This window comes from Neomonachus schauinslandi, chromosome 11 (assembly GCF_002201575.2).
Source record: "Neomonachus schauinslandi chromosome 11, ASM220157v2, whole genome shotgun sequence".
Lineage (NCBI taxonomy): Eukaryota > Metazoa > Chordata > Mammalia > Carnivora > Phocidae > Neomonachus > Neomonachus schauinslandi.
This window is the reverse complement of record NC_058413.1, coordinates 91,184,839-91,256,927: the sequence shown is the minus strand read 5'-3', so window position 1 is coordinate 91,256,927 and position 72,089 is coordinate 91,184,839. Positions and strand designations below refer to the sequence as shown.

The 72,089-nt window shown below is 37.2% G+C and overlaps 6 protein-coding genes across 6 annotated transcripts; 1 reads left to right on the top strand and 5 right to left on the bottom strand.

The window, feature by feature from the left end:
• The first annotated feature begins 1,790 nt into the window (after positions 1 to 1,790).
• On the top strand, positions 1,791 to 2,741 carry LOC110586433 (olfactory receptor 8D2-like). The gene has a single exon (XM_021696637.1). The coding sequence runs from the start codon at positions 1,800 to 1,802 to the stop codon at positions 2,739 to 2,741; it is 942 nt and encodes a 313-aa protein (XP_021552312.1). The 5' UTR covers positions 1,791 to 1,799.
• Positions 2,742 to 15,010: 12,269 nt separating this feature from the next.
• On the bottom strand, positions 15,011 to 15,935 carry LOC123326190 (olfactory receptor 8D1-like). The gene is given in 2 exon segments (XM_044919401.1): positions 15,011 to 15,893; positions 15,895 to 15,935. Coding segments are annotated over 2 exon segments (924 nt in total).
• Positions 15,936 to 22,108: 6,173 nt separating this feature from the next.
• On the bottom strand, positions 22,109 to 23,027 carry LOC110586434 (olfactory receptor 8D2). The gene is given in 3 exon segments (XM_021696638.2): positions 22,109 to 22,696; positions 22,699 to 22,718; positions 22,721 to 23,027. Coding segments are annotated over 3 exon segments (915 nt in total).
• Positions 23,028 to 45,488: 22,461 nt separating this feature from the next.
• LOC110586435 (olfactory receptor 8B8-like) lies at positions 45,489 to 46,444 on the bottom strand. Its single transcript, XM_021696639.1, is given in 2 exon segments — positions 45,489 to 46,027; positions 46,030 to 46,444. Coding segments are annotated over 2 exon segments (954 nt in total).
• Positions 46,445 to 54,521: 8,077 nt separating this feature from the next.
• Positions 54,522 to 55,454, bottom strand: LOC110586208 (olfactory receptor 8B3-like). Its single transcript, XM_021696395.2, has one exon. The coding sequence runs from the start codon at positions 55,452 to 55,454 to the stop codon at positions 54,522 to 54,524; it is 933 nt and encodes a 310-aa protein (XP_021552070.2).
• A 15,645-nt stretch (positions 55,455 to 71,099) lies between these two features.
• Positions 71,100 to 72,032, bottom strand: LOC123326184 (olfactory receptor 8B3-like). The gene has a single exon (XM_044919303.1). It carries the CDS (start codon positions 72,030 to 72,032, stop codon positions 71,100 to 71,102), a length of 933 nt encoding a protein of 310 aa, XP_044775238.1.
• Positions 72,033 to 72,089: the final 57 nt, after the last annotated feature.

The window sequence follows — 72,089 nt, the reverse complement described above, 5'->3', positions numbered from 1 at the left end:
GGACCAGATAGAGCAACATTTTGGTTTGGTTTTGGAATGGTAGAGAAAAAGTTGCTCACGTAACATCCAAGGAACCTAGAAAGGACTTGTTATTTTTTTACCTACTTGCTAAAATGATTTTTGGCCCTCATGGAATCTTGGTATCCGTGGCCCTGGTTCTTGCCAGCCTTTGTGACTGGAGGCCTATTTTCCTACTATTTTCCATATTCTTTTCAAAAAGGTAATATTCCTATTTTACACGATATCTCAAAATTGAAAAGCTAACTGGAAGAATTTGCATGGTCACATGGTTTGTTGTGGTTGTTCTCTAACAAGTTCATACTTTTAGGAATTGGATATTGGGAATCATTTTAGCACAGAATAACGTGTGTGTGTGTGTGTAAGTGTGCACATGCAAATCTTTCCTTTCTGTTTTCTACCTTAAAGCTATTGAAGGAACAAGACCATCTTACATACACATCAGGATAAAATGCTTTAAATGCTACAAAAAAGCTACACTACACTACCCTAATATTCTCTCATTAATAACAGGAAGAAAATATCAGAGAAAGGGATTGAACAGAATAATAATAAAAGTAGCATAATAATTAAAGCTGCACAGGAGTTATAATAAAGTAGTGAGGTTCAGAAAACAATGTTGGTTCACAGGCACATGGTTTTATTTGTAATAAAACAGACAAAGATATGAGTTCTGGTTCCAATGCTTACTAGCTGTGTAAGCTTGGAATATTTGCATAAACTCATTTGTAAAATAGTGAAATGTACTGTTTTCATGTTTGATGACTTAGGGCATGGACTTACTTAATCTCTCTGTCTCTCAGTTGATCTACAAAATGGATATAATAACACTATCTAGGGGCACCTGGGTGGCTGAGTCAGTTACGCATCTGCCTTCGGCTCAGGTCATGATTCCAGGGTCCTGGGATTGAGTCCCACATCGGGATCCCTGCTCACCAGGGACCCTGCTTCTCCCTCTCCCTCTGCCCTACCCCCTGCTCGTGCTCTCTCTCTCTATCTCTCTCGTTCTCACTCTCTATCTCAAATAAATAAAATCTTTAAAAAAATGGTCTTAATATTGTGACTGCCACATGATAGGGGCTCAGTAAATGCAAGCAACCCCTGCTGTCACTGCTCTTAGTTCTTCTCTTCCTGTAGCCCCTGACAACAGCTTTCCTTCTAGCCTTGCCCTGTTCCTGCCATCTCCAGCATGCCTTCATTCCTCTCCTATCAGGGTAATAACATGGGAAGAAGAAAGAAAAGTCAACACCAGCAACTCAGAATGGAGATGGAAAACCTGGAGGAAACCAAAGCTCTGTGAGACTGGGGTCCAAGACTGAATGAGCAAATTGAAGATGCCAAAGCCAAAGGAGGAAATCCAAGGGATGCCAGCGAGGGAGAGGTTAAGTTCTGAGACATCAGAGGAGAACACAGGTTGCTGCAGATTGAAAACCAGCAAAGCCTGGCAGCAGCTCTGTAGTTTCTCTAAAGGTGACTGAATAACACAATGAAACACAATTTTCCATTTCTAGGAGAGTCTAAAATTCAATTTGTGAAGACAAAATGAGTTTTACTTCTAAATGTGACATGGGAGTAATAAACACTGAAGCCAAATGAACCATCAACATCTTGATAAAAGCTGCAACTGAAAGTAGGTTTTAGTCTCTTGGTTTCTGGAAATTCTGTGTCAGTTAGAAATCATGTCATTCATCAGATCTTGGATCACTAAATTCTGTCAGATGACAATGTGTGTCTGATAAGAACCTCTTCCCTGAACCCCTCAGCCTATCACAAGTGGGAGAATGGATACAGGAAATCATTCTTCGGTAACTGAGTTTATCCTTGAGGGGTTAACAGACCAGCCAGGACTCCAGCTCCCTCTCTTCTTCTTGTTTCTATTGATCTATACGGTCTGCATGGTGGGAAATTTGGGCTTGATTTTTTTAATCAGAATCAGTTCTCAGCTTCACATGCCCATGTATTATTTTCTCAGTAATTTGTTCTTCATAGATCTCTGCTACTCCACTGTCATAATTCCCAAGCTGTTGTTGAACTTTGTTTCAGAGAAGAATCTCACCTCCTTTCCTGAATGCATGACCCAGCTCTTTTTCTTCTGCTTCTTTGGTATTGATGACTCCTACATGCTGACAGCAATGGCATATGACCGTTATGTTGCCATCTGTAATCCCTTGCTCTACAATGTCACCATGTCCCACAGAATCTGTTTTCTACTGGTCACCAGTGTGTATACAGTGGGTGCCTTTGGAGCCTTGGTCCATACCAGCTACATATCTAGTCGATCCTTCTGTGGAACTAATGTCATCCACCATTACTTTTGTGACATCCTTCCCCTTCTGAATATATCTTGTTCGAGAGACTACACCAAGGAACTCTTGGTGATGATTTTAGTTGGATTCAATGTATTTGCATGTGCTTTAGCCATCTTCATCTCTTATGCCTTCATTCTTTCTAGCATCTTATGCATTTGCTCATCTGAAGGCAGATCCAAAGCTTTCAGTACCTGCAGCTCCCACCTTGCAGCTGTTGGGGTCTTCTATGGGTCCATCATCTTCATATATTTTAAACCATCTACCAGTGACATAACACAGGAGAAGGTGGTTTCTGTGTTTTATACCACAGTGATTCCCATGCTTAACCCCCTTATCTACAGCCTTAGGAACAAGGATGTCAAAGAATCCCTTAAAAAAGTTCTAAATGGTGGGTTACTTTCTCGGTCAACATAGGAAACAGCACTTTTTAAGAGATAGCCGCTTTGAACATAGATCTTATCTAAAGTTTTATTCTTGTTTTTAAGAGTTACCAATTAGTTTCAAATCAAGGGCCATCTTAAACTAAAATGTCTGAATGATTTGTTTTTGGTGACCCTCACTTCCTTTTTAGGTTCACCTACTCCCAACACCAAGTATCCTTTGACTATGTCTAGTCTAGCCACTCAGGAAACAGACTTCCTAGCCTACACTCTTACCTAGTTTAAATATATATACATCAGAAACCTTCCTTTCTGTAATTTGTCCTTGCTAAACTAAAATTTCTTAATCAAACCTATTTTAAAGTTGTAATGTCTAATAATGGCTGAATGTGTAAATCCCCTCAGGAGTTTGCATTTTAATACACAAAAGGGTTACAGAAGCAATGGACATTTCTTAGTAGAATTTGAAGGGAATCTAGTTGCTAGTAAACAAGAAGAAATAGTATTTTCATAAGACTTCTTGCTGTTGTTAGAACCATTGAAAATAAGATTTGTCTTGTGGAGGTGTCAAATGGGGTGAAGATTGGGTAGGGATGGCAGAAAGCGACAAAATGATTTCTAATTTTTAGTTTTCACTATAATTTTAATTTACATATTTTCTTTCCAAATTATTGCATACTTTGACTCCTTTCTATTAGATCTCAAGATGACTTCCCTCTGGATGACTCCCTTAATTATTCAGTATTAATTCTCCCACCATTCAGAATAATCCCTGAGCCTCAATACACCATTAAAATTCATTCATTTAGTCAGTCAATCAATAGTATTTGCTGGGCAACTATGGGCCAGAAAACAAAAATTTCTATCTTCATTGGGAGTGTTTGCTCCCATGAACCCATGAACAAGAAAATATGTACTATATCCAGTGATGATCAGTGCTATGGAATAAACTAAAGCAGAGGAGGGGGTTGGGCACTGGAGGGAGGAGAGACTTGCTCTTTCAAACATGGAGGTCAGACTACGAGAAATCTAATATTTACTAGAAACCTGAAGGAAGTAGGGAATCAAGCTATGTGACTGAAAGAAGAAAACTTTAGGCAAAGAGAACATCAAATATAATCTCTGAAAGAAGAGCATGTTCGGGCACTTTTAAGGAACTGTAGTTTGGAGAGTGTGCTTCAAGGAGAGTGAAGGAGGGGCAGAGTCATGAAAGGTGGTATCAGAGGGATGGTGGGGGATGGAGGTGAAATCTGTAGGGTCTTAAGGCAAGTTTGAAAGGTCTGATTGTTCTGTAAGTGAAATAGGAAGCCGTTGAAGGGTTTGAACAGAAGAATGACCTGATCTGATTAATAGATTATTCTTACTCTTTTCAATGAATGGGCCTAGAAGCAATGAAATCCAAGTAATAAAGTTCATGCCTATTATCCAATGATAATTTGGTTTCTAACTATCACACCCCACTGAAAGAAAGCAGGACTTCATGGAGAAATGGTCGATTCCAAGGTGGGGGTACCTACAATTCAAGATGAACCTAGAATCACTTTGTATTCCATAGAATAAATAAGTGCCCCAAATTTATGGAGATACATCAAAAGGAAAGAGCTTCTTCTGGACAAATTTAGGACAATTTGAACATCAAAATGGATGGCTTATGAAAATCTACAGGTCCTTACTGATACAAAAATAATAATGACAATAAAATAAAAAGTAGTAGAAAAGGGAAAGCTCTTCACAGAACAACATCAACAAATAAATTTAAAAGAAATTATATAATTGGAAACTCATAATATTGCAGTGACCATACTAATAATTGAATTAGGTAAGAATCCTCAATAGAAATTCTATGTGGTCTTGGTTATTTTTATATTAGTAAAGAATAGAAGGAATTCTTATAATTTTCCTCACTTAGATTATATGAAGATAAAGGAGATGACATTTTCTAGGTTTCTACTCTATGCCTAAACACTTTAAAATTTCCTACCTAGTTTATCAAAATGCAGAAAATTCCAGAAAAATAATGCAGATCAATAATGGTAGTAAAGCATATCTAATCTAACTTATCATTTTCTTAGTGATAAAACCTGAGACTCAGAAAGGTACTTCTTTCCCCCTACATTTTCCCTTCTCCAAGTCTCATATCTAAGTGTTTCCCCAGCTCTGCATACTCACTCTCTCATAGCGCTCCTCATTCCTTCCTACCCCCAAATGTAAGAATGAGGCTACTTTCTGTTTAAGTTCCATAGTGTCCATTTACATAATATTGAAAGAAACAAAAATGTGAACCTGACTTACCAGTAAGGATGATAAATAAACACATTACAGAATTACTGATCTAAATATAAATAAAATAAATATATAAAATAAAATACAAAAAATAGTTCAAAAAAATCCATGAAATGAACATCAAAATATGGTGATAGAAATTTCTGTATTCACAAAATTGTGGGAATTCTTACTAATGCCATCATTTTTGAGATAAACAGACTGATGCTGAAGACAAATCTATATTCCTCTTCCTTTTATGACTGAGACTACAAATCACCATTAAGAAGAGATATTACATACATGGAAGAGATTAAGAAGAGATATTATATACAACCAGTACTGACTCTCTCGAATGTAGAGGTTCCTAATCTTTTTTTTGGATCAGAGATTATTTAGGTGGCCATATGAAGAATTAGAATCTTTCTTAGAATAATGTTTCTTTTTTTTTTAATTCTTATGTTAATCCCCATACATTACATCATTAGTTTTAGATGTAGTGTTCCATGATTCATTGTTTGTGCATAACACCCAGTGCTCCATGCAGAATGTGCCCTCCTCAATACCCACCACCAGGCTAACCCATCCTCCCACCCCCCTCCCCTCTAGAACCCTCAGTTTGTTTAGAATAATGTTTCTAACTGTATAAAATACATATGATTAAACATTATAATAAGCTAAACTATTGACATCAAAATATTTAAAATAAATTTGTGATTTCTTTATTAGTGAATTAAATCACAGGATCTAGTAGCAGATCTAATAATTACTATAATTTGAAGTAGTGATGGTTATAAATGTTCATGATCAGTACTCCATTTCATCCTAAGAACCCCTTTGACATAGGTACAACTTTATGTGATAGGAAAATATATGTGATTCTGTTGATAACAAAATCATAGATAAATACGTATTTTAACATGATGAGTTACTAAGATTCTGACTTGAAGGTAATGTTAAATTTTAATTTAGAGATTAATGAAAATAAACTTCCTATCCAAGTTTTCAGACCCATAAACTCCAATTTAAGAAGTGCTTTATTAATGGAAGCAAAGTCTCCAGAGCTCCATACTCAATTTTAGCAATGAGCTGAATTCTAAGACTATTCCAATGGGCATAACTTCCTCTCTTGAGTAGGTGGAGTGAATTCTGACTCAACACATAAAATCTCAGGAAAAAGCACAAGACCCTGTTCATTAAATATGAGGTACACACAAAATTCTTTCCTCCATCTGTCCCCACACTCCCAGTTAAAGTGGATAAAAACATAACAAGTCCTTAAATTACACCTCAAAGTGGAGAACGATTAGCTCTCAGATGATCTGGGAGAGGATTCCATGTGAATTCACACACTATGTATATCAGAGATATACAGAACTGACTGCATTGGGAATGAGGAAAGAAAAGATACCACGTGGTAACTTCAACCATTGCAGAGAAAATAAAGGAAGGAAGGAAAGTTAAGACAAGTGAACAAAACAGATGAAACCATCAATTTTTGTCAAGGACTAAGGCACATATCTAAGAACACCTCTTCTCTTTCTAAAGAGACAGCAGGTATCTTGTTCACACGAGACATGAAACTTCCATAACATCACAGGTATATCACATAGGTTATAATGATCAGAAGCTAAGCAATTTCTTCCATTTAAAATTGGGTTATTTTGCTTCTTCTATGATGATGAAAAGTTATATAATATTTTTGTTTATAAAAGTTTGTGTAGCACAAAACCATTTCAATAAAATGAAAAAAGAAAATATCAGTAGAATTGCCTGGAAAAAATAAAACGCTGTCATCTGTTCCTTGTGTAATATGCCAGGAATTTTTGTTTTGTTTTTCAGTAATTGTTGCTGTCATTTGTTGTGTTTTTCTAGATTGTTGAGCCAGGAAATGGGTTGTGCTGAAAAATGAGAGAGGATACCACTATATAGCGTCTCCTTAACTTTTTACTACACTGAAGAGTAAGTGCAGCATTAAAACAGAACTGATGGTATTAAAACAATCAGTAGATAAATTGAAGGAGAGAATAGTTACTACAATTTCATCATGTCCCAAAACGTACATAATGTGTTGGTAGCTGGGGTCTATATGGTGGCAGGGTTAGGAGCTGTAGCCCACATGATCTCTATGATCAGGCTTTCCTCCTGTGGGGAAATATAATCCACCATTACTTCTGTGACATATTTCCTCTCCTAACACTCTCCTGCTCCAGCACCTACCTAAACGAGCTCCTCACGATACCTCTAGGTGAATTCAATCTCTTGGCAACAGTGACTGTCATTATCTCTTACATTTTTGTGTTCTCCAACATTCTTTTTTTAAAATTTTTTAGAAGACTTAAAAATTTTTTAAGATTTTTATTATTTATTTATTTGAGAGAGAGAAAGAGAGAGCACAAGCGGGTGGAGGGGCAGCGGGAGAGGTGCAAGCAGACTCCACACTGAGCATGGAGCCCAATGTGGGGCTCGATCCCAGCACCCTGAGATCATGACCTGAGCTGAAGGCAGACGCTTAACCAACCAACCCATGACCCTGAGATCATGATCTAAGCCAAAATCAAGAGTCAGCTGCTCAACTAACTGAGCCACCCAGGCACCCCTCTCTAGCATTCTTTGAAAACCCTCAGCTGCAGGCAGGTCCAAAGCTTTTAGTACCTGCAGCTCTCATTCACAGCTGCTGGAAACTTTTATGAATCCATCATACTTACGCACTTTAAGCCAATCTCCAGTAGCAGCAACATGGCTCAGGAGAAGGTTGCCTCCGTGTTCTATACCACTGTGATCCTTACTGATCTATAGCTTAATCGCTTGAGCTATAGTTTGAGAGAGAAGGATGTGTTGAGAAAAGTCATGGGGAAGAGGTATGGAGCACCGCAGGGTAGCAGTCAGAAGCAGTAAAGGTCATGGTCGTAGTGTGCTTCTTTCTCTTTAACTAACTTCCCCTTCTGTTTCTTAAAAGAAACATGCCATTCTAATCTAAATGTGAAGTTTGTCAATGGCTTTTTCAGATTTACTGAAATTTTATGTTTTTTTCTCTTTTCTTACACTTGTTTATTATATATTAGTATAGTATAGTATTAGAGTATAGTTTATTATTATAGTATAATATAGTATAGAATCCTAATATTGGAAAACCTTTCATTTTTGTAATAAATCCTATTTGGTCAGGGCACATTATTTTCATATTCTGGTGCTGGATTCTGTTTAGAAATACAGTATTTAGTATTTTTGCTTTGATATTCTCAAATGTTATTTCTTCATAATATTATTTTTTGTTCTTATCTGTTCTAGGTATCATGAATTACTTTCTTCATAAAAAATTTTGGAAATTTTTCCTTATTTGTATTCTCCAGATTTTTTTTTTTTTAAGCATTGAGACTATTTTGCTTTTGAAGGTTGTCTAGAATTGCCCTTTGAAACAATATGGGTCTGGTATTTTTCTCTGGGGTAGTTTATTGATAACTTTAATCTTTAATGGAAATTGATCTATATTACCATTGCTGGCAATACAATTATGGTAAACTGTATTTTTCTAGAAAACTAGCTATTTTTTTTTAAAGATTTTATTTATTTATTTGAGAGAGAGAGAATGAGAGACAGAGAGCATGAGAGGGAGGAGGGTCAGAGGGAGAAGCAGACTCCCTGCCGAGCAGGGAGCCCGATGCGGGACTCGATCCCGGGACTCCGGGATCATGACCTGAGCCGAAGGCAGTCGCTTAACCAACTAAGCCACCCAGGCGCCCTGGAAACTAGCTATTTTAACTAAGTTTTAAAGCTTATTTTTATGATGAGATCAAATTTGGGGGATGCCTGGGTGGCTCAACCAGTTAAGCGTCTGTCTTTGGCTCACGTCATGATCCCAGGGCCCTGGGAGTCCTGCATCAGGCTCCTTGCTGGGCAGGGAGCCTGCTTCTCCCTCTGCCTGCAGGTCCCCCTGCTTGTGCTCACGTGCTGTCTCTGACAAATAAATGAAATCTTAAAAAAATGGTATCAAATTTTTTTCTCATGGTTTACTTTAATTGCTTCTGTTTTAATGGTTCATCTTTCACCTTTCTTACTTTGCATATTTATATATTCTCTTTTATCTTGATTAATTTAGCCATCTACTTATACTTTTAATTTGTTTTTCTAAAATCAATAGGATTTTGATTTTTAAATTATGTTTTTTCTACCCTCTAATAATTTCTTCTTTTTATATGGCTTTGTTGCTTCTTTTCTGTGGACTTACAATACCCCCACCACGAAATCACTACTGTTCATATCTCTCTTACCATAGGCGAGTTTTGCCTGTGGTAGATCTTCATATGCATTTTGTGGACAAGGTTTACTCTTTGAGATAATTTCCTATAATCTTAGTTCATCCATGCTCTCTTCTGTAGGTATAGGGGCATGTAGTTTCCTTTATGGTTGTCTCCTTTCTGCGGGAGAGGCAAAGGGAAAGAGATTGTGTGTCCTTCTTCTTTGGGCTTTCTTTTATATTTATTTTATTTCAGGATTTTCTCTGCTTGCTTTTCTTTTCTCCATTCTATCTAGACTCCGAAAGCTATCTCTTCCTTCATTTAATCCTCTTCTCTCCTAGAAATGTTGCTTCTCTAAGATCACATCTTGTATATTGTGTGCACCTTTTAGATTTCTTTCCTATAGTCAATGTTCTGGTCTAGCAGGTCTACTTTTCCCGTATTTTTTGTATTTAAGATGGACTTTTTAATTTTCAGGGACCAATATCTTTGCTGGAATCTAGTGTCATCTTTTCCACTTACAGATAATTTGAAGTTGGTAGTGCTCTCTATCACCTAGCTGTGCTGAAGGTGTAGTGTTTATGTGGTTTTACCTGTTCTGTTGTTGATCTACATACCTTTGAAGAGTGCATAATGAGAGATTCAAATGTAAGCAGGTATCATTATCTCATCTACCCCAAAGTTCTGGACAAAATACTTTGCAATGAAAAAAGTATAGCCAAATAGCCAAATAATATATGGTGACATTTGCAACATGATTAGACATTAGGGGACTGCATATAATGAGATACTGTGACATATTCACCAAAAAGGCTAAAATTGCGAAGACTCACAATACTATGTGTTGACAAGGATCTGGAGTGTAGCTGGAAGTTGCATACATTACTGGTGGCAATATGGCCATTACCAACCACCTTGGCAAACAGTTTGGCATTGTTTTCTAAACGTAAATATTTTCTAAAGTTAAATAACATACTATATAAGCCAGGAGACATATACCCAGCTGTAGATATAAACACAAAAGAAATGAGGATATATATATCAACCAAAAGACAAGTAAAAGTATATTCATAGAAGCTTAATCATAATAGTTCCAAACTGAACACATTACAAGAGAATGGGTAAATGTGTTTTATTCATACAATGGAGACTATACAAACAGCCACAACATGGGTAAGTTTTTAGAAAAATTCTTGAGTAATATAAGCTAGACACAAGAGGATATACTGTATGATTCCATTTATATGAAGTTCAAAATAAGGCAAGAAAATTATCCAGTTGTACTAGTGCTGCCTCTTGGAAGAAAGTGGATACTGACTGGGAAAAAATAGGAGAAAGCCTTTAGGTGTGATGCTAATGTTCTATTCATATCTTTATCTGGATAGTCACTAAATAAGTATAAACATAATTAAAAATCCAAGGAGTTGTATTCTTAGTGCATTTTGTGTATATACATATATAAAAATTCATGAGACGAAGTGGAAGAATGTCCAAAAATGCTTGGAGTAGAAGATAAGACTTCTTCAATACCCTGCACTCAACACAGACACAGACAAAAATGACTTTTAAATCATCCTTCGAATATTATCCTTATTCATTTGCATGCTAAATGATTATTGTAGTTGGAAAGAAATAAGAAAGAATGTTAATGCGTTAGGGATTTTTTTTATCCTAGTGAGTTATGTATATGCATGCATTTGCCATGCATGTCTTTTTAAATTTCAATATACATTGGATATGATCCATGTCACTAAGTATTGTTTTATGACTGCTTTTGTTTTCTATTGTATATACCGTGTTTTATTTCAGCTTATATCTCTGAAAGTCATTTAATTCAATTTATTTTTGCAATTATCAATAGCACAGCAATAAATATTGTAGCTCTATCTTTGCCAATATGACTTTTATTTTTTAAGCATACATGCCTAAAAATTCCATAACTTGGTAAAATCCCACAAAGAATTTACAATTCAATATATTTAATACATACTATCAAACTGTCTTATAGAAATCAATATAGATATTTAAGCGTGCATATTAGGATTGTTTTATTTGAATTTTTATAACTAACAGAGTTGGACAAGTTTAATGTACTAATTTGCATTCATATATTTTTTTATATTTGTTCACTGAATAATTTTTGACTACTTTTCTATGGAGTATTAATCTTTTTTATATGAATTTATAAGGAGATTTTACATATTTTTATTTTGGTCAGCTAAAATCCTTTTGTTCTTTTCTATTGGTTCTGACTTTTCCTTCTGGAGTAAGAATCATCCTAATAAGTTTACAAATAAATGTTTTTAAGCATAAAAGGGTCTTCTGTCATTTTTCATAAGACTTACTTAGAATTTCTGTCATAATTTAATTTTGAATCTTATTTCTTGATTCTATTTGTATTCAGCATAGACTTGCCTTTTCCCCCCCTGAATTGATTGGAATGTGTTTTTTTCTAAATTCCAGTAGTCCATGAAAGGGGGATGAGACACGCCTCCCTCATTCTTGATGTTCTCATCCAGGTGGAGGAATATCTATTACTTTAACACTCCAGACCCACTTCACACCCTAGGTCACTCCTCCTTGAGAGGTGGAATGACTTATCTGAGTGATGAATTTCAAAGGAGAAACTATTCCCTTCTTTTTGAAAGTTTGTATACATTCAGAAAGAATATATTCTTGGTTACTCTTTCTCATGCAATCTGACCTCTAGGTAGAGACCTGCAGAAATCCCGCACTTTCTGTGATTAGAGTAGTAAGTTTGCCTGATTCTAGAGCTTAGTTTTAAAAAGTTTGCTTGCCCCAAAATATACCTTTACCAATAATAAAGATGTAGTAAAGATATTTCGGTCTTCACTTGACAGATTGTTTATTTACCTTTTCTATTAGTGAAGAACAAGTACTATATTATTTTACTTTCTCAAACTACTGTATCTTGTATATTGGATCACGGTTATGAAGAATTTAACAGGAAAAGTAGATTTCAGAGCAAAAGCGCACCTAGGAGTTTTGGGATTTTGATAGAGAGGGAATTTTGACTCAGTGACACAAAGTCACACTTATTTTGGAATATTTATATAGGTTATAGTTAATGCATAACTTTTAACTCATAAGATCCCAGCAAATGGCTATGAGTCTAAAGCTTCCAAAAAGTGGAATTCTAACCTTCATAGGTGTAATATATGGCAGATTTGTTCAAAGGTGAATGAATAATTTTGTGCAGGTGTCCATTCACTTCTCTAGGGGCCACACTGCTAGTGCTGAGCCTTAAGCAAAGGCAAATCCCTCAGCAGAGTAAAGTCCCTTGAAAACTGTCGAGCTATGTAATGAGCGCTGGGTATTATATAAGACTGATGAATCACTGAACTCTACCGCTGAAACTAATAATACACTGATATGTTAATTAATTGAATCTAAATTAAAAAAATAAAACTGTAAGCTAAGCAAGTCTCCACAAAGCCTTGTGTCCTATGGTCCTTGGCAAATGCAGGTTGGTCAATTGAGTCAATCTCAACAATTGCACGAGCAAATATTGCTGCAGCTTAAACTTGGACATACAGAGGAAGCTTTTCCCAAGCAGGTAATGATTTCATTCCAAGGAAAAGAGAACCTTTTCATATAAACTCCTGTTAGACAATTATTTGTTGTTTCCACTCTATTTTTCAGCCATGTCTTCAAGAAATATTCAGTTCCAAGAGTGGTCTGACAGGGCGGTTAGTCTGCTTTAAATCGTTTCACTCTTTTATGGTGCCTTGACTTGCCTTTGTGACCCAGACATGGCACTGTGGAGAGTCTAACCTTCAATTCTTGTGGCATATACATGGGCTCAAGAGTTAACTTCCACTGAGTGGGCTCAACTTGTCCCTAAATTTCTTAAATACATAAGCTCTGACCAGGGCTTTAGCTTCCTGTCTTCTAATCAGGAGCTTCTCTTTAAATGGGTGGTAGATTTCATTAATGAACGAATACAAATGGGGTGGGGGCTTACCATAAAAAGAATATTGCATCTTCTTACATTGAGAAAGAAAAACAGCTCAGTGAAATTATCGCAAACCTAAAGACTAAAGGTAGCTTAAAGATCTGGATGAAACATTCTATTTCTAGGAATCAAGTCTGCTGAGGAAATCATGTGATTTGTAAAGGTTGCTCCTACATGACAGGAACACTATAAAAAAAGAAAGAAAATAAAGTAAAACAAGTTAATTAAACTAGAATAAGAGAGAGGGAGAGAGAGAGAGGAAAAGGGTGGGGGAGAAGGGAAGGGATTCTAAATCTATGTGGTAGAAAATAATTTGAAGGCCAGGAGCCTGAATCTAGGCAATTATTCACTGCAACATTAAAACCACTAAAAAGCAGTAAATAGCACGTGTTTGCTTTCAAGACAGAAAGATCTTAAGGGATGGGACTGTCTGAGTAGATACAGACATTGTCTGGACCCTGAGAAAACATATGAAGGAAATATATGGAGCAAGGCATAGGGAAGAGAAGATGTATTAAGGGACAGGTGGCCAGGACCATGATAAAGTCCAGGACCTCATTAAAGAAACCAGTGGTAAGATGTATTCTTGGTGGGATTATCAAAAGGAGGAAACTAAAGATAAAGAAGCTTTGTTAGAACAGTGGGATTTTGGCAGATCCAGACCTACTGATTTCACGTTTCTCGAGTAGAATAATTTCCCAAGATAAAATCTAGAGAATAATGTTCTAAAAACTATATTGGCAAAGGTAAAAAAAGAAAAAAGTAAAGGGAGAAAGGCAGCTCATTTCAACTGCTGGTTTAACATATAACAATGAATGAAGAGAAGCAACGTGAGATGGAAGTTCAAATTTTAGAAATTCCACAGAATATTTCTTGGAGGTAGAGGAAAACAGCTGAGGGCTGCAAAACATCAGAGGCTTATTTCATTATAACCTCTCCACAAACAACAAACACAGAAGAAATGTTACATGAGACCCAGGATGTGTGAAAACCCAGGAAAGACATTGTCTAGAGTGTGTGGTACTTATGCAGTAAGAGCACAAGCTCAGAATCATCAACCACATTTCAGTTCAGGAATCCACTAAGAGCAATCTCCGACTGAAACAAATGTGGGGGTATACCCAACCTGTGAGGCATGTTTCACAAACTTTATTGCAACAGGTAGTGGAAACCCCACACAGTCCTGAAAATGCCTGCTCAGAGGTCCTTTAGTACACAACCATCGTTTCACAAGACAGAGACGGGGGGTGGGGGGTGGAGAGGGAGAGGCAACAAAGAAATAGAACAGAAATGAAGAGATTCTGAATATGCTGAATAAGAAAAAAAAAAGAGTAAAAGCATTTTGAGTAATACCTACTTGACTAGAATTGCCATCCTTTTCCCGTAACTGTTTTTACAACCTTACTTCTTTTTTTCCTCTTGTGTATTTGTCTCATTCCCTCAAGAATTAATGGAGTTTTGGGATGGAGTTACGTATCTCTTAGCATTCTTATCAGTGGAAAGCTCAGCACCTCCAACACATCAGGTATTCAGTAAAGCAAACACAGAATATTAGGAAAAAAGAATAACACTGGAGAAAATAATTCTCATTCCTCTTCTACCACAATAAGTTAGAAAAAAATAAAACCATCTAAACCTCAGTTTTCCTGCCCAAAAATAAGAACACTAAAACCTGCTTTACTAAATCCCTTTTTATTTCATTGAGGAAATGGAATCAATCATAGACAGGGAAGTATTTTAAAAGTCCAGGTATTATGCATATTGCAACAGAATAACAAGGAAAAATGAAGGTTCGTTGGAACCTTCTATAAATCTCCAAAGCAAGGCTTATTTCCTCACCAAAACCTTCCTCAATGCTCTCTTTACATCCTTGTTTCTCAGACTGTATATTAAAGGGTTCAGCATGGGGATCACTGTGGTGTAAAACACTGAGGACACCTTTTCCTGTTCGAGGGAGTTACTGGAAGGGGGCTTGAAATACATGAAGGTGATAGACCCAAAGAAGATCCCCACAGCCATGAGATGAGAGCTGCAAGTACCAAATGCTTTGGACCGGCCCTCTGAGGATCGGATGTGAAGGATGTTGTGGAAGATGAAGGCATAGGAAATGAAGACCGCTAGAGTGGGCACCAAGGTGTTAAATCCCGCAATGATAAAAAGGAGAAGGTCATTGAGATGTATATTGGAGCAGGAGAGATTGAGGAGAGGAAAGACATCACAGAAGTAATGGCTGATGATGTGGGATCTGCAGAAAGACAGTTTCATCATGGCACTTGTATGGGCCAAGGCAGAGAGAAAGCCCAGGATGAGGGCAACCAGCACGAGCAGTGAGCAGACCTGAGAGGTCATTATCACACTGTAAAGCAGCGGGCTACAGATAGCAATGTAGCGATCGTATGCCATCACTATCAGGAGGTAACCCTCAGCCACTACAGAAACCACAAAGAAAAAGAGCTGTGCCATGCACTCAGAATAAAGGATCATATTCGTCTTCCCTAAGAAGTTCACCAGCATTTTGGGGATGATGACAGAGGAATAGCAGAGATCGATGAAGGACAAACTGCTGAGGAAGTAGTACATGGGGGTGTGAAGCAAAGGAATTACTGCAATCAGGAGAATCAAGCCCAAATTCCCCACCACTGTCACTATATAGATTCCCAGGAACAGGACAAAGAGAGGCAGCTGGAGCTCTGGCTTCTCTGTTAAACCCACTAACAAACTCAGTTACTATGGAATGGTTTCCTGCAACCATTCTTCTTTGGAGATCTCTGTGTAAATGGAAAAGAAGTATATATTAAAATGGATCTTTACTCTCTGTCTAAAGAAAACCAGATTTGCAAGAGGAAAGTCATCAGGAACAGAGATGGAATCATAGCTCTCATTATCTCTGGTCCTGTCTCCCTAAAGCACCCTGTACTATTTTTATATTAGTATACACTTGTTTTTTTCCTTTGTTTCCCCCTTCCATTTATAGAACCTTTAATTAACTTTTCCCCAGTTAACTTTCTATGTGCTTATATAATATTATACATGCACACACACACATTTTGTCATTTGCTTAGAATGTAGGATAATATTATCACACAAAATTTATTTTTGCGTCTTCCCTTCTCATTTAAAAAAACTTTTAGAATATTCCTCCAAGAAAATTGATGAACATAAACAGTGGTATAATATTCAGTGATGTAGATACACCACTAAATATTACATCTTCTTAGTGGTAAGTGTTAACTTTTTTCTGGATTTAAAAAAAATTGCTATTATCAAATACATTGTCATTTAAAAATGTACATTTTTAGTGTTTTATTTCCATGAAATAATTTCCCAGGAGAGATATTTATGAGTTAAAGAGTTTATAAATTTTTACTTTATGTAAATGGTACGACATTGATTTCCAGAAAACTATAATAATACACATTTTCAGTAGCAATACATGATTGCCCTTTTTCCTGTATCACCACTAACAATATGTATTACCTGTTTTTCCCAATGTGTTGAATTTACATGATGAGTCATTATTGCATTAATTTGTCCTTTTTTTTTGTCTTCTAATGAATGTAAGCACATTTTCATAGGATACTGGCCATTTGAATTTGTTCTATAAATTGCTTATTGTGTTATCACTTTCTTCTTAAATTGTCTACTACAGAAATTAACCTGTCCTCTAAATTGTGATATTTTTTCAAATTTATTATTTATGAATTGATTTTATTTGTGGTATCATTGTTGTATACATTTCAAAATCTTTATCCACATATATTTGGTGTTTTTAATTTATAGATTCTAGACTTTCAGTCTTGATTAAAAATGTTTCTATAAGTGAAATTTAGAGAACCCTTGAAGAGAAAATGAATTTCCAAGGGTGGCTTGAGAATAGGCAGATGTTGAGGAGATTTACATGAGGTATAGGATGGTCAGAACCTGATTATATGCACAAAATCATCATATAGCTTTTAGTCCTCTTGGTGAAACCACCAATATCACAGTGCTAAATCATTTTTTGAGGAGTATGCAAAACAAATCCATGAACTTAAATAAGAATATTATCATGCTAATATTGTCCCTGGAACATAGTAGGCACTTTACTAAATGCAATTGTTCTTCATAAAAAATCTGTTCAAAATATTACTCTGTTGACTTCCCTCCCTGATGTGAGGGCCAGTTGCCTTTTTGGAGGTCAAAAAAAGAGTAGAGTCAGAGGTGACGTGAGAACAAGCCAAAGTCATCTGAGAGAACAAGCCAAAGTCATCACATCACAGAATGTGACTGTTTCAATAAGAAAAGTAAGGAAAGAGCCCAGGCTTGGGGTCAAAGGATTATTGGTGGGATATTTCAAAGAGGAACTCTTGAAATGGGCCCAGGCTGATGTTCACTAGTCATTACTGAACAGCAAAACAGATTGTGCTTGCTTAGAAGGCAAGACAGAAAATGACTTTCCTGAAATGCTTTGCTGCCACTTCTTCAAGGGGAATGAAATAGAAATAGACTTCCTACTGACACCTACTGAAGATACATGTTTGAATTTTGTTAAGGCACTTATAATACCTAGAGGAGGTAGTCTACCTATAGTAAAGGAGACCAGAGATGATAATGATTCTTTTCCTCTTCCTCCTTGATTACATATTGCTTCTAAGTCCTTCACATATATTATCTTACTTACGTCTTCAAAAACCCTTGAAATAGTATCCCTGTTTTACAGATGAAGAAACTTTGGCACAGAGAATTTAGGAATCAAGTCAGGATTTAAACCTAGGAGTCAAGTCAGGATTTAAACATGCCAGGGTCCATGTTCTTTTCTACCAAGCTCTTCTCCTTTTCCTTAAAGGATGGATTAAATCTATTATTAACATCTCTTGCCTTCTAACTCATCACAAAGCCCTAAGAGACAGACTGCGAGGAGATTTGGACTTTATGGGATGGTTCAGATTTCAGAATGTTTCAAGGAAAGGACAAATCTTGATCATGTGTAACAACAGGGCAGAGAGTTCACGTGTTGTGAACAACGTGGGGACGCTGGACACCCTGAAGTGGTTTAAAACAGGCCTAACGAGATCCAGGGCAAACTTCTTGATCTCAGAAGTTTACCTAACACGGACTGTGACTTGGAAAAATACAGAAAGGAAAAATATATATTTTTGGCACTTGAAGAACCTATTATCTAATAGAATATTGAATGTACTCAAAATTACTTAAAGAACATTTTCCATAGCACCCGTAAAGGGGCACACTGAGGCACTGTGTGTTCATAGCCTAGGTCAGCATTTCTCAGACAATGTTCACAATGCTCTGTGAGGGAAAAGAACAACAAATAAACCCCAATAGATGTGCTTCCATTTCCAGGTACTTCCATATGACTCTCTTGGAAGTCTGCTATAGACATTTGTTTATTAAAGGCTCTGAATAGTGCAGCTAGAAAGAAATCTGTTCAACTTTGTGAATTCAGTACTTCTTATATTTATTTGATAACAAAAATGTTAAAAGAGCTTAACAAGAGAGAACTTAGAGCCTGCTCAGCAAGCCACTGAAAAAGCTTTGATATCAAAGGAACCTTATTTCAAGGGCTGACCTCACTTTGCAACATGAGGCAAGTCATTTAACATAAACCTCAGTGTTACAATCTTGGAAGTGGGAATGATAATAACTGCTTCAAAGAAATATTGTGATAACTAAAATAATGAATTGAAAGTTTCATTATCTAAAAACACTAGGGGTACATGGGTGGTGCAGTTGGTTGGGCAACCAACTCTTGGTTTTGTCTCAGGTCATAATCTCAGGGTTGTGAGACTGAGCCCCATGTTGGGCTCTGTGCTCAGTGTAGAGTCTGATTCAGATTATCTCTCTCCCTCTCCCACTACCCTTCCCCTTCATGTGCACTCTCTCTCTCTCTCTCAAATAAATAAATACATCTTAAAAAAATAAAAACACTAATTAAAATGTAATTTTTAAAAAGAAATATATTATAGAAAAGTAATATAATACGAAGAGACAAAAATACACTGCGTTGGTATGAAGAAAAACATTGTGTGTTTCTTCTTCATCCTAAAAGAAGCCGTTCTTCTGAAGCCAAAAGGCATTAACTGAGCAGGCTGAACAGGCTCTTACTCTAACTCCTACTGGCCTGAGAATACTCCTTCAAGATAGATGAGAGGTATGGATTTATGTTTACTATTCTGTCCAGTAATTAATACCCTACCTGCAATTGTATCTGCCTTTTTATCCATAACTCTAAGAGACTTGTTGTGTAGGCTAGTGCATAAGAAGATAAGGAAAATGAATAAATACATAAACAGGAAGCACTTCAGGGAAGCAAAACTTCACAGTGACATTCTCCACACAAGAGTTGGATGAACTTAGACGGGAAATTGTTTCTGCAGGAGGTTGTGACCCAATTAATGAAGAAGTGACAAGGCAACATGAATGGAAGAGAAGGGAGGACATAACCAAGTGGAAAGAATAGTGGGGCAAGTGCTCCTGGTAAAGCCAAAACATCGCACATGGTTAGTGTTGCTGTTAATCACCAACCACCCTTCTATTAGATGGAGTACAACTGTAATAAATGAAACTGGACACTTACCCAGTACTGAACAGAGATTGAAGTTCTTAGGAACTGTTTACTTTGGTCATAGCACAGATTCTTGCTATAGCTAAGTAAGAGCAAAGCCTCTTCTGTTGCCTAACATGCACGTTTATATGTCAATGATTGAATTATTTGGTTGGCTAAAAGTAAAAGTCAAAATTCAGCTGATAGTACTCTCTGGATCTTGAAGCAAATCATACTTAGCTTCCCCAATCTTAAAAGCCAGAGAGTAAAGTGACATGCAAATTTTATTTGAGGTTTATTAAGCACAGGGATATCATTAGGAATACTTAACTCCCCTGCACACACAGGTCCCCCAAGACCTACTGAGCCTAGAGATTACTGGTGTGCTCAGTATATAATAACCCTTTGCAAAAATGATATCATCCTCTTGCCTTCCCCCCATTGCTATATTTCCCAAGTGTAGTAAATTCCCTAAGTTTCTTATTTTATATTTTCATGTTCCCAATGGGGATTCTGAAACACAGAGAAATTGGATCAATGATTGTCAAAAGTCCGCAGTCAGTTGCTGGTTCTTCACTACTATTTTATCAGTCAAAAAAAATAAATAAATAAAAGGAGAAAAATAATGAAATGTAAATTTTTTCCTAAAGCTAAATTGATTCAATTTAAAAACTGTCCTTTATTTTTTATTGTAGTATATATATATATATATGACACAAAATTTACCATTTTAAGTGTACAGTTCTATGGTATTAAGGACATTCACATTGTTATGTGATCATTATCTCCATCCATCTCTAGAACCTTTTCATCTCCCTCATCTGAAACTCTGTGCTCATTAAACAATAATTCCCCATCCTCCCTCTCCCCAGACCCTAGCAACCACTTTTCTACTTTCTGACTCTCTGGATTCGATTACTCTAAGTACCTGCATATGAGAGAAATCATACAATATTTCTCTTCTTGTGTTTAGTCTATTTCACTTAGCTTCATCCAGGTTATAGCAAGTGTCAGAATTTTTTTAAGGCTGAATAATTTTTCATTGTATGTACATACCATATTTTGTTTATCCATTTATTCATCGATGGAACTGGGGTTGTTCCCACCTTTGGCTCTTGTAAATAATGTTGCTATGAGCATGGGTGTATATGTTCTTTTGATCAAAATAACTGTGCTATTCTGAGGAAGTCATTGATACTCTCTGAGACTCAGTTTCTCATTGATAAAGTAACAGGACTTAAATAAATTATTTTTCAAATTTCTTAGTGCTATAACTTAGGGCTCAATGCGTGGCTCCATCCCAGAGCCCTGAGATCATCACCTGAGCTGAAGTCAGACACTTAACTGACTGATCCACCCAGGCACCCTGAGAATATCAAAGAAATTTTAATCAGACTTGCAGATGCTGTGAAGTTGTGAGAACAGTTAATTTAATGTATGACAAAATCATGATTCACAAAGACCTCTGGAAACTGGAGTGATGGATATATTTAGTGAGATTAAAATGCACATGGGTAATATAAGATTCAATACTTCTACAAAAATGAAGAGAGAAGGGGAGACACTGGTTAATTGCAGACAATTAAGGACTTTTGATGACAATAGAGTCAATATAAGTAAAAAAGTTAATGTTATCTTGTTTGTGTTAGGTACACTCTCTTTTTTATAAAAATTTTTTATTTAAATTCAATTTAATTAATGTACAGTGTATTATTAGTTTCAGAGGTAGAATTTAGTGATTCATCAGTTGCATATAACACCCAGTGGTCATTACATCAAGTGCCCTCTTTAATGCCCATCACCCAGTTACCCCATCCCCCCACCCACCTCCCCTCCAGTAACTCTCAGTTTGTTCCCTATAGCTAAGAGTTTCTTATGGGATGTCTCTCTCTGTTTTCATCTTATTTTATTTTTCCTTCCCTTCCCTTCCCCTATGTTTGCCTGTAATAAATAAATAAATAAATAAATACACCTCTCCTCCTGCCCTCCAGGAAATTTTAATCAATTAACATCACCCTTCTTCAAACACAACCCTTAACTTACTCTCTAGTAATTAAGCACTTTCAAAATTAATATTTAATATAATATTAGTAATTGATATCTTCAAGATAGTCTACTTATGTTGATTTGTTCTCCCTCTTCTGTCAACTTCTGTTCCTCTAATACACGTAAATTTCCAAAGATCAAATTGACTATCAGAAAATCATATTGTTTGATAATCTCTAAAAATGCTTCAATCATTCTCAAGTATAAAATGTATGTTTTATAAATAATGGTGAATTTTATCTCTGGAAGAGAGAAGGAAATTACACAGAGCCCATGACAACTTTTCATCTAGTTCATTTTTTTCTTGCTCCCTCTGAGAATGCCCTTTGTCAGCATGACTACCTTCCCCCAACCACCTTTCTCAGTGCATTCTTCACATCCTTGTTCCTCAGGCTGTAGATTATGGGATTCAGCATGGGGATCACTGTAGTGTAGAACACTGAGGATACCTTCTCCTGTTCCACAGTATTGCTAGAAGGAGGTTTGAAATACACGAATGTGATAGACTCAAAAAAGATACCCACAGCCATGAGATGGGAGCTACAAGTGCCAAAGGCTTTAGACTGTCCCTCAGCAGAGCGAATACGGAGGATACTCAAAAGAATGAAAGCATAAGAGATGAGTACAGCCAGTGTAGGTGCTAAGGTATTAACTCCTCCAATAATAAACAACAGTATCTCATTGATGTGGGTGCTGGAGCAAGAGAGAGTCAACAAGGGGAGAATATCACAAAAATAATGACTGACAACATGAGACCCACAGAAGGACAACACTGACATGCGGGTAGTATGGACTGTAGCCCCAAACAACCCCAGTGAATATACCACCACCATCATTATGGAGCAGACCTTATGGGACATGATAATATTGTAAAGCAGTGCACTACATATGGCTACATAACAGTCATATGCCATGGCAGTCAGAAGGGGTAGCCTTCTGCAATTACAAGAAATAAAGTTGAGTCATGCATGCCAGAAAGGAGATAATGTTCTTCTCTGATATGAAGTTCACCAGCATTTTTGGGGTAATGACAGAGGAGTAGCAGAGATCAATGAATGACAAATGACTGAGAAAATAATACATTGGAGAGTGAAGTTGAGAACTGATAGCAATTAAGAGGATCATGCCCAGGTTCCCCAACACTGTGACTACATATACTCTGAGGAACAGTAGGAAGAGGGGCAACTGAAGCTCTGGACGTTTTGTTAACCCTTCAAGGATAAACTCAGTCATGGAGGAATGATTGCAAGTAGCCATACAAGATATAATCTGTAGAAAGAAATAAGAGAAAATAGGTGCATTAGAGTTTTTTTTCTGATTCCCAAATCAGAATGACATGCTGTATCTTGATTGGTTCCACTCCTCACCTGTCTCATGACTTGATCCTTTTCAGGGGTTTAAAATTTCAAGGACAAAGACCAGAGCCTTGTCTCTACCTAAACCTTTCAAATGCTCCTCTCTAAGAATCCTTTCATTTTGCTCCTAGGTTTAAGCCCCTAACTACTTCACTTTCAAAGAAAGCATAAACTTTCAAAACCTAATTAGTTTTTCATTAATATTATTCAAAGGAGATTGTTCATCCTCTTTCTCTGGGCATAGATCAACAGAACCTTCAGTCTTGTTTGCAACAGACTCAATCTAGCTCTGGTGATCTAAAAGTAGTGTGTTCCAATTTTTCAACCCATCTATAGGAGTTGACATAATGAATATTCTCTAAAACTGAGAACTCAGAAATGTAAAAGGCTTTTATAAAGAAATGATGAATACAAAAGGCAAAATTATAGAAATGGCTCTAATCAATTCAGACCCGGGTTCTCCCACTTTGTCCAATTGATGGAAAACTTCAGTGGGCCAGGAACTTCCTTTCAATGCAGATGAGGTTGACAGAAATGTGGGACTAAAGACTATTCTTAGACTATATTTTAAACCTTTCCTGTTCAAGAAACAGCGAAGAAGTAAGATTGGCTTTCACGTGTAGTTCCTGAACAATCAACAAAGTGCTGCTTCCCTCCTGACTCTTCCCTGTTGTCCATAATTAGAGGCCAAAATCTCACTAACCTGTCCCTAAAAGCTACAGCTCAGAACCAGAAGATTTCTCCTTCCCTGACTTAGTTTTCCCTAAAGTCAAAGCAGAGGATTCAGGGAAAAGGATTTCCTACTTTACCTGATACGTTTTTATTATCTGAGGAATCAAGTTTGATCATTTTTCACTGAGGCATGTTGAATGGTACAAAATGTTCCTTTAACTCATGATACTCAAGAGAGAATACATGCAGTATCTAGACCTTGATATGACTTTAAATTCCAATTTCCAAAATGAGAAAAAATATCAGTGGAGGAAAAACTCCAGAGTGATAGTCTGTTTTTTATTTTGCATGAAAAATATGCAACATGTGATCATTTTCCATGATCACAAACAAAAAATTTATGAAACTGCTGCAGTCTATTTTTCTCTCTATGCCTTCCACAACATACTAAGGGTGCTCAATATGTGTTGATTCAAAGGCTTAATTCTATAGGGTGTTATTATCTCTGAGAACACATGAGAAGACAGCCAGGTTTCAGAACTCAGGAAATTAGATAATAACCTAAGAGAAACAGAGTCAGAGTTGCCAGGATACATCTCTAAGCAGCCCAGTTAGCAATGGCGATGAGATTCAACCATCATCAGATAAATGCTCTGAACTTGTCCAACGATCCACGGGATTAAGACTGATGTCTGATGTTTTCATTATTCACAGAGAAGCCATGAAAGTGAGCCAGAAGAGAGGTGGGGCATTTGGGGTTGAGATCCACTTAGTGGATACCATTACCATAGTTTTCTAATAGGTTCACACATAAACTGACTAAAATTTCTTTTATAATCCCAAATAATATTGAAATTATTACTACCAGGGAGGGTCGTCCAGGGTCAGAACCACAGCAAATCTATCTCTCTGATTGTCGAGGTATTCTGGCTGATTTGGAGACTAAAATTGCTGATATGTTGGAGTAAACAAAGCCCATAAGGTGAGGTTTTGAGGGAGCTCAATAGATGGAGGAAAGCAACAGATGTACAGTAATATTTCACTAATCTGGATATATTTATCTAGTGACTTAAAATTTTCAATATTGCCAAAAAACTGAATGTAAGTAAAAGCACCTTGAAGACATTAATATAAATGTCACAATATCCATTTATTAAAGTTTCCTCACTTATCAGTCCACATTGGTCCTCTCGGTGCCATATCATTATTTTTCTTAAGAAATAGTTTTAGCAAACATGGACGAGATCAGAATGAAGGCAGCAAATTCAAAAGAAGGAAGGCGTGAGAAAACTTTTAAAAAGCTGAGCATAGCAAGAACAGTTTAACAGCAAGAAAAGAGGCCCCCAGAAAGCTATTTTAAAAAATAATAATAAGTGTCTGACTCTTGGTTTCTGCTCAGGTCATGATCTCAGGGTGGTGAGATTGAGCCGTGTATCGGGTTCCACACTGAGTGTGGTGTCTGCTTGTCCCTCTCCCTCTGCTTCTCCCCTCACTCTCTCTCTTTCTCTCTCAAATAAATAATCTTTAAAAAAAACCCACATAGATACATACACAAAATAGCTCCTGTGCATAAAAATGATTGCTCCAAATCACCAAAAGAACATTTATTTATTTTTAATATCATCAGCTGAAAAAGGCGAGGGAGCATGAAATGCAATATTTAATTTCCTATCAAAGTAATTCAATAAATGAAGCACTTTAAAGTTTGGCAAGGATAACAAGGTATTTACATATGTGAGATATCCCTGGAAATGAGAGGTTATTAAACCAAATGAAAGAGAAAGAAAGACACTACTTTGTTTCCCTCCCAATTTTTCTCCCCTGTGGTTAGTGGCCTACAATGCTACTGTTTTTGAAGTTTTATAATACAACCATTGGTATAGACAGAAAAGTGTCAGTCCCCATTCTTGGGAAGCATAAATGGATATCTAAGGAAAGGACCTGGTGGTTCAAGGATATAAGAATATTACTCAACAGATACTTCATCAAGTTACCCATAAAACATGCAGAATTAAAATATAAATATATATATTAGGTATATATATATATATAATGTAATATATAACGTATAATAATTATAAATACAAGTGTGTGCCTAATTAAAGCTTAAAAATAAAATAAAATTTTGTGTCTTTTCTTTAACAGAGATATGTAAATCTTCCTGCATACTCTTACCTTTTAAACAGAGTTATCTAGGGCAGATATGAATCTGTCATTTCCCCACACTAGAAAGATAACATTAAATAACATCTATGGAAATAATTTGTTGTAAGATCCAGAATACAGTGTTATAATTATTGGAGAAATCCCACTGTTACTTTCCTTTCTATAATGTAACTATTCAAGAGACAATAATAAAATTGGCTAGATACCAGAATCTCTCTCTCACTCTTTTCCACTGAGCTCTGAGCTGATAAGAAATAAAATAGGGGGGGCGGAGCAAGATGGCGGAGGAGTAGGAGACCTGGATTTCGTCTCCTCTCAGGAATTCAGCTGGATAGGGATCAAACCATTCTGAACACCTACAAACTCAACAGGAGATCGAAGAAAAGAAGAGCAACAACTCTCTCATCAGAAAAGCGACCACTTTCTGGAAGGTAGGACGTGCGGAGAAGTGAATCCGAGGCGATATTCGGGAGGATAGACGGCAGGGGAGGGGCCTCCGGCGGCCGCTTCTGGCAAGTGATAGAGCCGTGGAGCACAAAATCGGAATTTTTAAAAGTCTGCTCCACCGAGGGACGTCACTCTGGTGGCTAAGCGGGGGGTGGAACCCTCTGGGACAGTGTGGTCTCAGGACCCTCGGGGTCACAGAAAGACCGGGGGTGCCTGAGTGTCGCAGAGCTCCCAGGGATCGGAGCAGGGAAGCTGGCTGCAGAGGCGGAGCCCAGGCGCGGGCTCTCAGCTCAGGGTTGCCATAAACCGTGATCCGCGGCACAGTCGGGCCACTGCTCCTCCAGCAGGGACCCAACAAGCGGCAGATCTGGGGAGACTCACCTTCCTTCCCCGGGAGGAGAGGTGCGGGAGCGCACCGCAGGGATCTGCTGGGCTTGGAGACTCCACACGGGGTCGGGTGCCAGAGATAGAAACGTGCGGTCACAGGCCGGGTGAGCATGGAGGGCGGCCGGAGACCCGGGAGACGGGAGTGACTGATGGCTTTTCTCTGGGGGCTCACTGAGGAGTGGGGCCCCGAGTTCTCAGCTCCTCCGGGGTGGAGATTGGGAGGCCGCCATTTTCACTCTCCGCCTCCAAAGCTGTAGGGAAAGCTCGCAGGGAACAAAAGCCCCGGAGAGCAAACCTGAGCAGATTACTTAGCCGGGAGGGGGCAAGGGCGGGGCAGTTCCGCCTCCAGCAGAGACATTTGGAAACCACGGCAACAGGCCCCTCCCCAGAAGATCAGCGAGAACAGCCAGCCAAGACCAAGTTTACCTATCAATGAGAACAGCAGAACTCCAGCGCTAGGGGACTACTGCACATAGAATTCATGGCTTTTTTACCATGATTCTTTAGTCTTTCAAAGTTAATTTTTTTTAACTGTCTTTTTTCTTTTTGAATTTTTCTTTTTCCCTTTTTCAACCAACATCTTATCAATCCCTTTTTTAAAAAAAAAAAACATTTTTATTTTTCATTTTTAGAGTCATATTCTATCCCTTCATAGTAGTTACCTGTATTTTTGGCTTATATATATAAGTTGTTCTCTCTTTAAAATTTTGAGATAGTTTCTTCTAACAGATTAAAATATACCCTAAATCTCTAGTATATGGTGTTTTCTATTCCCCTGCCTGATCACATCCTCTCCCTTTTTTTTTCCTTTTTTTAAATCCTCTTCTTTCTTTTTTCAAACAACTTCTTATCAATTCCTTTTATAAAATTTTTTATAATTTCCATCTTTACAGTCATATTCCATCCCTTCATCATATCAACCCTTATTTTTGTACATATATAAGTTTTTCTTTCTTTAAAATTTTGGGAGGCACTTTCTTCTAAAAGACCAAAATACACCCCAAACCTAGTGTGTGGCACTGATCTATATACCAGCCTGATCATATTTGATCACATTCTGGTTTTTTTGTTGTTGTTGTTGTTGTTTTGTTTTGTTTGTTTTTGTTTTTATCTTTATCTTTTTCTTTTTTCTCTCTTTCCCTTTCTTTTCCCACTGCTTCAAGTCTTTTCTGATTTGTTTAGAGTATATTTTCTGGGGACGTTGTTACTCTGCTAGCATTTTGTTCTCTCATTCATCTATTCTCCTCTGCACAAAATGACAACATGGAAAAAATCACCTCAACAAAAAGAACAAGAGGTAGTACTGACTGCCAGGGACCTACTCAATACGGACATTAGTACAATGTCAGATCTAGAGTTCAGAATCATCACTTTAAAGATACTAGCTGGGCTTGAAAAAAATATGGAAGTTATTAGAGAAACCCTTTCTGGAGAAGTAAAAGAACTAAAATCCAACCAAGTCGAAATCAAAAAGGCTATTAATGAGGTGCAATAAAAAATGGGGGCGCTAACTGCTAGAATAAATGAGGCAGAAGAGAGAATCAGTAATATAGAAGATGAAATGATGGAAAATAAAGAAGCTGAGAAAAAGAGAGATAAACAACTACTGGATCACGAGGGCAGAATTCGAGAGATAAGCGATACCGTAAGACGAAACAACATTAGAATAATTGGGATCCCAGAAGAAGAAGAAAGAGAGAGAGGGGCAGAAGGTATAATGGAGCAAATTATAGCAGAGAACTTCCCTAATTTGGGGAAGGAAACAGGCATCAAAATCCAGGAAGCACAGAGAACCCCTCTCAAAATCAATAAAAATAGGTCAACACCATGACATCTAATAGTAAAACTTACGAGTCTCATAGACAAAGAGAAAATCCTGAAAGCAGCTCGGGAGAAGAGATATGTAACCTACAAGGGTAGAAACATTAGATTGGCAACAGACCTATCCACAGAGACCTGGCAGGCCAGAAAGGACTGGCAGGATATATTCAGAGCACTAAATGAGAAAAATATGCAGCCAAGAATACTCTATCCAGCTAGGCTGTCATTGAAAATTGAAGGAGAGATAAAAAGCTTCCAGGACAAACAAAAACTAAAGGAATTTGCAAACACAAAACCAGCCCTACAGGAAATCTTGAAAGGGGTCCTCTAAGCAAAGAGAGAGCCTAAAAGCAATATAGACCAGAAAGGAACACAGACAATATATGGTAACAGTCACCTTACAGGCAATACAATGGCACTAAATTCCTATCTTTCAGTAGTTACCCTGAATGTAAATGGGCTAAATGCCCCAATCAAAAGACACAGGCTATCAGACTGGATTAAAAAACAAGACCCATCGATATGCTGTCTGCAAGAGACTCATTTTAGAACCAAAGACACCCCCAGATTGAAAGTGAGGGGGTGGAAAACCATTTACCATGCTAATGGACACCAAAAGAAAGCTGGGGTGGCAATCCTTATATCAGACAAATTAGATTTTAAACCAAAGACTGTAATAAGAGATGAGGAAGGACACTATATCCTACTTAAAGGATCTATCCAACAAGAAGATCTAACAATTGTAAATATCTATGCCCCTAACATGGGAGCAGCCAATTATATAAGGCAATTAATAACAAAAGCAAAGAAACACATCGACAACAATACAATAATACTGGGGGACTTTAACACCCCCCTCACTGAAATGGACAGATCGTCTAAGCAAAAGATCAACAAGGAAATAAAGACTTTAAATGACACACTGGACCAAATGGACTTTACAGACATATTCAGAACATTCCACCCCAAAGCAACGGAATACACATTCTTCTCTAATGCCCATGGAACATTCTCCAGAATAGATCACATCCTAGGTCATAAATCAGGTCTCAACCGGTACCAAAAGATTGGAATCATTCCCTGCCTATTTTCAGACCACAATGGTTTGAAACTAGAACTCAATCACAAGAGGAAAGTCAGAAAGAACTCAAATACATGGAGGCTAAAGAGCATCCTACTGAAGAATGAATGGGTCAACCAGGAAATTAAAGAAGAATTAAAAAAATACATGGAAACCAATGAAAATGAAAACACAACTATTCAAAATCTTTGGGATGCAGCAAAGGCAGTCCTAAGAGGAAAGTATATAGCAATACAAGCCTTTCTCAAGAAGCAAGAAAGGTCTCAAGTACACAACCTAACCCTACACCTAAAGGAGCTGGAGAAAGAACAGCAAATAAAGCCTAAACCCAGCAGGAGAAGAGAAATAATAAAGATCAGAGCAGAAATCAATGAAATAGAAACCAAAAGAACAGTAGAACAGATCAACGAAACTAGGAGCTGGTTCTTTGAAAGAATTAACAAGATTGATAAACCCCTGGCCAGACTTATCAAAAAGAGAAGAGAAATGACCCTAATCAACAAAATCATGAATGAAAGAGGAGAGATCACAACCAACACCAAAGAAATACAAACAATTATAAGAACATATTATGAGCAACTCTATGCCAGCAAATTAGATAACCTAGAAGAAATGGATGCATTCCTAGAGATGTATCAACTACCAAAACTGAACCAGGATGAAATAGAAAACCTGAACAGACCTATAACCACTAAGGAAATTGAAGCAGTCATCAAAAATCTCCCAAAAAACAAAAGCCCAAGGCCAGATGGCTTCCCAGGGGAATTCTACCAAACATTTCAAGAAGAATTAATACCTATTCTTCTGAAACTGTTCCAAAAAATAGAAATGGAAGGAAAACTTCCAAACTCATTTTATGAGGCCAGCATTACCTTGATCCCAAAACCAGACAAAGACCCCATCAAAAAGGAGAATTACAGACCAATATCCCTGATGAACATGGATGCAAAAATTCTCACCAAAATACTAGCCAATAGGATCCAACAGTACATTAAAAGGATTATTCACCATGACCAAGTGGGATTTATCCCTGGGCTGCAAGGTTGGTTCAACATCCGCAAATCAATCAACGTGATACAATACATTAACAAAAGATAGAACAAGAATCATATGATCCTCTCAATAGATGCAGAAAAAGCATTTGACAAAGTACAGCATCCTTTCTTGATCAAAACTCTTCAGAGTATAGGGATAGAGGGTACATACCTCAATATCATAAAAGCCATCTATGAAAAACCTACAGCGAATATCATTCTCAATGGGGAAAAACTGAGAGCTTTCCCCCTAAGGTCAGGAACGCGGCAGGGATGTCCACTATCACCACTGCTATTCAACATAGTATTGGAAGTCCTAGCCACAGCAATCAGACAACAAAAAGAAATCAAAGGCATCCAAATTGGCAAAGAAGAAGTCAAACTCTCACTCTTTGCAGATGATATGATACTTTATGTGGAAAACCCAAAAGACTCCACCCCAAAACTGTTAGAACTCATACAGGAATTCAGTAAAGTGGCAGGATATAAAATCAATGCACAGAAGTCAGTGGCGTTCCTATACACCAACAACAAGACAGAAGAAAGAGAAATTAAGGAGTCGATCCCATTTACAATTGCACCCAAAACCATAAGATACCTAGGAATAAATCTAACCAAAGAGACAAAGGATCTGTACTCAGAAAACTATAAAATACTCATGAAAGAAATTGAGGAAGACACAAAGAAATGGAAAAACGTTCCATGCTCATGGATTGGAAGAAGAAATATTGTGAAGATGTCAATGCTACCTAGAGCAATCTACACATTCAATGCAATCCCCATTAAAATACCATCCACTTTTTTCAAAGAAATGGAACAAATAATCCTAAAATTTGTATGGAACCAGAAAAGACCCTGCATAGCCAGAGGAATGTTGAAAAAGAAAAGCAAAGCCGGCGGCATCACAATTCCGGACTTCCAGCTCTATTACAAAGCTGTCATCATCAAGACAGCATGGTACTGGCACAAAAACAGACACATAGATCAATGGAACAGAATAGAGAGCCCAGAAATGGACCCTCAACTCTATGGTCAACTCATCTTTGACAAAGCAGGAAAGAATGTCCAATGGAATAAAGACAGTCTCTTCAACAAATGGTGTTGGGAAAATTGGATAGCCACATGCAGAAGAATGAAACTGGACCATTTCCTTACACCACACACAAAAACAGACTCAAAATGGTTGAAAGACCTCAATGTGAGACAGGAGTCCATCAAAATCCTAAAGGAGAACACAGGCAGCAACCTCTTCAACCTCAGCCGAAGCAACTTCTTCCTAGAAACATCACCAAAGGCAAGGGAAGCAAGGGCAAAAATGAACTATTGGGACTTCATCAAGATAAAAAGCTTTTGCAAAGCAAAGGAAACGGTCAACAAAACCAAAAGACAACCAACAGAATGGGAGAAGATATTTGCAAATGACATATCAGATAAAGGGCTAGTATCCAAAATCTATAAAGAACTCATCAAACTCAACACCCAAAGAACAAAAAATCCAATCAAGAAATGGGCAGAAGACATGAACAGACATTTTTCCAAAGAAGACATCCAAATGGCCAACAGACACATGAAAAAGTGCTCAATATCGCTCGGCATCAGGGAAATCCAAATCAAAACCTCAATGAGATACCACCTCACACCAGTCAGAATGGCTAAAATTAACAAGTCAGGAAACGACAGATGTTGGCGGGGATGCGGAGAAAGGGGAACCCTCCTACACTGTTGGTGGGAATGCAAGCTGGTGCAGCCACTCTGGAAAACTGTATGGAGGTTCCTCAAAAAGTTGAAAATAGAGCTGCCATATGATCCAGCAATTGCACTACTGGGTATTTACCCCAAAGATACAAATGTAGGGATCCGAAGGGGTACGTGCACCCCGATGTTTATAGCAGCAATGTCCACAATAGCCAAACTGTGAAAAGAGCCAAGATGTCCATCGACAGATGAATGGATAAAGAAGAAGTGGTATATATATACAATGGAATATTATGCAGCCATCAAAAGGAATGAGATCTTGCCATTTGCAACGACGTGGATGGAACTGGAGGGTATTATGTTGAGTGAAATAAGTCAAACAGAGAAAGACATGTATCATATGATCTCACTGATATGAGGAATTCTTAATTGCAGGAAACAAACTGAGGGTTGCTGGAGTGGGGGGTGGGGTGGGAGGGATGGGGTGACTGGGTGATAGACACTGGGGAGGGTATGTGCTCTGGTAAGCGCTGTGAATTGTGCAAGACTGTTGAATCTCAGATCTGTACCTCTGAAACAAATAATGCAATATATGTTAAGGAAAAAAAGAGAAGAAGAAGAAGGTAGCGGGAGGGGAAGAATGAAGCGGGGGAAATCGGAGGGGTAGACGAACCATGAGAGACGATGGACTCTGAAAAACAAACAGGGTTCTAGAGGGAAGGGGGGTGGGAGAATGGGTTAGCCTGGTGGTGGGTATTGAGGACGGCACATTCTGCATGGAGCACTGGGTGTTATGCACAAACAATGAATCATGGAACACTTCATCTAAAACTAATGATGTAATGTATGGGGATTAACATAAGAATTAAAAAAAAAATTAAAAAAAAAAAAGATGAGTTACTTAGAAAATTAAAGGTTTTAGAAATGAAAAAAAAAAAAAAATAAGAAATAAAATATATTGGAGGGGCGCCTGGTTGGCTCAGTTGGTTAAGCGACTGCCTTCGGCTCAGGTCATGATCCTGGAGTCCCGGGATCGAGTCCTGCATCAGGCTCCCTGCTCAGCAGGGAGTCTGCTTCTCCCTCTGACCCTCCCCCCTCTCATGCTCTCTCTCTCTATCTCATTCTCTCTCTCAAATCAATAAATAAAATCTTTAAAAAAAAAGAAATAAAATATATTGGAGACAAAATAGGATATTTTAAACCACAAATTTGGTGCCAAGGCGGTAACATATCTTAAAACTAATGAACGTTGTAACACTTTCTACTACATGATAAAATTTACTGATCTGGTCACCAGGTTCACTATGCCCTGCCTAGCAGGAACTGATGAGCAATTTTGCTTTCTTTTTTATTCAGGCACCCAAGGATTATTACCTAAAATGAAGAAACAAAAAAATTGCAAAGAATGGGATGACATGAAGCAAATATACAAAGGTAAGAGATAGTGGAAATATTAGGGGAAAGGAGGGGTTTTAGGATACTAGAAGGAGGTAGTATGGCAAGAGAAAATGCTAGAGTTTTGATAGAGGCCAAATTATCAAAGGCAGTATGCCTCATGGCATTTACATCAAATATGCATATACACTGGCTGCCATTTTTAATTTTTCCTACATTATCTTCTGCCAACTTATAAATCTCTACATGGAATATTAGCTGACTTGCTTTTGGACAAATATAAGACTTAGATATAATGTAAAATATCAATACCCTGGATGATGAATTTAGAAGTGTTGGAACATATAAGATAGGTTTTCAAAATAATTTTCTTTTACTCAGTGAAATATTGCATATGTTTTAAAGCAAACAGCTACCTTTACCCTAAAGATATATCTCTTGGAAACTGCTACCAGTGTTAATAAAACATCTCTTGCAGTTGTAACACTCTTTTAATTTCTTTCTGCTTTTTCATTTACCCTCAGTAAAGTTCCTTGCTTTCTGTTCCTCTGTACAGTTTCTCTTGGGAATGAGATAAGCAATATACTGACCATGCGTTAATATTTGAAAATTGACTTCTTATTTCAAATCAACCTCTAAGATGACTTTTTATTTCAAATCAACCTCTAATACAAATACCATTCACCTAATACATTGCCAAAGTAATTGAAGTTTTTGTCAGAAATTAACAAATACTTGCATATATTATATTTGTGCCTTAAGATTTGTAACTGAAACAACTTTAAAATTATTTCTAATGAATTCATGCTCTAAGTACACAAAAATAAAAAATATAGTTATGATTTGTTTTGATTTTCTGAAAATTTAAAATTAAAAAGAACTAAGATTAGATGCAAGGATAGACATTACAGGAATTTGATAAGCATTTTAATTATTTGTTATATATATATACTTTAAACAATATGGGTATCTTCACCATACTGCACTTTGCAAAGAGAAAACACCAACCTTTATGTTTTGGAAATGAGAAGTATTATGACTTTTTTTTTTTACACTACAATATTAACAGCATCAAATATCTAATGACTTCAAAACACAAAGTTTGTCATACACCAAGGATACAAAGGTGAAAAGATGGAGTCTGTGCTCACCAGGAACTCATGATCTATTAGGGGTAGCAGAGAAATAATTATTATTAAAGATGAATTCTGTCAAATGGTATAATAGAGTTAACAAAAAATACTTAGAACTACGAAGGAAGACAGATTGATGCTAGAGAAGTTGATAGCAAATTGTATAAGTCAGTACTCACCACAGAATTTATTTTCAATACATGTATGCACTGGCTGCCATTTTACATTTCGTCCTCTAATAATTTCTTTTTTTTTTTAAGATTTTATTTATTTATTTGAGACAGAGAGAATGAGAGACAGAGAGCATGAGAGGGAGGAGGGTCAGAGGGAGAAGCAGACTCCCTGCCGAGCAGGGAGCCCGATGCGGGACTCGATCCTGGGACTCCAGGATCATGACCTGAGCCGAAGGCAGTCGCTTAACCAACTGAGCCACCCAGGCGCCCTCGTCCTCTAATAATTTCTAAAGGCCAGCAGAAGTTGGTAAAAATTTTGCTATTGTTAACAAAACCAAAAAAGTATGGAAGTGGTAAAACACAAAATCCCATGTTCACTGTTTTTGCTTTTGTGAGAGAATTTGGAATTGTGTCTGTGTTATATGAGTTCCAATACTGATACCAAAGACATACTTAGAAAAGGAGAGTCCTCAGACTACTAGAGACTTTGGTGTATAGATAGATATTTTGTGATGTTATTCAATTAATTAGTTATAGAACCTGCAATATTTGCTCCAGAGATAGATGTCACACATAGCAAAAGACAGTAATAATAATTTCTTTTTCCTTAATGTTGCAATTACATAATTACACTTGTAAGAGCTAAGAGGAGAAGAAGGAGAAAAAGTTGAGGAAAGAAAGAAAGAAGAAAGAAAAGAAAGAAAGAAAGAAAGAAAGAAAGAAAGAAAGAAAGAAAGAAAGAAAGAAAGAAAGAAAGAAGAAAGAAAAAGAAAGAAGAAAAAGAAAAGAAGAAAGAAAGAAAGAGAAAAGGAAGGAAGGAAGAAGGAGGAAGGAGGGAAGGAGGGAGGGAGGGAAGAAGGAAGGAAGAAAAAGAGGTCTGAATTAAGGTAGAAATGTATTCCGTCTGATTAAGGTGAAAATCTAGCCATGAAGAAACCCCAACAAATATCGTATAATAATCCAGTCCTAAAAAGTCCTTGTACAAATTCAAATACTTTTCAGAGTTCACTTCAGGGCAAGTTTGTTGTCCTTATTCCTCAAGTTGTAGATATAAGGATTTGGTGTGGATCCAACATTTGTATAAAAGACTGAAGCCACTTTCCTGGTTCATAGACTCTACATTAAAAGAGTGGGGGCACAGGAATGCTACTGCCCCAAAGAAAAGGGAAACAGTCATTAATGGGAATTGCAGGTGCTGAATGAAGGTTTTAGCCCTGTCCTCTGTAGAGCTGAGGTGGAAGACGCTGGTGATGATAAATGCATAGGAGATGAAAGCAGTACCAAAGTCTCACTATTGTAGGTACTGGTGCAGGAAAGCTGAGCACAGGGAGAACAGAGATAGTGGCTGGCAATATTGGCACCACAGGTCAGTCTCACCACAGAGAGTGTGGGCTAGCAAACCTCGATACCCCATCACATGTATCCCAAACACAAACAGAGAACAGATCCGAAGGGACACTATAACATCATACAATAGTGGCTTGCAAATGGCAACATAGTGATTATATGCTATTGCTGTTGGCAATGACATTTGGCAATGACGAAGAAACAACAGAAATAGAACCACATCAGCTACCCTGGATAGGAGATGTTTTCCACTAGACGACGTTCATAGCATTTTGAGGGCAAAGATGGAAGAGTAAAGGACATCTATGAAAACAGACTATAAAGTAAATATGATATGGATGTGTGAAGGTATGAATTTAGTGAAATTAATATAATCTAGCTCAGACTGGCCACCACAGCAACCAGATAGATCACTAGCCACAGGAAGAAGAGGGGGAGCTGGTACACTCTGGCCTGTCAGTTCAATCTTGAGAATAAAGTCCGTCACCAGGGAGTAATTTTTATCTATCATTCTGCTGTAGAAGTCAATCTATGGAGATGAAGGAAGAGCCAATGAGAGGAAAACTGACCTTTTCTGAGCCATTTCTCACCCATGAAATATCACACAGACTGGCATTCTCTAGACCTTTGAGTGACCTTTCAGACCCCAGCATTTGCAGTGACAACTTCTGACCTACAGAAAGGCTATAATGAGAAGAATACAAAGAAGTCTATCTTCACTTTAGAAGGAAACTTTACTAATAAATTGGAAAGTCTGAAGAGACAAATCTTGAAGTTGGTGATTTGACCAGTGGACTTGTCAGAAGAAAAACATGATTAGAACTAAAAGCAAGGTATGGAGGCAGGAAAACGCAAGGCAGGTTGGGAGAGGGACTACCACTCCATTTTAATCAGGGCCCAGAGATTTGATTGCTCTTTCCTAGAATTGGCCTTTAATATTATGAGGAGTCATTAAAGAATGTTGGATAGCAGAATGACATAATTAAACCACTTTTGTAAAGAAAAAAAAAGAACTTAGGAGTGGTGCAGATTGAATCAGAAGAGAACATGAGACAGAACTTCAGCAGAGGGACACCTGGGTGGCTCAGTTGGTTAAGTGGCTGCCTTTGGCTCAGGTTATCATCCCAGGGTCCTGGGATCGAGCCCCACATCGTGCTCCCTGCTCAGCGGAGAACCTGCTTCTCCCTCTCCCTCTGCCTGCCGCTCTGCCTACTTGTGCTCTCTCTATCTCTCTGTCAAATAAATAAATAAAATCTTAAAAAAAAAAAAGAACTTCAGCAGAAATCCCATGTAGTGGGGAAATAAGGTCATTGTGACTCAGGAGACACAAGAAGACTTCACATGACGTGGAAAATATGCGATACAGATCATGAGAAAGAAGTTCAAAATGACCATGTTTTTGGGTTTTTTGGAAACTAGGAGAATGGCATTTTCATTAACAAAATGAGAAGAGACTAACAGAAACTAGTTTGGAGGGGAATGTTGGAGAATTAACTATTGTTAATGTGAAGAATGAGGACACAACCCTCATTCTGGTGTGTACCATCATGTACATGAAAATGCACCCCTTCTCCCATCGCAATACCATTAAGACTGCTCCTATCATAAGTAGACAGGTTCTAGTAAAATATAAAAACAAATGAATGTCTTATAAACCCTGGGGAAAGAACTTCGATAAAGAAGAGTAAACCATAAGCAGACAAGTTCTTACCCTACTTAGAACTCCACTGACCTGTCATCTTCTTAAAAAGCCTTCACTGTCCTCTATGACTGAGTTAGACTCCCGTTCCTGTACATCCATGTGTTTGACACCACTGGAGAAACTTTCCCACAATGCATTGAATTTGTCTGTGTGTTTGCTTTACTGTCTCTCCCTCGAGACTGTAAGTTTCTTCAAGGAAAGTATTGTGTTGTGTTCAAAGAATCTTACAACGTATTTGTCGTACCACAGAAACTTATTAAATGATTATGATTGAGATGGTTGTAGTGATAGTGTGGTGGTTGTGGTGAGTTGGAAAGGACAGGGCCAGCAAAAGAGAAGGGAAAGTTACCTTAATAGAAGTGATTGCTGAAGTTATATAAGGTGAATGAAATCATTACAAATGGTGATTAACATAACATAATAAAATAAAATAAAAAAACAAAAAACAAAGAGTAGAGAAAAGAAGAACAAATGGCAAGTGGAGATTTGGATTACATCTACACTGGATGGGCCCACCATAGCCAACAACACAGTCTGGCCCTTCCTCCCTCACTTGTCAATCTCACAAACCCAATTTCTCTTCCTCATGCACAATCTATCAGTTGGATGGATGTCAGATTTACTACATCCTCGCTATTATATTTGAGATACAGAAAGAGACTTTTTTTTTAAAAGATTTTATTTATTTATTTGACAGAGAAAGACACAGCGAGAGAGGGAACACAAGCAGGGGGAGTGGGAGAGGGAGAAGCAGGCTTTCCGCTGAGCAGGGAGCCCGATGTGGGGCTCGATCCCAGGACCCTGAGACCATGACCTGAGCCGAAGGCAGACGCTTAACGACTCAGCCACCCAGGCGCCCCTACAGAAAGAGACTCTTAACAGGGGAAGCAAACCAATAATAGTAACTATTACAAATTAAATAAGGTAAGTAAAATTACTAACCAGATGTTGTTCCTAACTAGATAGTAGGATTCCTAACTAGATAATCCTAACTAGGATTCCTAACTAGAATAAAGCGTCTATAAACATTGGGTGCAAGTTTTTGTGCAGACATAAGTGTTCAATTTCTTTAGGTAAATACCAAGGAGCGCAATTGCTGAATCATATGGTTCAGTATATTCAGTTTTGTAAGAAACCACCAAATTGTCTTCCAAAGTCACTATACTATTTTCTGTTTTTACCAGTAATGAATGAGAGTTCTTGTTGCTCCCCATTCTTGTCAGTATTTAGTGTTGTCAGTGTTTTGGATTTTAGCCATTCTAATAGGTGTCTAATTATTGTCCTAATTTGTAATTCCCTAATGACATATGATGTTAAGCATGCTTATTTGCTATCTGTATATCTTCTCTGGTGAGGTATCTATTCAGATGTTTTGCCCACTTTTTTAAACCAAGGTGTTCATTTTCTTATTAAGTTTTAAGAATTCTTGGTATATTTGCATAATAGTCTTTTATTAGATATGCCCTCTGCAAATATTTTCTCCCAGTCTGTGGTTTGTCTTCTCATTCTCTTGATAGTATATTTCATAGAGCAGAAATTTTTAATTTTAATGAGGTCCAATATATCAGTTCTTTTTTGTAGATTGTGCCTCTGTATTGTATCTAAGAAGGCATTGCCAAACCCTAGGTCATCCAGATTTTCTCCTATGTTACCTTCTAGTTTTATAGTCTGCATTGTCATCTTACAGGGTGTTTTTTTTTCTCTGTTTCTAAAACTAATATATGACCATTGTGGAGAATATAAAAATAATATAAAGTACAATAGTTATTCTCAATAGCCTCAGATGCACGTAAAGCTACAGATTTTCCAAGAAAAAAATGCATATATATGTGTGTGTGTACATAATATATATGTGTATACACACATTCATATACACATATATAATGCACATTTTGAAAATTGAGATCATATTTTATATAATATCTGCAATTTGCTTTTTACCAATCAATGTATATAGTGTATACACATTTTTTTCATGCTAATGTTTTCTACAATACAAATTTCAAAATCTACAGTTTCTAATTGAATGCTTCTACCATGTTGTTTAATCAGTTGCCTACTGTTGAATATTTGTTTCTCCTTTCTCACAAACAATACTTAGATGAACATCCATATGTATTGTAATTTATTCATCTAAAAATTTTTAAGGTTCCAGAGTACACCCCAGCCTAACACCGTCATCCCTATTCATCTGTTTTAGACTTAATTATTATAATTAAGGAACAAAAGGGGAAACAGTCAACATACTTGCCTGCAAATTAATTATATTTTACTTATTTTGCCACCACAGCTGGAAAAGCCCAGGAGGAATTAGGAAGAAAAGAGATGTAAAGACAGCTTTTAGCTATCAGATAAATATTAAGTAAAAAAATACCTTCTTCTATTTTTCCCCTTTTATAATATATTTCCTGTGATTTGGAATGGTTATTGTATTCTCAGACCAATGAAAAGTTGAAGAAAGTTCCACAGTAAGAAAAGAAGTCCGTTTAAATGTAAATCCTATGTAAGTAGATAATAAAATGTCTATTAATAAATGAAAATCATAAGTTGATTTCAACAGTGCATTTCATGAGTACACAGTGTGTTTTATTATTTTGGTCATTTGAAATCCTTTATAAATGAAACTTTTTAAAAAATATTTTATTTATTTATTATTAGAGAGAGATTACATGTAAGCAGAGTGGGGAGGAGCAGAGGGAGAGGGAGAGAGAGAATCTCAAGCAGACTCCACGTTCAGTGCAGGGCACCATGCGGGGCTCCATCTCACGACACTGAGATCATGACCTGAGCTGAAATCAAGAGTCAGGAGCTTAACCAACTGAGCCATCCAGGTGCCCTAAATGATTTCTTTACAAAAGAAGTGCTGGAATGCCAGTCTGATTTGTATACTTAGTCATTTCAGGATGTCATTCATTCAAGTTTCCCCACATCTAGTAAGGAAATCTTTGTACACATCACTCATTATCTCATTGGAATAAATTCCTAATGCTCAATTGCTGGGTCAAAGGAGTAAACATGCATAGGTCTTTTTAATACTGTCATCTAAATAAGTCATACATTTCATTCTTATTACAAGTATATGAGATATCTTTTGTCTATAATCCCAGCCAGGACTGGATCTATTTTTCAGATCTTTGCCAATTTGGTAGAATAAAATTACATCTCACTGTCGTTTTAAATTTAAGGCTGAATTTTTTCATGTATTTGCTAACCATTTGTACTTTTATCTTAAACAATTGCCTTTTCTTATAATTTGCCCTTGTATTTATATGCTGAGAACATTGATCTCTTTCTTATTGATTTTTAAGAATATTTATTATTGGCTCATATTTTGCAATAGTCTCCTAATTTTAAGCCTATTTTTAAATTATTTTTCAATATTAGACATTTAAAATTCCTATACATAAGATAAATGTAAATTATAAAGTATAGTAATGAAATAAAAAACTTGAAACTACAATCCATATAAAGAACTAAAATATTACCAAGTACCAATGAATGATTGTGCTCTTTTACCTTTTCTTCTCCCTCTGGTCTGCCCAGATATCACTGTTACACAGACCTTTATGTTTAAAATGTCCTGGTATTCTTAGTAGTTGTATTTTTTTATGTATTTAAGCCATGAAATATATTGCTTAAGTTTTCTTCTTTTGTGCTTTATAAAATTGTCAGTATTCCAGAGTGGTGAAGAGCAGGAACTTTGGAACCAGATAGCCTGGGTTCAAAGTTGAGTGCTCACCTTACTAGTTGCATAATCATGCAAGTTTAGTTAAGTTCCACCCTTTCCTCATTTATAAAGGGAGGTTAATAATGGTTGTATATGGTATCTACCACATATAAAAGTTGTATTATATTTTATTGAGGATCTAGTCATTTTATAGGAATGGGGTCCACCAAGATACCTAATTGACCATACAGTAGAAGGTGAAAGTTAATACCTTTTATTTGCTATTCTTATATTTACAGAAGTTTTCACTATTGGGTTAAAAAAAGTGTTTCTTATGGTTTCTTCTATCTTTTCCCTGAGATTAGATGGATATTCACATATATTTTCTTTAGCTCTTTTATACTTAAAAATTTTTATGTTCAATTTTTAGGACACATGGAATTTATTTTGGCATATACGTTAGTATATATCTAATTGCACTTTTTTCTAAATACAAAATACATTGTTTTACAGTATTTATAAAAATCTAACATTTCCTTACTAATTTGAAATGCCACCTTATCATATTCTAAATACTTAAATGTACATGAGATTAGTTCAAGGTTTTGTATGTTTTCCCACTGATCTATTATTCTAATACATTTTAAGCGAGTAAGCTAAGCATATTTTTCTACTTCCTCTTTTTCCTCGGGTTTCTACTTCTACCATTTCCATAAACTTGCCAAGTTTGTAAATTCTCAGTACAGGACATGATCTGATGCTTACTTCTCACAACATTTGCACAACAGTGAACGATACTGACCTCTTTTTCCTTCTTGAAATAGTTAATTAACTTTCCTGACACCAGAAAAATCTCCTTTCTGGTAAAGTTTATGAGTGTCCACATATTTCCCTGTCCAGAGACAGTTTCAGAATCACAGAATATTAAGAGTGGAAAGTCCCTCTTTAATACCCACCACCAGGTGATGGGTATTAAAGAGGGCATGTACTGAATGGAGCACTGGGTGTTATATGCAAACTATGAATCATGGAACACTACATCAAAAACTAATGATGTAATATATGGTGATTAACATAACATAATAAAAAAAGAAAAAAGAAAACCTATATAAGATTGTACGTATATGAGAAATAAATTTTGGTCATGTTCAAAAAAAAAAAAAGTGGAAAGTCCCAAATCACCAGTTATCTACACTATAACATCATAATCACTTGAAAAGAATTTTAAAGATGCATATTCCTGAACCCTGCCCATAGATATATTCTAATTGAGTAGGTCTGAGATGGAACTAGGAGATCATAAGTGTCTCCTGAATGATTCTGACATATACCCAAGTTGTGAATCATTAATCTAGTTCAAACCTAGTAGTGTATAAGTCAACAACTGAGACACAATTATCACAAGATTTTTTAAATAGATGGAATATTTGGCATAATCAAGCCAAGCCTCTTATTTTGCAGGTTACTAATCTGAGGTTCTGTAATGAAATGGCACTACTATATGGTGGCAAACCCTAAACTATACCCCATTTACTATAGCTCGAATCCCAAGCAAATGGATAACGATCTTCGCAAAAACCCTTTTAAGTAGATACTATTATTTTTCTCATTTTAGAGTTGAAGAAACAGATATCTTAAAATGTTAAGTAACTTTTTCAGAATCACATAATTAGCAGATTACAGAGCTGAGATTTAAACCCAGGTAGTCTGACACCAGAAACTGTGAGCTTACTCTACCTTGCTGCTGGAAGTCTTCCCAACTCATGCCTCCCTTCCCCCAGTTCCTGAATACACACAGCCATTTATATAAAACTAAATCAATCTCTGTTTTCCGTCACTGTGCTTTAAGAGAAAATGGAAAAGAAAAGCAATGTGAAAACAAAGTATTGGGAAACTCACTCTAGGAGGAAGAAATGCTAACAATTCTTTGAATGACTCTTCTCCCCAAAGATCTCCTTTTTGACTCAAAATTTAAAGTCATATAGCAAGCATTGATTTAACCCACCAATACTTGCTGAGGCTTTACTAAGTGCTAGACACCCTGCTAAGCACTGGGAGTATAATAGAGAATAAATATACATGGTACCTTTCCTCACAGGGAAGACATATAATCAGGTAATTATAAAAGCATGTGAAAATTGTTTTTATTACTGTGGCAGGCCTGACTATTTCACTCTGAGAAATACAGGACAGAGCACTTAAACTTTATAAGACGGGTTAGGCAGCTGTTTCCCTTCAGGTGATATCTGAAGCATAAACAGAAAACAGAGGTAATAAGAGTGTACTGGAAAAATAGAGATGATAGATGATAGATAGATAGATAGATAGATAGATAGATAGATAGATAGATAGATAGATGATAGATGATAGATAGATAACCAACCAACCATGGAGGAAGCATGAGCGAAAAGGAATTTTCAAGGAAAGGCAGGCAAAGAAAAACAAGAGAAACCCCCTACTCTACACATTCTCAAATGATTTTCTTAAGATTTTAAAGAAGGCAACTTGTATAAATATATGTCTTTCTTACATAACCTACTCCTTTGTAGTTAACTGTAAATTTTCATGCAAATGAGTTTCTTAAAGTTTTCTTATAATTAAATAAATGGAGTCAGATTGTACTTTGAAAGGAAAAAGAATTTCAGTACAATGGGATCTGTACCTCAATAGGGTAGGCACAGAATGCTACCAGGATATATCTGAAGGTCATCTAATCTCACCCTTCTGTCCAGAAAAGACTTCCCAGAGGTTCTGGATAACCTAATACCTGAGGGATGGACAGGTTGAGCGAGGCAAAGAGGGTACATGAGGGTGTTCCAGGGTGAGCGAAGAGCTTGTGGGAAAATGTGCAAAAGAATAGTTTATTAAATTTGGGAAAGTTCAGTGTGACTTTAGTAGACTACCAGAAAAAAGGCAGGGAGGAGGGGATATAATAACAGAGAATCAGGCTGGAGACATGACCAAGGTCAAGATATGATCCTTGTTTGACATAATGTGGAGCTTGGTTTTACATTGAAGAAAACTGCAGTGAACAGAGTAAACTAAGGTAAATGAGATCTTATTGGAAGCATGGAAAGAGCACTCTGGTTTCAGTGCAGAGAGTGGTTCAAGGGGTAAAGATAAGAGAGGGAGAGGCTAGTCAGGAGGCTGGTTTCCAGATGACAAACGATAGTGCCATGAGGAGAACAACACTTAATAAATTGGGTGTGGAGGACAAGCAAAGAGAGAGGAATCAAAGAAAATACTAGTTTGGGATCTGAGCAATTGAGTAAAGGATGGTGCCATTCATGATGATAGAGATCACAGGAAGAGAAAAGAGTCTGTGAATGTTCCCTCTAAAGTATAAGAGGAAAACAATGGGAAGAAAGAAAGAGAGAGAGAAAGGACAGGAAGAAGGAAGAGAGGAGAAAACATAGTATTAGGCCCCCGATACTATTCTACAAACATCCATTTGACTTAATTTATTCATCCCAATAACCCTGTAAAGTAATATGATGCCCCTATTCTGCAGTTTTCAACCTGGGCCTTCTAATTCCAAGTCCAACACTCTATTAGACCTCATTTCTTTCTCTATGAAAAAAAAAAAAACCTCTATAGAGGAATAAAAAGAATTTTAAGAGAAAGCTGTATTTTCTTACATTAATTAATACTGCTTTGGCTCAGTATTATTAAATATTTTTCTATTCAAGCTTTTTTTGGGGGTAACTTTAACCTCCTTGTTCCTGAAGCTATAGATCAGAGGATTGAGCATAGGCACCACAATGGCATAGAACACGGTGGACACTTTCCCTTGGTCCATGGACAAAATAGAAGAAGGATGAAGATACGTGAATGCCCCTGACCCAAAGAAAACAGAAACGACAATTATATGTGAGCTACAAGTGCTGAAGGCTTTGGACCTTCCTTCAGTGGAACGGATGTGAAGGATGCTGGCGAGGATAAAAGTGTAAGAGACAATGATAGTGAAGCTGGGCACGCCAACATCAAAGCCCACAACAATGAGAACTACCAGTTCATTGACGTGAGTGCTTGTGCAGGAGAGCTCCAGGAGGGGGAGGATGTCACACATGTAGTGGTTGATGGTGTTGGCATCATAGAAGGTCAGCCTCAGCATGCATCCTGTGTGGGCCCAGGCACCAATAAATGCCCCCACATATACAATCACAGCCAGCAGAGAACAGACCTAAGGGTCATGGTGACTGTATACAGCACGGGCTTGCAAATGGCCACATAGCGATCATAGGCCATTACTGTTAATACATAGCACTCTGCACTGACAAAGAAGCAGTAGAAAAAGAGCTGAGTCATGCATCCTGCATAGGAAATGGTGTTCAGCTCAGACACAAAGTTTCCCAGCAGTTTTGGGGTGATGAGGGAAGAGTAACAGAGGTCAATAAAGGATAAATTGAAGAGGAAGTAGTACATGGGGGTGTGGAGGTGAGAATTCTGTCCTATTAGAGTGACCAAGCCCATGTTTCCTGCCACAGTGACAATGTAGATTCCTAGGAAAAGGAAGAACAGGGGCAGCTGGATCTCTGAATATTTGGTTAAACCCATAAGGATAAACTCAGTGACTAAGGAACTGTTTCCCATATCCATGCTCTTCCAGTAGGATCTGAAAGATAGGAGAGTAGAATCATATTGAGGCAGAATCCAGATTTCCTATGCAATCCCATGCCCAGTCTATTCTGGAGCCAAGAAGCCAATGGACTCTATTGAGGTTTAACTACTTTACAGGAAGCTGGGATCTGGCTCTGCTCATACAAGGAAGACAAGTAGATGGGAGGCATCAACATAGTTTCAAGTAACACTGGAAGAAATATTTCAAGAGGGGATGAAGTATAGATATTTCTCATCTTTTCTCTGCTTCAATTTGCCATTAATACTTTTTATTCCTTCGTTTCTTCCAGTTTGTACTTGTTAATCTTTAATCACCACACTTTGGCTACCTGTGCTGGCCACAGATACAGACTGGACACTGTATAGGGTGGAGATCATGAGCGCATGTCCATAGCAGAATTGGAGAAACAGACTTGCAGAGACTCTTTGGTTTCCCAAGCACACATATCAAGAAAGTCATTAAGTCAGGAATGGAAGCTGGGTTTCCTTCATAGGAAATTCTCTAAGGATTGGAGGCAATCCTTCTGCAAACCCCATAATCTCAGCACTACTTATAATCTCTATTTTCTTCCTATGCAGCCCTGTAATCATCAGGGCTAGAGTTGGTAAAAGCAGAAAAGTTTTTGCTTTCCATGGCTCTGGGGTTTGAAAGACATAAAAACATAAAGAGTTCAATGCTTACTCTTCTTTGCCTAGTGGCATCACAACTGCCTTGTGGTTTCCTCTCCAACACTGCTCTCCAAAAGGAAAGTTCTGTTGCTGTGGGCAGTAAAAGAGCTGAACCAAACACTTCGTCTTCTGTTTACGTGGAGGGCTCAGAGCATTTATAATCTCAGTCTTGGACTTGTTCTGAGACTCATTCAGATAAAGATCATTATTTTTAATAATGATTTTCCCCAAAGGGGATCATTAAACTATTAAAAAAAGAATATAAACAGCACTCTTTGTTTTCAACATAATAACAGGGAGCATCATGTATGTGATCTTATTCTGAGCTTGGAGGTCTTGGGGGTTTGACACAGGGGCTTTCCCAGGAGACTTTCCATAGTTCAAACCCTTTGGGAAGGACAGGTGTATGAAACTGTACACAGATGAAAATGCTTATACCCTGGTGTCTTTGGAAGCTCAATATTCTACTCAAAATTGTACATTCTTCTAGCACAAATGAGGTAGAGATCTTTTCTCTCTTCTTTCCCCTAGTGCTTCTTTGGCTTTAGGCACAACTAACACATAGCTAATAATATTTTAAACACCTATACAATATTACATGTACATACATATCCTCGCACACATGATCATATGATGCATTCTTTGTATCTTTTAGACACACCACTTCCTGGACCTTTTTCCTGGCATTCTCTTTCCTGTCTTAGTTCCCCTTCATCCATCATGCCCCAATTATTTATGTTTACAACTTACAATTCTTTCCTTATTTTCCTAATTGCTGATATAACCAAATAGATTTATAGGGGCCTTACAATTGACCATAGCTGCATATTTTTTGACCTCTTGCTTTTGTCATTTAATAATAGTGCATTAAAATATTTCCAAAATTCTATGTTTAGACATATCATAACTTATCCAACAACACCACATTGAGAAATCCATTATTTTTCCATTCTTTTACCACCAAAAGCAATGGTAAAATAGCCATCATTGTGCATACATCTTGATGTACCAGTACTTTTATTTCAATGGTATAAATTCCCAGAATGTTCTTTTAATTAATATCAGATGGTTTTTTCCAAAGACTATAATAATTCACATCTCTGCAAGCAATGTATAAAACTACCTTTTCTTCCCCACTTACATCAATAGACAGATCATCTAAACCGAAAATTAACAAGGAGACAGTGGCTTTGAATAACTCACTGGACCAGATGGACTTAACAGATATATTCAGAACATTCCATCCTAAAACAACTTAATACATATTCTTTTCAAGTGCACACAGAACATTCTCCAGGATAGATCACATATTAGACTACAAAACAAGCCTCAATAAATTCAAGAAGATCAAAGTCATACCATGCATCTTTTCTGACCACTATGCTATGAAACTAGAAGTCAACCACAAGAAAAAATCTGGAAAGACCACAAATACATGGCGGTTAAAGAACATCCTACTAAGCAATGAATGGGTCAACCAAGAAATAAAAGAAGAAATAAAAAAATGGAAACAAATGAAAATGAAAACACAATGGTCCAAAATCTTTGGGATTCTGAAAAAGTGGTCCTAAGAGGGAAGTTATAACAATACAGGCCTACCTCAAGAAGCAAGAAAAATTTCAAATAAACAACCTAACTTTACATCTTAAAGGAACTAGAAAAAGAACAAACAAAACCTAAAACCAGCAGAAGGAAGGAAATAATAAAGATGAGAGCAGAAATAAATGATATAAAAACTAAAACAACAACAACAAAAAACCAATAGATCAATGAAACCAGGAGTTGGTTCTTTGAAAAAAAAAATCAATTAAATTGATAAACCTCTAGCCAGACTCATCAAGAAAAAAAAAGGACTCAAATAAATAAAATAAAAAATGACAGAAGAGAAATAACCAACACCATAGAAATACAAAGGATTATAAGAGAATATTATGAAAAATTATATGCCAACAAATTGGACAATTCCTAGAAACATATAAACTATCAAAACTGAAACAGGAAGAACTAGAAAATTTGAACAGACCAATAAACAGCAAAGAAATTGAATCAGTAATCAAACTCTCACAAACAAAAATCCAGGGCCAGATGGCTTCACAGGCAAATTCTACCAAACATTTAAAGAAGAATTACTACCTATTCTTAAACTATTCCAAAATATAAAAAAGGAAGGAAAACTTCCAAATTCATGAGACCAGCTTTACCTTGATACCAAACCCAGATAAAGACCCCACTAAAAAAGAGAACTACAGGCCAATATCCCTGATGAACCTAGATGCAAAAACTCTCAGTAAAATACTAGCAAACCAAATCCAACAACACATTAACTGAAGGTTACCAGAGAGGAGGGGGGTGGGAGGATGGATTAAATAGATGATAGAATTAGGGAGTATGCTTGTTGTGATGAGTACCAGGTGTTGCATGAAGTGTTGATCACTATATTGTACATCTGAAACCAATATTACACTTTATGATAACTATCTGGAATTTAAGTAAAAACTTTATAAAAAAGTGGGTTGCATCCCATGCCTTAGTTATTACACAGTGATCTTATAAAATATAAGACTTGAAGTCCGTGTATGTGAGAGTGCGTGTGTGTAGGAAGGCAGTATAAACATAAGTGGATGATGGAGATCTATAAATTTGGGGTTCAGAAATTAAAGGAATATAGAAATCAAAACCCCTTTTTCTTCTGCTTTATCAACCTTTAACTATAGTACACTCTAATCATTCCAAATTTGATCCTGAGCAGCAATAGCAGCTTGCTTAAAGAAAGTGTCCATTAAACAAAATCAGGATGTAATCAGGGAACTTTCTTTAACTAGGAGGACCATTTTCCATTAAGCATTGAAACTAGAAGTGTTCACACTGACTTAGAAACAGCTCTGTCCTAGTTCACAGGCCCAGGCGAATCTCATGTCTTACCTGTTTAACTTTCAGCTGTAAAATTTCAGTACAGTTATATATATATTTCTCTCATTATTTCATTCATTCCATTCAGATAACTCAAAAAAAAAAAAAAACTGTTAAGGATAACACTTTGTTTTACACATAAAACACCCTAACTTGATTCCCTTCCTTTGAGAGAAGTCCAAATAGAGCTTGAGTTGCTAACTAAAAGTTATAAAATAAGTTTTTTTTTTTTTTTTTTTAAAGATTTTATTTATTTGGGGTGCCTGGGTGGCTCAGTTGGTTAAGCGTCTGCCTTCGGCTTAGGTCATGATCCCAGAGTCCTGGGATGGAGCTCGGCATCAGGCTCCCTCCTCAGCAGGGTGTCTGCTTCTCCCTCGGCCTCTCCCTTGGCCCCTCCCCCCATTCATGCTTGTGTGCTCTCTTGCTCTCTCTCTGAAATAAATAAATAAAATCTTCAAAAAAATTTTTTAAAAAAAGAATTTATTTGTTAATTTGAGAGAGAGAGAGAGCATGAGCGCGGGGAAGAGCAAAGGAAGAAGGAAAAGCAGACTCCCCGCTGAGCAGGAAGCCTGACACAGGGCTCAAATGACCTGAGCCTAAAGCAGTCGCTTAACCAACTGAGTCACCCAGGTGCCCCTAAGTTTCTTTAAAACTTTGCCAAACCTAGATTTTACAAGTTTTATTTAAACTTTTGTTACTTTTTTCAAAAATAATCTGAAAAAATGGAAACTAATTTGAAAGAAAGCTTACCTCTCTAAAAATGAAACAAATTTAATTTATATTTTCAGACTTCTCAAATGAAAGATTAGTGACCAGGTTTCACACATACTTGGGGCCACCTCAGATAGTGATAAATATATAACAGAGTGGCGGACACACCTCTGCAATGTCTATAGAGGTCCCCAAATAGCACAGGTATTATTTACTTACGTAGATACACTTCAATCTCAGTAAGGAAAACAATTTTATCAAAACAGACAGTAGGGGAACCTAAGGTGCCTCGCTTGGTTGAGCATCTGACTCTTGATTTTGGCTCAAGTCATGATCTCAGGGTCAAAAGATTGGGCCCTGCGTGGGGCTCCATTCTGGGTGGGGAGCCTGCTTGGGATTCTCTCTCTCCCTCTCTTCCTCTACCCCTCCTCCCCTCCCTCTCTAAAAAAAAAAGAAAAGAAAAAAAGGGGGGGAACAGTAAATAAACAAAAAAAGAAAGAAAGAAAACACCAACCTAGATCAATCATTTTATATAAATAAACTTAAGTGAAAATCAAGCATATTAATATTGGAGTCAGGAGATGTGGTTATGAGTAGTCATGAAAAACATCTACAAACAAACAGGCAAACACACCAGTCATGCCAACTTTCACAATATCTAAATCTTAAGTGGAGATTAGAAAACAAGTAAAATTGAAAATATTATTAAAGTTATCTTACAAAATGTTGACATTATCCCTTGGTTAAGATCAAGGTTTTTTAGAGTAAAAATTTTTTGCCTCTTTTCTCAAAAGAAAAATAATCTGACATCCTATTACAGAAAAGACATTGTCATAATTTGATTTACTCACTGAAAGTTTCTTTTTTATAACTTTATTTATTTATTTATTTATTTTTAAAGATTTTAAAAATTATTTATTGTTATGTTAATCACCATACATTACATCATTAGTTTTAGATGTAGTGTTCCATGATTCATCGTTTGTGCATAATACCCAGTGCTCCATGCAGAACGTGCCCTCTTTAATACCCACCACCAGGCTAACCCATTCTCCCACCCCCCTCCACTCTAGAACCCTCAGTTTGTTTTTCAGAGTCCATCGTCTCTCATGGTTCGTCTCCCCCTCCAATTTCCCCCCTTCATTCTTCCCCTCCTGCTATCTTCTTCTTTTTTTTTTTCTTAACATATATTGCATTATTTGTTTCAGAGGTACAGATCTGTGATTCAACAGTCTTGCACAATTCACAGCGCTCACCAGAGCACATAACCTCCCCAATGTCTATCACACAGCCACCCCATCCCTTCCACCCCCCACCACTCCAGCAACCCTCAGTTTGTTTCCTGAGATTAAGAATTCCTCATATCAGTGAGGTCATATGATACATGTCTTTCTCTGTTTGACTTATTTCGCTCAGCATAACACCCTTCAGTTCCATCCACATCGTTGCAAATGGCAAGATCTCATTCCTTTTGATGGCTGCATAATATTCCATTGTATATATATACCACTTCTTCTTTATCCATTCATCTGTCGATGGACATCTGGGCTCTTTCCACAGTTTGGCTATTGTACTCACTGAAAGTTTCTTTCAAATTATCATTGCTTTCCTAATTGCAACTTGAGGGTTCTGTACCTTAAATTTGTAAGAAGTAGCATATAGAAGCCAGCAAAAAACAGGAGTGAATTAGTTGTTCTCATGTCCCCAGGTCCTGGGGAGGTTAACTTTTTTTTTTATCAAATAACTTGAGAAATCCTGTGATCCCCATAATATTTCTAGAGCCTTCCAGGAAGAGGAGGAGAATCATAAGAATGGACTTTTATCATATATCATTTTGCTTTCTGGATTCCTTCTTCCTAAATTGAGTTTTAATCACTATTCACTGCTTTATCTTTTGAAATGTCTTCTATCTACCTAGTTCCCTAAATGTGACGACAGCTTTTCACTTTCATTCCTCCAAACACTACAGCTGTACATTCACTGTACACTATAAATTTTATGAAAGCTTTATAAACTGTATTTTTATACCACTATAAAGAGCAGGATTAAAACTGATTTGGAAACGTGGTTTCTAAATCCTCATGACCACTCTGCACACCGAGACTTTATATTTATTGGCCAAGTGTCTTGTTGAGCCCTGGCCCAATTATATGTTCTGGACTCCTTTCCCTCCTATGCCTTGCTGTGTGAATTACATGTATGTGCAAACATCCCAAATTCATTTTATTTTTTTAAGTTTTTATTTAAATTCCAGTTAGTTAACATACAGTGTAATATTAGTTTCAGGAGTACAATATAGTGATTCAATACTTCCATACATCACTCGGTGCTCATCACAAGTGTATTCCTTAACTCCCATCACCAAATTCATTTTGCTTTAATTTTGAAAAAGTAACATTTCATTTGAGCCGATCATTTCTGAACTGTACTTGCCCCAAAAGCTTTCCCTTCCTCAATGGAAAAAAAATTAAAAAAAAATCAAATTGTTCTCCTAAACAAACAAACAAAAGAAATACCCACCCTGAGAGAAATTCATGTGTCATCCTGGAACAAAGCACAATCAATTTTCAAATTAGAAATGCTTTCTTGTTTTCCATGCTTATGGAAACAAAAAGTAATAGAATAAAGTAGAAGCAAAGTACACTACAAAGAGTGGTAGATTGAAGTCAGAAGACTAAGAGTTTAGACTTTTTCCTTTAGAAGAGAGACAACTCTAAGTCACTAGCTACTCTGAGCTTTACTTTCCAATCCATGCAATAAACATATTTTGACAACCTGTTATGTGCAGGGTTGACCAAGCAAAGGTAAGAAAACTCTTTGCAAAAGAAGGCATGATGCACAGTGTTTACAGATGCAAAGTCATTTCTACTTGACAGTCTTTATGGAACCTTCCATCTCTGGCGTTAAAGGGAACACATTCTTGTTCAGTGAATGCTGGAAGGGTGAGAGTAGGAACACATTGTCCCCTTCATGCTGCCAGTGCAAGTGGCAGATAAGACATCCTTAATGACAGTATGTCACCCGAATGTTCCTTGATTTGATCATTTGTAGACAAGTCTTCTATTTCCAGAAAGAAAACTATAAGTTCAAAATTATAAAAAATAATAATAATAAATAATAAATAGATAATTTTTTAAAAAAGATTTTATTTATTTATTTGACAAAGAAAAACAGCGAGAGAGAGAACACAAGCAGGGGAAGCTGGAGAGGGAGAAGCAGGTTCCCCGCAAAGCTGGGAGCCCAATGTAGGGTTCAATCCCAAGACCCTGGGATCATGCCCTGAGCTGAAGGCAGATGCTTAACGACTGAGCCACCCAGATGTCCCATAAATTTCTTTCTTAATATTATTACTAATGGGGCACCTGGGTGGCTCAGTTGGTTAAGCGACTGCCTTCGGCTCAGGTCATGATCCTGGAGTCCCGGGATCGAGTCCCACATTGGGCTCCCTGCTCAGCAGGGGTTCTGCTTCTCCCTCTGCCCTCTTCCTTCTCATGCTCTCTGTCTCTCATTCTCTCTCTCTCAAATAAATAAATAAAATCTTTAAAAAATGTATTATTACTAAATGAAAAAAGGGGAGAAGAAAGTGTGCAAATGGTGAAGAAAGAGAAACCTACTCTACAAAAAGCAAAAATAAATTATTGAGAGAAGATTCAACTCTCCTTCAACATGATAAGAAAGAAATAGGATAAGCAGGCTGCCAATAAAATTGCTGTAATTACAAACAGAAACTCCTTGTCCTGTGACTAAGTGGAGACACTGTTTCTGATCAAAACACTCTCCTACTCACAGTTTTTCTCAGAGCAATTTTAACATCTTTGTTTCTTAAGCTGTAAATGAAAGGGTTCATCATGGGAACCACGTTGGTATAAAAGACAGAAGAGATTTTTTCCTCATCCATAGACCCAGCAGAAGATGGCTTAAGATACATAAATGCAGTGGATCCAAAGAAGAGAGAAACAGCAATTATGTGAGAACTGCAGATACTGAAGGCTTTGGACCTGCCCTCGGTGGAGCTGATGCTCAGGATGCTGGAGAGGATGAAACCATAAGAGACAAAGATGGTGACACTGGGCACAATCACATTGATGCCTGCCACAATGAAAACCACCAGCTCATTGACATAAGTGCTCATGCAGGAGAGCTGGAGCAGAGGGAGAATGTCACAAAAATAATGGTTGATGGTGTTTACATCACAGAAGGTCAGCCTCAGCGTGCATCCCGTGTAAGCCGTGGCACCTGAAAATGCCATCAAATATGAACCAAGCATAAGGCTGGAACACACTTTAGGGGACATGACAACATTATACAAAAGTGGGTTACAGATGGCCACATAGCGATCATAGGCCATTGACGTCAGCACATAGCATTCAGAGATAGCAAAAAAACAAAAAAAGTAAAGCTGGGTCATGCACCCCAGGTAGGAGATAATATTCTTTCTTGATAAGAAGTTAATCAGCATTTTGGGTGTAAACACAGAAGAATAGCAGAGGTCTATGAAGGACAAATTGAAGAGGAAAAAGTACATGGGGGTGTGGAGGTGTGAATTCAGCCCAATTAGAGTTATCAAGCACAAATTTCCCAACACAGTGACCACATACATGACTAGAAACAGACAGAAGAGGGGGAGCTGGAGATCTGGTACGTCTGTTAGCCCCATCAGAATGAATTCAGTCACAAAATAAGCATTTCCAGGAACCATTCTTCTCTAAGAGGATCTGTGAGCACAGAAAAATAGGGTTACATAAGGAAACAACTCAGCTCTCCTTGAAAGATCTTGTACTAAAGAGAGTGTATACACTGGAGATGCCTGAGAGGAGCCCAACTAGACACAGAGAATCTACCTTTACCGCTATCACGAACCTGAGGAACACTAATTCTCCCTTTATTAAAGCCTTTATAAGCTAAATATAACAAAGGGCATCACAAACAGCCTCGAGAGGCAAGGCCAATGAACTTGACCTTTGGAAACGACTGCTGGAAAAACCAAGGGAGAAGGGAGAAGTTGGGACCAGGACAGAATCATCTGTCTCGAATTTCACTATGTCTTCATTCACTTGACCCTCTCCTCACCAGTAAAATAAGAGGTAGAATCCTTAGCAACCCCATGCTGGCCTCAAATGCAGGTTACACTTGATGGAGTGAGAATTTAAGAACACTGGTTTCTGACCTAAATGAGGGACCAGGGTCTAGGGGAGGCTGAGTTACTGCCCCACGTCACAGAGTAAAAGCCATAAATCCAGAAGAGTGAGAGTTCCATCCATAGAGAGGGAACTTACCGATGGAGATACTGCATCCCCTGCACCCCCAAATTTCTGAACATTCTCTTATCTCCCTCAAACACATTCTCTTGCCAGCCTCACTTGAATGTCAATGCAGAAAATGGGAAAGAAAGTGGCATATCTCAGACCTCTGAACTTCCATCTCAAAACAAGGAATATGTTATTATAAATGGAATTCAGATACTCACCCTCCTTAGGTCAGAAAAACCTCAGTGTTCTCAGGTGTTATGCACAAACAATGAATGATGGAACACTACATCAAAAACTAATGATGTAATATATGGTGATTAACATAACAATAAAAAAGTAAAAAAGAAAAAAAGAAAAACCTCAATGTTCTCTTATCCTTGGTATTTACCCCCATGGTCCTGGAAACGCAATTTCAGGCTGGGAGGTTTTGATTCTAAGAGGATTCAACCTGACATAAATTCAGATACACCCTTGAAATCTTCCTGATCATACTTTCTGATTATGACTTTGAGTCCTCTTGAGAAGCAGAGAAAAATAAAGCCTTTATTATTATCATCACATTTACTACCTATTGGACATAGATTTAAAATGAGTTTAAGGATATAACACACTTGGTTATAAACAGGGTAGAAGCTTGATCAGTCTTTTCCCTCAGGGACCAGATTTTATGTGTAAACGAATAAGGAGATTGTGTACCCTGGGCCACGACATGTCTTTAGTTCCTTAGGGACTCAATATTTCACTCATCTTCACTTCACTCTAGGGATTGTACATCTCTAGATTCAAAGTAAAGTCCCATCTTTCCCTTACCTTCATCTCTAAAGGGAAATCTGTGTTGTTTCATCTCTTCTTTGTTCACATATCCTAAATGGACATTTTTTTCTGCAAGGGTTCTGCCTCCAGGCTTCCTTATTTCTTGATCTCAAATTTCTCAAAGATTGCAATAACTCAGTTGTTCTCTGTCCTGGAATTTCTCTAAAATAATTTGAAATTCTCTATGTTCCTTCTCAAGTTTATACTTTAATCACCTACTGGAAATTTCTACCTGACCTGCTTACTATCATTTTATGCAACATTTCAGTAACTGGGGTTATCAATTTCTTTTCATCACAGAAGAGAGTAGGGGCAATGGAGTTGGAGGGTATGTGTATGAATCCTATCTTCCTACTTCCACTCTTACTCCCAATAATACTTTGGGCAAGTTACTTAATTTCTGTTTCTTTGGTTCATTTTTGTAAAATAAGGATGACAAAAATAGCATCTCTTTCATTGGATTGTTGTGATAATTAAATTTTTATTTTAGGTTTTTTGAAGTTTTTATTTAAATTCCACTTAGTTAAGGTACAGTGTAATATTAGTTTCAGGTGTACAATATAGTGATTCAACACTTCTATACAGCCCCCAGTGCTCAACACACCAGGTCCACTCCTTCATCCCCATCACCTAGTTCACCCATCCCCCATCCACCTCCCCTCTGGGACCTATCAGTTTGTTCTCTATAGTTGAGTCTGTTTCTATGAGAGACAATGGACTCTGAAAAACAAACTGAGGGTTCTAGAGGGGAGGGGAGTTTGACGATGGGTTAGCCTGGTGATGGGTATTAAAGAGGGCACGTTCTGCATGGAGCACTGGGTGTTATGCACAAACAATGAATCATGGAACACTACATCAAAAACTAATGATGTAATGTATGGTGATTAACATAACAATAAAAAAATTTTTTAAAAGAGTCTGTTTCTTGATTTGTCTCTTTCTCTCTCTTTATCTTTCTCTCTCTCTCTTTAGTAATATCATTAGAACAGTGCCTGGCATATAATAATAGTCAATAAATGTCAGTGGTCATTATTTATATCCTCATGAATACATCATAATACTCATCAGACATTTTTTCCCCTTAAGTCCTATGTTCCCCTATAAACTATAAGTTCTATAAGGACAAACATCTCCTCTGTCTTGCTTAGTACTTTGCTCCTGGGCTTAAGATCAGTGCAGAGCATAAAAAGAAATTCAATGAATATTTCTGAAAATCATGTTGTTCTTTGGCTACAAAACTCCAGAAAACATTCCACATTTCTCATGTGCTAAGCAATAGTATCTACAACCATAGTGACCTCTATCTTTGTCCCTCAGCCACCACACAGCCTCTTCAATTTTAACTGAACTGTACTGCTAAACTGTAGTACCTCCTATTATTCTAGCATTTTCCCACATAATTCCTCTTATTTAGCCATGGGCACTGCTGCTAGAATAAGCTTTGAAAGCAAAACTCTGTCCCCACCACCCTTAGTTTAAGAACTTTCAGTGATTTTCCATTACCCATTGGGCAATTGATATTTTGTAATAAAAGTATGTCTCAAAATTATGATTAATTCTTGGATAAAATTAAAGAAGAAATTGAGTCAGAGTTATACTTAGTAGGAAGACTTGAAAGAACTATTTTGATTGATTTAAGTATTTTGCACATATTAAGTGTTATACAAACTTTTAGCATTCTCATAAATATAAGAAAAAATATTGGAGAATGTTTACATTTCAAAGACCATAGGGTATAGTGAACAAAGATCACAGTCCAGGGGAACCAAAGATAAGAGTTAAAATTTAAGTTTAAATCTGCACAAACTCACCTTCTCCTCATGATAAATTAGTTTCTCTCTTCAGTGTTTCCCAAAAAGGAATAAGAATCTCACGAAGATTTTCATTTGTTTAAGTAACATATTTTTTATTTAATATCCTAGGAACATAACCTTCAACCTATGTTACTAGCTAGAAAGTTTCTAGCTTCAAGTTACAGAATGCTCAATTAAAAACCCATTTTAAACAGGAGCTTGTTTCTCTCACCTAGCAATAAGCTTAAAACTAGATTAACTTAGGTTTGCTTCAGCAACAAATCATTCTCATCAAGAATTCAGTCTCTTCCATTTCCCCATCCTCAGTTGGTTGATCTTCATTCTCAGGCTTGTTATCTCATGGTCACAAAATGGTTGCCATAGCTCCAAGAATGACATCTAAACACCAATATATCCAAAGAAGAAAGCAAGCAACAAGGCAAAAGAATTCTTTCACGTATCTCTTTATAGCATGAAGTAAATCATCTCTAGAGGCCAATAGATTATTTCCTTTATGTCTTTGCAGTCATGTGGCTATGCCACATGGCCAACCCAGCTGCAAGGAAAACTGACAAAAATGAGAATCTCCCATTTTCAGCCTCTATCAAAAAAGGAAGTTTCTGTCATTAAGAATACTTGAAGGAGTAATATCTATTGGATAGAGCATCAACACAATCTGCCACCAACAAAGAGCTTGTAAAAGATATTTGTAATAGGGACTGTGTTTTTCAGTTTAAATATAGAATATAATTGTTATTTTTAAAGTAAATTCACTGTTTTAAGCTTTAAATCAATGCAATTACCTTGAGATATTAAAATCATGTTATAAATATATTTGTATCTGTGTGTGGATAAGTAAACATATATAAGTATATTTTTACACATACACTACTTATATGTATGTGGTGAGGAGAGAAGGAAGAGCATCATTTTATAATATGAGAGGGTCCTCCTATTAGTAAAAAAGCATCAGACACTGAATGTTTCAAACTGTGTAAAATAAAGAGTGTCTCCAAACAGAAAACAATAACTCATGTTACCATAAATTTTTTTTTCATGGTACCTCCTAAAAGAGAAATATGAAACAGATTGCCAGGCACTAAATATCGGGATGGATAAAAATTAAGATTATACCTTTTGAAATTTTAATTTTAGGTTTCTTTGAAGTATCTTCTTAGCTTTCTATCTCTTATTTAGATTCTTCCCAATATATTGCATAATATTTGAAAGTACTAGACTAACTAAATTAGGTAAGAAAAGGGAAATTTCATTATGCAGAATTTTGGAAAAGGATCTAAGGTAAACTGAAAATTATTAATTATATAAATTGAGGTTTAAATTCTTGCTAAGAAACTCCACAACTGGAACACCTGGGTGGCTCAGTCGGTTAAGTGTCTGCCTCGGGCTCAGGTCATGATCCTGGAGTCCTGGCATTGGAGTCCTGCATCGGGCTTCTTGTTCATCGAGGAGCCTGCTTCTCCCTCTGCCTGCTGCCTGTCCCCCCTCCCCCCACTCCAGCTTGTGCTCTCTCTCTCTGATAAATAAATAAAATCTTTAAAAAACAAAAACAAAAAAACTCCACAACTGCTTATTATATTAAAAAGGAGACACTGGGCTCCCTTCAGGGGCATCCTTGTACCAACCCTGGCTCCCATTTGAAGAAGGTCTGATTATAAATAAGAAAGCTTCAAGTAGAAGTTATGGTGTATTAAAAACAGATCAAAAGAATGGAAATCCTGTGAGTGTAGGCAATGAACAATTACATTTCTGAAAAATAGGACTCAGAAATGTGCCCTAGCAAATCCTACAGTGTCACGATACATGTATTAGTTAAAGAGAGGTGCAATAATGTGGAGTTTAAGGTATTGGGTATGAGTGTCCTACCAGTGACCCACTTAGAGGAAAACTCTTCTTACCTCTGATATTTGTTAGATCATAAATTCTCTAAACAGCCTAGAACATAACTCATGATAAAGGAGAGAAGGAACACTGGGTCTGCTGATTTGCTTAAAGTTATCTTTTGCCAAAAAAAAAAAAAAAAGTCCTGGTTGCTTTTAGGAGATAAACTGTAGGAGGCAATGGATGAAGCAGGCATTTAATTAGGAGGGTTTTGTGTTAATGCTAGTAAGAGACAATAGTTTCTCAAATCAAGGTGGTAGTGTCATAGTTGTGATATATAGGGTAGTTATGTCTATATTATATATATGCTTTATGTGTATGTATATATTATGTATTATGTTTTAATACGATACTCCATTTCACTTAGTAAAAGTCCAACTTTCTCAACTACTAACAATTTCCACCATGATCTTGCCCCGTGTTACATGTCTGTCCTTGTCTCCTTCAACTCTTACTCTTATTCCTTTTTTTTTAGTCTTTTTTTTATTATTATGTTATGTTACTCACCATACATTACATCATTAGCTTTTGATGTAGTGTTCCATGATTCATTGTTTGCATATAACACCCAGTGCTCCATGCAGAACGTGCCCTCTTTAATACCCATCACCAGGCTAACCCATCATCCCACCCCCCTCCACTCTAGAACCCTCAGTTTGTTTTTCAGAGTCCATCGTCTCTCATGGTTCGTCTCCCCCTCCAATTTCCGCCCCCTTCATTCTTCCCCTCCTGCTATCTTCTTCCTTTTTTTTTTAAACATATAATGTATTATTTGTTTCAGAGGAACAGATCTGTGATTCAACAGTCTTGCACAATTCACAGCACTCACCATAGCACATACCCTCACCAATGTCTATCACCCAGCCACCCCATCCCTCCCACCTCCCACCACTCCAGCAACCCTCAGTTTGTTTCCTGAGATTAAGAATTCCTCATATCAGGGAGGTCATATGATACATGTCTTTCTCTGATTGACTTATTTCGCTCAGCATAACACCCTCCAGTTCCATCCACATCGTTGCAAATGACAAGATCTCATTCTTTTTGATGGCTGCATAATATTCTATTGTATATATATAGCACTTCTTCTTTATCCATTCATCTGTCGATGGACATCTTGGCTCTTTCCACAGTTTGGCTATTGTGGACATTGCTGCTATAAACATCAGGGTGCATGTACCCCTTCGGATCCCTACATTTGTATCTTTGGGGTAAATACCCAGTAGTGCAATTGCTGGATCGTATGGTAGCTCTATTTTCAACTTTCTGAGGAACCTCCCTACTGTTTTCCAGAGTGGCTGCACCAGCTTGCATTCCCACCAACAGTGTAGGAGGGTTCCCCTTTCTCCGCATCCCCGCCAACATCTGTCATTTCCTGACTTGTTAATTTTAGCCATTCTGACTGGTGTGGGGTGGTATCTCATTGAGGTTTTGATTTGGAGTTCCCTGCTGCCGAGTAATGCTGAGCATTTTTTCATGTGTCTGTTGGCCATTTGGATGTCTTCTTTGGAAAAATGTCAGTTCATGTCTTCTGCCCATTTCTTGATTGGATCATTTGTTCTTTGGGTGTTGAGTTTAAGAAGTTCTTTATAGATTTTGGATACTAGCCCTTTATCTGATATGTCATTTGCAAATACCTTCTCCCATTCTGTCAGTTGTCTTTTGGTTTTGTTGACTGTTTCTTTTGCTGTGCAAAAGCTTTTTATCTTGATGAGATCCCAATAGTTCATTGTTGTCTTTGTTTCCCTTGCCTTTGGCGATGTTTCTAGGAAGAAGTTGCTGCGGCTGAGGTCGAAGAGGTTGCTGCCTGTGTTCTCCTTTAGGATTTTGATGGACTCCTGTCTCACGTTGAGGTCTTTCAACCATTTGGAGTCTATTTTTGTGTGTGGTGTAAGGAAATGGTCCAGTTTCATTCTTCTGCATGTGGCTGTCCAATTTTCCCAACACCATTTGTGAAGAGACTGTCTTTTTTCCATTAGACATTCTTTCCTGCTTTGTCAAAGATTAGAGAGCTTTCCCCCTAAGGTCAGGAACACCTTAGCAGGGATGTCCACTATCACCACTGCTATTCAACATAGTATTAGAAGTCCTAACCACAGCAATCAGACAACAAAAAGAAATAAAAGGCATCCAAATCGGCAAAGAAGAAGTCAAACTCTTACTCCTTTTATTCAGTATAGTAGCCCTTTCTGTATCCTCAAACATGCCAGAAGTATCACCTTAGGAGTTTTTGCATTGGACAGTAATCTTCCTTAAAAAGGTATTTTTCCAGGGGTAGCACCTGGGTGGCTCAGTGGGTTAAGCATCTGCATTTGGCTCAGGTCATGATCTCAGGGTCCTGGGAGTGAGCCCCAGGAAAGGCTCCCTGCTCAGTGGGTAGTCTGTTTCTCCCTCTCCCTCTACCCTTCCCCCTGCTTGTGCTCATGTGTGCGCACTCTCTCTCAAATAAATAAAATCTTTTTAAAAAGATTTTTCCAAATACTCACTTTAAATATCACCTTCTCAGTGAATTAGGATCCGTGTCCAATTTACCTTTGTATTCTCAATATTTAACACATTTTCTGACAGGATTCTTCCTCTCTTTGGATTGCTTCTTCCTAGATGCCAGGTGGCTGGGATGTGGCTACTATGGTAAGTCTCTTAAAAGGCAAGTTTATTTTGACTGACTCCAAAATATTCTATTTGAAGAGTCTGCTTAAGAGCTACTATTTAAATAAATATTTTTATTTTAAAATAAGAGAAAATTTATGGCCATAAAACTGGTTGGGTTCATGGAGGAACACAACACATCTGCCTCTTCATTTCCTACTAAGGGAAGCTGCTCTTCAATTTTATTTTCTTTTAATTCCCTGTTCAATTTCCCATTCATTTTGATGAAGTATTTGTAACCTATTGTACCTCAGGAAATTAATTTTTTAAAAAAATTCTAAATGTAGATACAGATCTAGCCTTAGAGTTCTCACATAATATTTTGACAACAGGTTTAAGTCAAAATTAAGTAGAGGAAAAGGGTGAAATGAAGCAATGACCTAGATATGGAAACTCAGTTTATTACTAAAAATGAATATTGTTAAATTTAGTAGTGTTTAAGTAAAACTAAATACAAAAGCCATGTTTTAAATTTTTTTATTGCATAGCTGCTAAATGTTTACTAATCCTTACCTGTTTGAATAAAGTCATATATTCTAATTAAGGAGAAAACTCCTGTTTTAAATCTCATGAATCATCAAGGAGGGCATGTGATGTGCTGAGCAACTGATAAATTATTAAACACTACATTTGAAACTAATGATGTTCTATATGGTGGCTAATTGAATTAAATTAAAAAATAAATAAATAAATAATAAATAAATCTCATGTATCTCAGTACTAACTTAAAGCTACCAATTAATTCTATGTGCAAAGAAAAAAAAATCTGAAAGACAAAATCAGGAGGCCACCATATTAAATCTTTAGTAAACTGACATCAAATACCACTATCTTGCAACTCACTACAACTACTATATGCACCATACCTATAGTTCTGCTACTAATTATACAAATAAATTAGATGAGCACCTATGAGGTACTGGAAAATGAAGAATTAACAATTAATGAAGTAATTGTTACCTCTAGAGATCTTATACTTTAGTAAGGGATGGAGATATTTTCTGGGAAGAGATGCCCAGGACATTCTTCACTAGAAGGTGGGATTCTTCAATCAGATACCCAGTCACTGAAGGTCACTTGACTGAAATATAAAACTAGCTAAAATGCTTAGATTATGATTGATTGGTTTGAGTACAGTCTCCAGTGCTATTTTGGAAATGTAAGAATGTCAAGCAGTTTTTTATATTTATGCATGTACATGTGTATGTATTTGTATATATGACTTGTTCATGGACATGTCTGTCAGCACATGAATGTCTAGCAAACTCTCCACAAATGTCAGGACTATGTCTGGCTGGCCCATAACAATCAAAATGCACATCAAAAGATATCTAAGACAACAAGATTTGTATCTGCTCAGTCTGGCTGATAGCAGGTTTCCTGACTGAACAGACAAGACCAGTTTCTTGAGACCCTCAGATTGTACTTCAGCTCCACCCACCATTCTCACTGAGCATGTATCTACTCCTCTTAGAGAGGTGAGAGAGTGGAAAGTCTTACTTCTTTACTTCCTTGTGCCTGGAACATAGTTGGTATCAAGCACTAAAACATGGTTTTGTTTTATCCATACTTTTTGAGTATGTGCTCTACACAAAGACCCACTTGCTTTAAGGGGAAAAAATCCACTTTATTGAGATTGACAAATGAATATAAAAAGCATTTATAATACAATGTGACACATACTACAGTAGAACCAAATACCAATGGGATGCAAGTCAAAGAAGGGAACCTTCACCTAGTCTTAGGGAATCAGAAAATGCTCCTGAAAAGGTAAGACCAGAGGGCAATAGGATAGGGGAAAACAGGAGGTAGTGATTTCAGGCAGGGGAAAGAGTATGGGACAAGGGTCAAAGGGACATCAGCTACAATACCAATTTTCCAAGATGCAAAAGATAATTTTTCACTCTGTACAGTTTAACCCACAGTTACTTATCCAATACATAGAATTCTATTTAATTTTTATCAGCTACAATTCCAAACTTCAGTTTCAATAAACAAGATTCACAATTAATTGGTACAAATACTTATAACTTGAGGTTTCTTTGAAGAGTAGGAAGGATTTTCAAAATTTAAGGACTAATTAAGTGCCCTTTTTGGTGACAGTATTAGAAGATTCTCACCTAACTAAATGAAAGAGCAAGTGAAAAAAAACACCACTGAATCACAGCTTGAGTAGACTTTTATTAATTTGGGAAATCAATTCATATATTCAAGACTGATTTCTGTCAAAGTAATGTTAATCTGTCCTAATCTCAGTATCAGCGAGGAGTGAGCACTTGTTTTTGGCCCTTATTTTATATAATTGTCCCTTTATCTTAGTTTTTCATGTTTTTTTTAATCTTTATCTCTCTTAGCAGTAACGGCCAAATTGTTCATTTTACCCAACTTTTCATCATCACATTTCACCATCACTTTTATAAATCAAATAAATTATACTGAATTCATGGCAAGTCCAAATAGTGACCTACTTTTAGAAACATAAATCCCACTTAGAGTATATCAATACTAGACCAAGGGTCATTGACTTATTTCACTCTCCACTTTACCTGAGTATAGCAGATTTCTACCTTCAGACTCAGGTCTATCCTTATCTCCAAAAACAATGCTTATCCAAGCAGGCGAGATTATAAAATGCTCTCATCTAATATGCTGGGACTTAGCACAAAGTTACTGCTGAGTCACCTCTGAACTTGAATTACAATTGTGAAACCTGATTCTAATTCAATCACTATGTTTTATAATATTTCCAGTGAGTGAGGCAGTCTTTTCTCTATGCCTAAATATTGCCATATTTCTATATTTTCAAATGGTTTTCATTACAAGTATCAAAAATAATGCCCAAAGAAATTCTTTAGGGAGACTATGAAGAAAGTAGACAGAATTCAGATAAGGAAGTTATATGACATGGATGATATAGAATGAGAGCTATACCCTCTTTACCACACCACCAACCTAAGCATAATGACACATAACATACTATGAACCCATAAAGTGGGACTGTATATTGACTCCTACTTCCACAGACATTGCTGGAAATTCTTCATGGATTTATAAATGGTCTCTGCCCTGGACTGCTTTGCATTGTCCTGTAAGTATTACACTACATATAGTGGTTCTTTTCAATGGCAGCCAATATATATTCAGAAGGCATCCCAGGAGTTTATTCTCATTTTTTGCTTATGAATTATTTGAGTGTTTGTTTTAAGAGGAGCTCTACGGAACCCTCTTACACTGTTGGTGGGAATGCAAGCTGGTGCAGCCACTCTGGAAAACAGTATGGAGGTTCCTCAAAAAGTTGAAAATAGAGCTACCATACGATCCAGCAATTGCACTACTGGGTATTTACCCCAAAGATACAAATGTAGGGATCTGAAGGGGTACATGCACCCTGATGTTTATAGCAGCAATGTCCACAATAGCCAAACTGTGGAAAGAGCCAAGATGTCCATCGACAGATGAATGGATAAAGAAGATGTGGTATATATATACAATGGAATATTATGCAGCCATCTAAAGGAATGAGATCTTGACATTTGCAACGATGTGGATGGAACTGGAGGGTGTTATGCTGAGCGAAATAAGTCAATCAGAGAAAGACATGTATCATATGACCTCACTAATATGAGGAATTCTTAATCTCAGGAAACAAACTGAGGGTTGCTAGAGTGGGGGGTGGGGTGGGAAGGATGGGGTGACTGGGTGATAGACATTGGGGAGGGTATGTGTTATGGTGAGTGCTGTGAATTGTGCAAGACTGTTGAATCACGGATCTGTACCTCTGAAACAAATAATGAAATATATGTTAAGAAAAAAAAAAGAAGAAGAAGATAGCAGGAGGGGAAGAATGAAGGGGGGGAAATCAGAGGGGGAGATGAACAATGAGAGACGATGGACCCTGAGAAACAAACTGAGGGTTCTAGAGTGGAGGGGGGTGGGAGGATGGGTTAGCCTGGTGATGGGTATTAAAGAGGGCACGTTCTGCATGGAGCACTGGGTGTATGCACAAACAAGGAATCATGGAACACTACATCAAAAACTAATGATGTAATGCATGGTGATTAACATAACAATAAAAATTTTTTTTAAAAAGAGGAGCTCTAATCAAAGTTATGTAATCTTAATCTATTGTGAAATTTAGCTTAAATACATAAAAAATTCTAAAAATTACATTGCGCTAATGATTATAAAATTAAAAGCTTATAACAACCATGCAGATGTAAGAATAAAATACTGCCAGAACACTAGAGCCCTCTATTCTCCCTACTTGATAGTAGCTCCATCTATTCTTCCATTCCCCATCCTGATTTTGTGACAATCATTCTCTGGCTTTTCTTTACAGTTTCATCACCAAATAGTGCCTCATCGTCATCTGCACCCAGCCCACAGAAGGTCGAGAATAGGGAAAAGGTACACCTTGTGTCTGGGATTGTATCCATCATGTCTAGAACTCAGTATGTGCCACTCCTCACTGCAAGAAGGCAATGTATGTTCTGGAAGAAGAGATGAACAGCTAGCAATCTCTGCCACACTGGGCTAATCATAGTAGTGCCTACCAAATACCACTGAAGTGAAGATTGAATAAGATAATGAATGTGTGAACTTACTGCTTAACCTGGGACTTAGTGCACACCTAATGATAATGATTATTACAGGCTCTGTGTGCTTCATGTGTTTCCATTTATTGTATAGGCCTGTATTAAATAAGAATATATTCACATTTCTCAATGAGGCAACAGAACTGTCAAATATGACATATGAAAGATACTTTATGGGCATTTTTCTTATTTGAGTGTTCTGTTTTTATTTTGTATTAGCCATGGTTTTACATTGTTCAAGTCTCACTGATTTTTTAAAATATGGTGAATTCTGTATAATAATAATAATAATAATAATAATACCACCCAAGATTTAGAATCAAAACACCCAAGTCTGAGTCTCAGCTGGACCACTTATTAGCTATGATTTGGAACAAGCCATGGACATCTCTGAGCAGTAGTCTCATCATCTATGAAATGGGAACTGGATTCCCTTCCCAATTTACCTCAGAGTTCTTCCCTGAGGAACACATGGACTGACAGATACAACATGCAGAAAACACTGCAACACCATACTCTTCCTAAGAGCAACTGTAAGACCTTGCACATATCTTTATATCTTAAGTGGGTCTAGTCAACTTTACATCAGAGGGAGACTTCAAACAGCACAGGTAATTCTACCAGCTACCCCATCCACTGAGGAAGATGGGAGTCTCTGCTCACACTGAGTGAGATTTTAGTATTTAAAGGTGCATCCAGGCCCTATATGTAAATCAACTACTTCATCTGGTCCCAGACAGAATATACAGTGAAATCTCCCAATGCTAGAGAGAAAAACCAACTGTGCCACTCTTAGAGAAAAATATCATGTGTGTGTCCCCAGTGTGGACATTTGCTGACATAATTACATTTCCGAGTAATGTTGCTAACTAAATAAGATCAATCTTAGACTCTATCCACTTGGAGGCTGTAACTCTACTATGTTGCACTATGAAAATCTACCTTTATGTCACTCTGTCACACTGCCATTTTTGTTTGTCACATAGAGCACACACAACAAGCCAACAAAACACCTAAGCTAAATTTCAGAATACTTAAATATTGAGTGGAGATAGGAAAATGGTAAATAATGAATATTATTAAAGGTATTTTAGAAAATACACTACACTTTGATAAATCATATTGAGGATCTTTAAGGTGACATTTTTATGCCTTTAAAAAAAAATCCACATTCTTTCCAGTAAAGACATTGCCATGACTTGGTTTATTCACCAAATGTTTCCTTCAAGTTGTCATTTCTCTCCCAGTTGCAATTTAAAGTTTTATACCTTAAAATCCATGTGGGAGTAGCATATGGAAGCCAAAAAAAACCTAGAAGTGATTTAGTTGTTCCCAAGTCCTCCAGCCCTGTGAATTTACGTTTTTAAATATCAAATGACTTGCACTTTTATCCTATCCAGAGAAATCCTGTGATCTCCATAATATTTCTGGGGCCTTCCAGAAAGGAAAGGAGAGTCATAGTAAGGGCTTTCATTATCCTTCATTTTACTTTGTAAATTCCTTCCTCCTAACTTGAGTTCCAATTACCCTTTACTATTTTATCTCCTGAAGCTGATGCCCTCTGTCTCCCTAGTGCCAAATGTGGTCACAGCTTGCCTGCCTTCATTCTGCAAAACACTACTGATGTAGTCACTGTGTGCTATAATTTTATCTTAGATATGAACAGTGGAATACATTCACAGTTCTGCACAGAAATGATACAATTTCAGAATGTGGTTTGTAATACCTGTGATCATCCCCATAGAGGGACCTCTTACTTACTGGTCAAATGTCTTCTTGAATCCTGGCCTAACAAGACAGTTTTGTGCTCCTTTCTCTCCCATGCCCTGATCTCTCTGAAATACAAAAACTTGCAAATATTCCAAAGTCAGTTTTTTAAAAAATGTTTATTCTATACTGTATTGTGTACAAAGTACCTTACTCTGCAGTACATTGGTGCCAGATTTTTGATGTAACCAAATTCAGTGGCTTAATTTTGCAGATAAGTAATCTCCTTATTTTAGCCAATCATGTCCCCAATATACTAGCCCAAAGGGCCCTCTCTTTCCCAACAAAAAGAAGGAACAACCTGTTTTCCTAAACAACAAGCAAAAATGTAATACCCAGCATGAGAGAAATTCATGTGTCATCCTGGAACAAAACAGAATCAATCTTCAAACTAGAAATGTCTTCTCATAGTCCTTGTTTATTGAAACAAAAATAATAAAGAAGAAGCAAAGCATACCACAAAGAGCAGTAGAGTTGAAATCAGAAGACTAAAGAGGATACTCTAGACCTTGTTTTTGTGCAGCTGTGTGATTTTGGGTGAATCATTAGCTATTCTGAGCTTCACTTTCCCATCAATAGAGTAAATATGTTTTGTTGATCAGTTATGTGCTACTTTGACTGTATAAAAATAAAAACAAACAAGGAAAACCAACCCTTTGCCAAAGAAGCCTGCTGCAAAATGTTTACAGATGCAAAATAAATTAAAGATAATAGTCTTTATGGAAACTTCAATTTCTGCCATTTAAAAAAGACATATTCTTTTGTCTTTTGGGTGGCTCAGTTAAGCATCCAACTCTTGGTTTTGGCTCAGGTTGTGATCTCAGGGTCATGATCTCAGGGTCAGGAGATTAGCCTCTGTGCTCAGCACAGAATTTTCTTGGGATTCTCTCTCTCTCTCTCTCTGCCCTGCCTCCTCTAAAGCAAATAAATAAATCTTAAAAAAAAAAAAAAGACATATTCTTGCCAATCAGAGCAAAGAAACAGGAATATACACACACTATCACACTATTTGATTTGTGCTTCTAATAGCAAGTGGCAGATAAGAACAACCCCAATGGTACAGTGTCACTCTGTTGTTGCTCAATTCAATAATTTGGAGACTATTCATCTTTTTCCAGTGGAAAATTGTGCAAGACTGTTGAATCACAGATCTGTACCTCTGAAACAAATAATACACTATATGTTAAGAAAAAAAAAAGAAGATAGCAGGAGGGGAAGAATGAAGGGGGGAAATCGGAGGGGGAGACGAACTATGAGAGACGATGGACTCTGAAAAACAAACTGAGGGTTCTAGAGTGGAGGGGGGTGGGAGGATGGGTTAGCCTGGTGATGGGTATTGAGGAGGGCACATTCTGCATGGAGCACTGGGTGTTATGCACAAACAATGAATCATGGAACACTACATCTAAAACTAATGATGTAATGTATGGGGATTAACATAACAATAAAAAAATTTAAAACAAAACAAAACAAAACAAAAAAACTAATGATGTAATGTATGGTGATTAACATAACAATAAAAAAATTTTCTAAAAAAAGCTCCCTCTTGTGTAACTGCACAGAGAGACATTGTTTCTGATTAAAACTGTCTCCTACTCAGAATATTCCTCAGGGCAAGTTTAACATCTTTGTTTCTCAAGCTGTAAATGAAAGGGTTCATCAAGGGAACTGTGTTGGTGTAAAAGATAGAAGAGATTTTCCTCTCATCCATAGACCCAGCAGAAGATGGCTTAAGATACATAAATGCACCTGATCCAAAGAAGAGAGAAACAGCAACTATGTGAGAACTGCAGGTGCTGAAGGCTTTGGACCTGCCCTCGGTGGAGCTGATGCTCAGGATGCTGGAGAGGATGAAACCATAAGAGACAAAGATGGTGACACTGGGCACAATCACATTGATGCCTGCCACAGTGAAAACCACCAGCTCGTTCACGTAGGTGCTGGTGCAGGAGAGCCAGAGCAGAGGGAGAATGTCACAAAAATAATGGTTGATGGTGTTTACATCACAGAAGGTCAGTCTCAGCATGCATCCTGTGTGGGCCATAGCACCTGAAAATGCCATCAAATATGAACCAAGCATAAGGCTGGAACACACTTTAGGGGACATGACAACATTATACAAAAGTGGGTTACAGATGGCCACATAGCGATCATAGGCCATTGACGTCAGCACATAGCATTCAGAGATAGCAAAAAAACAAAAAAAGTAAAGCTGGGTCATGCACCCCAGGTAGGAGATAATATTCTTCCTTGATATGAAGTTAGTCAGCATTTTGGGTGTAAACACAGAAGAATAGCAGAGGTCTATGAAGGACAAATTGAAGAGGAAAAAGTACATGGGGGTGTGGAGGTGTGAATTCAGCCCAATTAGATTTATCAAGCACAAATTTCCCAACACAGTGACCACATACATGACTAGAAACATACAGAAGAGGGGGAGCTGGAGATCTGGAAGATCTGTTAGTCCTGCCAGAATGAATTCAGTCACAAAAGAAACATTTCCAGGAGCCATTCTTCTCTAAAGGGATCTATGAGCACAGAAGAAAACAGTTACACAAAGAAAAACCTA

Excerpts from the sequence above, each read along its gene's own strand:
- LOC110586433 (XM_021696637.1), top strand. The coding sequence starts at position 1,800 with ATGGATACAGGAAATCATTCTTCGGTAACTGAGTTTATCCTTGAGGGG.
- LOC110586208 (XM_021696395.2), bottom strand. The coding sequence starts at position 55,454 with ATGGTTCCTGGAAATGCTTATTTTGTGACTGAATTCATTCTGATGGGG.
- LOC123326184 (XM_044919303.1), bottom strand. The coding sequence starts at position 72,032 with ATGGCTCCTGGAAATGTTTCTTTTGTGACTGAATTCATTCTGGCAGGA.